This window comes from Phodopus roborovskii, unplaced genomic scaffold (genome assembly GCF_943737965.1).
Source record: "Phodopus roborovskii unplaced genomic scaffold, PHOROB, whole genome shotgun sequence".
In the NCBI taxonomy this organism is placed as follows: Eukaryota; Metazoa; Chordata; class Mammalia; order Rodentia; family Cricetidae; genus Phodopus; species Phodopus roborovskii.
In genome coordinates this window covers 48,302,234-48,374,322 of record NW_026126517.1, presented here as the reverse complement: position 1 = coordinate 48,374,322, position 72,089 = coordinate 48,302,234, and the positions used below count along the sequence as shown (strand labels likewise).

General features: G+C 41.9%; 2 protein-coding genes across 2 annotated transcripts; one reads left to right on the top strand and one right to left on the bottom strand.

Moving 5' to 3' along the window:
• Positions 1-18,661: 18,661 nt before the first annotated feature.
• Positions 18,662-44,408, top strand: Tex9 (testis expressed 9). Its single transcript, XM_051197930.1, has 12 exons — positions 18,662-18,794; positions 18,912-18,991; positions 20,151-20,214; positions 21,959-22,038; positions 24,435-24,480; positions 25,368-25,450; positions 27,229-27,404; positions 29,528-29,610; positions 30,029-30,202; positions 35,634-35,768; positions 43,219-43,353; positions 44,283-44,408. Exons 1-12 carry the CDS (start codon positions 18,738-18,740, stop codon positions 44,358-44,360), a joined length of 1,191 nt encoding a protein of 396 aa, XP_051053887.1. The 5' UTR covers positions 18,662-18,737; the 3' UTR covers positions 44,361-44,408.
• Positions 44,409-50,396: 5,988 nt separating this feature from the next.
• Mns1 (meiosis specific nuclear structural 1) lies at positions 50,397-69,750 on the bottom strand. Its single transcript, XM_051197928.1, has 9 exons — positions 69,532-69,750; positions 63,416-63,543; positions 62,251-62,353; positions 59,745-59,974; positions 59,098-59,314; positions 58,906-59,013; positions 55,390-55,647; positions 51,921-52,046; positions 50,397-50,534 (listed from the first exon to the last, which is right to left on the bottom strand). Exons 1-9 carry the CDS (start codon positions 69,550-69,552, stop codon positions 50,442-50,444), a joined length of 1,284 nt encoding a protein of 427 aa, XP_051053885.1. The 5' UTR covers positions 69,553-69,750; the 3' UTR covers positions 50,397-50,441.
• Between the last annotated feature and the right edge of the window lie 2,339 nt (positions 69,751-72,089).

The window sequence follows — 72,089 nt, the reverse complement described above, 5'->3', positions numbered from 1 at the left end:
TTTTCCATTCTCAAAACACCTGACTTGATTTAAAAAATCTAATTTTTTTTTTTGCTTCATCTCTTTAGACAGTTTACAATAATGAAACTACCAATACCCAATTTAAGTCCAGCATCTAGCTTGTTGTTTGCTATCTAGCTAGTCCTTTGGTAATTTTGTTGTTGTCACTTTAGTTAGTGCCTATTAAATTGTTTTCTGAAGTTGAGTTTTGTCTCACTTTCTGATTATTCTTTTTAATATTTTAGTTGTTTATTGTATCTTAGTTCGTCGCTCTCTTAATCCATGTAATACACATTTGTATTACATGCTTCATGGCAGGGTACTCCAATTCTTCCCTCAAATCTGTTCTGTTGTTTTTTTTTTTTTTTTTTTTTTTTTTTTGCCTTTCACCCTTGGATGTGTTGTAACTCAAATGCAGTATTTCTATTTACCTTGTATTTGTTCTTTTTAGATGACTTTATTTGTTTGTTACTGTATGGGCATGATGGTCAGAGGACAGCTTTTAGATGTTGGTTCTGTTTCCACCACATGAGTCCTAGGGATCAATTCAGGTTGTCAGGCTTGATGTCAAGTGCCTTTACCCACAAAAATCACCTCATTGGCTGTCTTGTTTGTTTTTGTTTTGTTTTAGGTTTTTTTTTTTTTTTTTTTTTTTTTTTTTTGAGGCAGGGTTTCTCATTGATATGGAACTCACCAAGTAGGCCATACTGGCTGGCCTGTAAGCCTTAGAGATCCATTTGCATCTTGACTTCCTAGTGCTGGGGCAACAAGTAAGTGCCATCTTGCCTGGCTCTTCTGGTTTGCCTTCTAGGGATGTAGTGCAGGTCATCTGGCTTGCCAGCAAGTACCTTTGCCATCTAGCCATTTACCAGCCCTGAAGATATTTCTTGAATACTTTTGCAGTGCAGGTTTAGTGGTAATGCCTTTTCTTCATTATTTCTGGCTGAAAGTCCTTATGTTTTCTTCTCATTAGAAAAGCAGCTTCATAAGATATAAAATTCGACTTTGACAAAGCTTTCCTTCCAGTACTCGGCAGCTTTCTTCCCACTGTTTATAGCTGGCATAATTGCTGATGAGTTGTCTAATTTTGATGTGCACGTCTCTGTTCATAAGTTTCTTCTTATGTCTGGCCACCTTTATCTTTTATTTTTAGCAGTTTGAATATGATGCTTTCCAGGTGGTTTTGTTTTTGTTACTCTTATTTATCCTGCCAGGATTCTCCTTCTCCTTTGGCTCTTGTTGATACCTCTTACGAGTACTCGAGATACTCAGCTTGTGAGAGGAAAATGCTTATTAGCTCATGGTGTTAGAGGCTGTGTCTGGTGGCCCCGTTGCTTTTGGTTGGTTATGGATGCAGCACACCATGATGGAGTCTGTGCTGGGACACCAGAGAAGAGAATACAAGACTGGGAGTTGGGGCTCCGCTCTCCCTCTTTTTTAAAAGATTTATTTATTTATTTTGTGTACACTGTTCTGTCTCCACATCAGAAAAGGGCACCAGATCTCATTATAGATGCTGTGAGCCACCATGTGGGTGCTGGGAATTGAACTCGTGAGCTCTAGGAAGAGCAATCAGCACTCTTAACCTCTGAACCATCTCTCCAGCCCCTATTTTCTCTCTTAATGATAAACCTCAATGACAAAAGGCTTTCTACTAGGCCCCACCTCACCTTCATCTGCCTGTTTCCATATGGCACTGGCAGTAGCCTAGTCTTAAACATATGGCCAGCCACTGGGGACAAATTACAGCTGCTAGCCATTACAGATTCATATTCCCCTCCACTCCTCCTCCTCTCTCTCTTTTTCATCCTTGAACTCTAGAACTTGGACCAGTGGCCCCAGGTTTTCAAGCCTGAAAGCTCAAAACCTTTACTGTAGGAATAGCTGGATTGAGTTCTACCTACCAACATTAACCACTATTGACCTCATACCACAAAGCTGCCACCCTGTCGATCCCTCTCAGTGCAGAGCCAAACATCCACCCATCCATCTTCCCTCATTTGTATGTCAGGAACTGAAAAAAAGAGCAGCTCACAGTAACAACTCCCACACCCTGTCCGCCCCCCCCCCCAGTGTACCTAATAAGCCCACCTTTTGCTACATTGATCAGACTAGGTTTACAACTCCAGGCATTAACATCTCCACAACTGTGGGTCAGAACCTTTTGCTGCCATCCTGAGCTTTTATTCTGTTTAGTGCTTGTTCACATGGGTGATACAGTTGAGGCTCATCCCCAGTGCTATAAGTGAGCCAGTGTTGTGATAATCTTTCCCACCAGCAGCTCTAACCTACAAAGGAACCAACACGGAGCTCCTCCCCAAAGCTTGTTTCTTTTGCTGGCACACCCCTTATGTCTGCCCTCATGTACCCTCTAGGTCTTCCATGGCACATAAGTCACGCAGTGGGTTTTTCATTTGTTTGTTTGATGTTGTCTTAGAGTGTATCTTTCTTGAACTTCTCTTGCCACAGGAACCCTGGCATTTTGACTTTGCTTTTTCTATTTTCTGTGCTTCTGCATGACACCTAGTTCGCAGTCTTTTGAGCCTTTTGCTACAGATGTCAATCTTACATTTTAAGATTGAAAACAATGACACATCTCTAGTCTCCTGTTCTAGTCCATTCAGTGAAGCACTGTGGTTTTAGTCCTGCACAGACTGCCCCGGTCTTTCGGGACCATTAGCTGAGCTGTACTGGGTATTTCCTTCTTATTGGGGCCTCAGGTTGCCACCCTCGTTATTCTCTGACCTTCACAGGAATCCTCCCTGAAGTACTTGCCTCATTGCTTCTGGGGCATGATGGATCATATACTGTTTTTTAAAAGAGAGCTGCAAATTGTTAAAGCAGTTCAGAGTAATAGCTCTCAATGGGGAGGGTTTGGCTACTTCAGCAGACTCGTGTGTTTTAGGTAAAGCTCAGAATTCAAGATAACAACCCAAATATTCCAAGTGTCACCGTCCAATTCAGTAAACTTAGGGATGCAAGTGTAGTAAATTAAGAGTTTTCTTGTTTGAAATTTGAACGGTTTTTGGAGATCTTTGGGCTTAGTTGTAAGCTCCCTTTGCCCTCCTGCCATTGGAAAGAGCCACTTTCTATGCTGCAAAGGAGACCTTGTGGGTTTCCTCTCATCTTTAACTGCTTGCTAGTTTCTCTCAGTTTCATCCTCCTCTACAGCATCAATCCAGGTTAGCATTAGAAACTCGAAGTGTCAGATACATCAGTCTAGCTATGATATTTATTTTCATAGACATGTCATCCCTGTTGACAGCTGGTAAGTTTCAATGGTTGCAAAGCTGTATGCTTCTCTCACTGACAGATATAGTGGTCTTTCTATCAAAGCTATGGTGAGTGATGTGGCTTCATGAGAGCAGCACCTTCTAACCTAATCATCACACACGGGCCCTTCAGTCTCACTGCAGTGGGATTAGCTTTCAATATGTAATTCTGAGGGGACATAAATATTTAGACCATAGCATAAAAATAACATGCATGTTTACAATTTTAAAGTAATTAACTATTTTACAGTAACCAATAGCATTAAGTATGTTCACAATAGTGTGTAATCATCACACTATCTACAATTTTCAAATTACCTTGGAAGTCAACTTCATGCCCACTGAGGAGTTTCTTCTCTTAGCATCTCTTTTCCTCATTTGATAACTACAGATCTGCCAATTAACTCCATGAATTTGCTTCTCATAGATATTTCAAATAAATGAAATCACACAAAATTTTACTTTCTGTGTCAGTTGTATTCTCTTAGCATAATGTCTTTAAGGTTCATCCACATTGTACCATGTTATCAATTAGTATTTCATTCCTTTTTATGGCTGAGTGATATTTGTTTGTGTGGAACTACCACGTTTTATCTATATACTCATTAGTCGATTCCATCTTTTGGCCGTTGTGAACAGTGTTTCTCTAAACATGTGTGTACAAGTTTTCGTTTGAGCATCTGCTTCCAGTTCTTCTGGGTGTGTACCTAGGAGTAGAATTGCTGAATTATATATGGTTATATCCTATGTTTATCTTTTTGAAGAACTGGCAAAAGAACATCAAGTGTTTTGAGATGGGTTTCCCCTCTGTTATTCCCCCCACCCCATCACCCTGGTTTGCTGTCATGCTTGGACATAACTCTAAAATTTCTTCGCTACCACTAAGTTTTGCTCATTCATTGCCTTCCCAAAACCTTCTGAAATAAAACCTACATCAAATTCTTGGTGAGAATCTATCCCAGTCTTCCTTTTAATTTCATCATAATGTGTCATCTCCCAGTTTAGGTGTGATCCTCCATATTTCCATTCCAGATTTCATCCTTACACATCTTTTTCCAAGCCCTCCAGATAAACAAGTTCACTCGTAGTTACCCGAACATATCGTTTTTCCAGTTCTTCTGGTTTCCCTGAGATGTTTCTTCATTCTGTCCTTAACCATGGGTAGATTATAAAGTATCCATGACTTAATTTACTTAAAGTAAAGCCATTTTCTGTCCCCTCCAGTTTAGATCACCTTTGAATGCCAGAGTATTTTTGATCTGGTTAGAATATTATAGTATTCAGTTGGAGAATGTCATTAAAATTCTGGAAAAGAAAAGAATTCAGAACAGATTATACATTTAAAATTGATTTTTAAAAATTTGTATGTGTATTTACCTGCATGACGTAAGCACACCCCATGTATGTAGTTCCTAAAGAGAACAGAAGAGGTCATCAGATCCCCAGGTCCTGGAGCTACAGTTGTGGTCTACCATGCAGGTGCTGGGGATTGAACATGGGTCCCTCTGAAAGAGCCGCTGTGCTCTAGACCACAGCCATCTCTTCAGTCCCGGATCACCCAGTTTTAAAGAGAAAGTTCTTAGGAATGGAAATAATTTTATGTGAGAGTGTAAAGGAGACAACTCTGTCAGATTAATGGTAATAGTTTGAATAGTGTGGTGTGTCACCCTTTGTGTGTGAGCCCATGAAAAGAAAGTAACTTCTAAAGATACAGGTTATCTCTGAGAAATTTTATTTTGTCTCTAAAGAGCAAAGATATTGTATAAGCCTAGAATCTCTGAAGAGACCATAAGCTCTCTTGTCCTCTAAATTTATCAAAGGTAGTATCAGTCAGTCATTTACTTGAGAAACATATCAAAATGAGTTACAGTAAAGAGATAGAGTATCAGTAAAAGAATACAGTTCAGTATATAAAAGATTCTTAGAGATAACGTAGTAACTAACTAAATAAAATTTAAAAAGTAAAGCTGAGGGTCTTTATGCTGCCTGAAGAGATTAATAAATTACTTTATGGCAAGTTGGCTACTTACACACACACACACACACACACACACACACACACACACACACACACGGGGGGGGGGTTTCTTTGTGTAGCTTTGGAGCCTGTCCTGGAACTCCCTTTTTAGAGCAGGCTGGCCTAGAACTCACAGAGATCCACCTGCCTGTCTCCCAAGTGCTGGGTTTAAAGGTGTGTGCCACTGCTGCCTGGCAATTTATATTTTTATTTGACAAGCACACACACACAGAACAAATTTTTGAGGCAGAGACTATCTAGTTCTGGCTGGCCTGAAACTTGCTATGTTGACTAGATTGCCCTGGAATGCACATAGTTGCTGGGATTAAAGGCATGTACCACCATACCCTGTGGACAAGCAAGATTTTTGTGGATTTACGTTTTGACAAACATGGATAAATAGCTTAATCAAGCTAATTAACAATGTATTACCTCATACACTTATTTATAGAGAACACTTAAAATCTATTCTTGTAGCAATTTAAAAGAATGTAGTGTACTATTATTAACTGTAGTCAACATAACATACAGTAGATTTCTAGAATTCTTTTCCTGTATAACTGAGTTTTTTTTTTTTTTCTTTTTTTAATTCTTTGACAACATCTTCCTAATCCCTAAAAACTTTAACTTTTGAGCAAAGGTCCCTTCTTGATGTGGCTGCTGTGGGTATTTATGCGTTTCTGTTTCTCACAGTGCCTTGGGAAGCTCTGCCATCTGTGGATTCACAGAATTTTTGATTTATTGACATGAGTTGTCATTCGATATCTTCTTAGAAAAAAAGACTCACTTCAGAGGGGATGAGGCAATGTAAGGACTATGCAAACTGATGGTCTTGTTACACAACCTACCATGAAGTGGCATGAGCACCGGAACCCTTACCTAGGGGGCTTATGGATGACTCCCAGGGGAGAAAGCAGAGCTGTTTTCCAGCGTGTTGTATACATCTTCAGGTCGTGATTAGTGGATGGTGCTAGGTCCCTATTAATTAGGATACTAGGTTTGGTAACAAAAGATGGGAACAGCTGTGTTCCCACTTAGCATAACTCTGTGCGTAGGCGTGGGGTAGAATATTATTGTAAGGTGTGTGACTTTTGTTTATGCTGCATTTGTTTAACTCTGTGAAGCTGTGTTACTGTGCTTGTCTAAAACACCTGGTGGTGCTAATAAAGCGCTGAATGACCAATAGCAAGGCAGGAGCAAGGAGAGGTGGGGCTGGCAGACAGGGAGAAACCAGGAAGAGGGAAGCAGCAAGGAGTAACTAGAGAACAAAGGGAGGAGGACGTCGGGGCCAGCCACCCAGCCTCCTGGCCACACGGAGTAAGAAGGAAAGTAAGATCTACAGAAGTAAGAAAGATAAAAGACCAGAGGGAAAAGGTAGACGGGTTAACTTAAAGGTAAGAAAAGCTGGCTAGAAACAAGCCAGGCTAAGACCGGGCACTCATAACTACAAATAAGTTTCCCTGTGTAATTTATTTGGGATCTGGGTGGTGGGCCTCTCAAAAAAAAAAGGCCAAAAGAGTCCCCAAAATAACCCAAAACAACAACAACAAACATTGAACTACATAGTTGTCTTACACAGTGGCAAAATCCCTGATTTTGTGGCAAAAGAAACTTAAGGAAAGGTTTATCTTGGCTCCCGGTTTGAGGTTACTGCCCATCACGGGGAAACTTGAATGTCAGAAACTTGAAACAGCTGGTCACATCATATTCACAGTTATGAAGCACTAAGTGAGGAAGACGTGCTCCGCTCACTCTCCTTTTTATTCAGTCTAGGACCCCTGCGCGTGAGAGATTGTTGCCCACAGTTCCCACCTCTTAACCTAGTCTAGAAAACCCTTCACAGATGTCCCTGGAATTGTGTTTCCTAGGTATTTCTAGATCCTGTCAGCTTGACATTCCAAATGAATCACTTGGAGAAAGTATTCCAGTGTTGTAGTTTTTAGAGTCTGTGGTTTAAAAGGCCTGAACTTACAGAGAATGAGTTCCTTTCAAAAAGGAAGGTAGATGTCCTCTAAAGTTAAGACTATATCTGCTTTTTGTCACTTTGAACACTCTCTGTCCATATCTGCTGGCATATAAAAAAGAGCAGTGAACTAATGAACACGCTGGTAGGAATCATTGACCTTCATCATCACGAAGAGGCAGGGTGTTGATGCACACAGGGGTATGAAGTGGGGTTGGTTGCTATTCAGGGAACCTACCGGGACATTTCTTAATATTACTGTGCCCCATTTTAACAGTATGTAGGCAAAAATGGCAATCGCCATCTGGGAGGGCCTTATTCTTCTGAGCATTGGATACCCGAGATATTCTATCAGACAAACCTTAGCCACAGAGAGTGCTTGTTAGGAGGAGGGTAATTGAGAATGAGTGGGAGAAGGATGTGCATTTACTCGAAGACTGCCACCAAGTGGTTGATGTCGGCTCAGAGCTGCATTCAACTCCAGAAAATTACATTGGGGCTGTGAGCTGCCTCACTTAGAAACACCTGGAAAGTGTACCCAGCCTCCTGCTCATCGCTGACTCATACCCTGTGGTGACACTACAGCCCATAGCTCGCAGATGGATGAGTTCACCGCCCCTTGCATCAAGGATAATTCCTAGGCTCAGGCATGCTTATGAGCTCCTTATGGAATTAGGCTGAGGCTAGATTTCAGCTTTTAGACATTTCTTTGTGTAGCCTCTTCCACATTGCTGTGTTGCCTCCTGTCTACCATCTTGATCACTTCTTCCTAAGAACTCTCCAACACATCATTTGTATGAAAATCCTCTGTCAGGCCCTGCTTGTAGGTCCAGTCTCCATCTACAAAAAAGGAACGCCTGGGGAACAAGATGTATTTGCCTGGTATGCAGCAAAGAATAAACCTTTCCCCTCACCTACCAGGAGACGACTGCTAGGCCCTTGGAATCTGTTGTTATGCCTTCACTTGCCTTGGTGCTTTAACCACCAGGTGGCAGGGGGAAAGTTAAGTGATTTGTGATGGGTATTTGGGCCATGTGATTGTAGGGGGAAATGGAAATGGTTTATAATAGGTGTTTGGACCACACACTATCAGCATTTCCTGATATTGAGAAAAATTATTAGCCATTTTGTATACGATCAAACCATATTTAAAAAAACTCTAGACATAGGCTATTGAGATGGCTCAACATCAGTGTTTGCCACTATCTTATGAGATCCTATGGTAATTTTCATCAACCTAGCTAATCCTGTCACTTCATTTTTTAGCTTATCTTGTCCCAAGTGTGAGGGCCAAGCACTTGAGAATAGCTTGGGGGGACACACCATGGTAACCTTTGGGAGAGACCCAAATGCTTAGAAGAAATATAAATAGGAAGTTGTATACTAGGAATTTCAAACCACACATTCTATTCTATTTCAGTCAGGTATATCTTAAGAACTAGGAAAATGGACTGGGACTGAGAGGATGGGTCGATTGGTAAAGTGCTTGTCTTCCAAGCAAGAGGATCTGAGTTTGATTCCCAGAACCCACATTTTGTTTTGTTTGTTTAAAAGCATGTTATTGTAGTCCCAGGACCAGAGAGGCAGAGACAGAAGGGTCTCTAGGGCTCTCTAAACCCCAGGCCAAGAGAGGCCCTGTCTCAAAAAAGGTGGATTTTATTCCCAAGGATGGGACCTGAGATGTCCTCCGGGTGTCATAGGCATATCCGTACATGTGCACATGAGTGTGCACACATACATATAATATATTCTCTCTATACATGTATAGATATGTATATAACTTTGGAGAAATACATATCCCAACCTGGAAAGTAAAAATGTGTGCTCCGAGAAATTGAGATAGGCTGGGGAGATGGCTCAGGGGATAAAGTGCTTGCCTTGCAAGTGTGAGGACCTAAGTTCAAATCCTCAGAATCCATGTGTGTTAGTTAGGGCTCTGTAAAGAACAGAATTGATAGAATGAACATATATCTATATGTTTAAAAAGCCACTGAAGTGGCTTACAGGCTGGAAAGGCCAAGGATCCCATCATTCAGTCAGGAGACTGGATTTCTCAGCAGTCCCGTTCTGGTGCTGGAGTCCCAGGGAGGTCATAGAGCAGCAGTTCTCAACCTTCCTAGTGCTGCACTTTAACACAGTTCCTTATGTTGTGGTGACCCCCAACCATACAACTCTTCATTGCTACTGTTATTAATTGCAATGATAAATATCTGATATATGGGCTATCTGTTAGGTGACCCCTGTGAAAGGGTCATTGGATCCCCACTTGAGAACCACTGCCCTAGAGAGTTGGCAGTTTTCAATCCACTTTGGAATCCTGAAGAAGCAAGACCTAACGCCACTGAAGGAATTGCTCAGGGTAGATGAAGTTGCCAGTGAATGAAGGTAAACAGAATTCACAAGCTTCCTCCTTTTATGTGTGTGGTCATCAGAAGGGGTGACTTAGTATATATCTTCTGACCTCAAATGATCCAGATTTAGGGTGGGTCTCCCGCTTCATATAATCCAACCAAGAAAAATCCCTCACAGATGTGGCAGCTGCTCACGTTAGTTAATTCCACATGTAGTCAAGGTGACAACGAAGATTAGCCACCACTCCCCATAAGGTAGGTTTTGGTAGCCAAGTGACCATGAACTTTTAAGGTTGGTTTCCTTATGTATAAAATAGAAATATGTTTATTGCTACTTTCTAGAGCTATGAGAATATTATACATGATCTGTGAAAAAATGCTCAATCCAAGCCAGGTGGTGGTGGCGGCGGCGCACGCCTTTAGTCCCAGCACGGGAGGCAGAGGCAGGCGGATCTCTGTGAGTGAGCCTGGTCTACAAGAGCTAGTTCCAGGACAGCCTCTAAAACCACAGAGAAACCCTGTCTCAAAAAACATAATAATAATAATATAAAAACTTAATCCAAATGAAGTGGTTAGTAAATGTAGCTATTGTAATAGCTTTCATATTGGGTTTAAATTTTAACTCATCAAGTATCCTAAAGTGGCACCTTTCTGGCATTTTATCTGAATGTGCTAACTAACTAAGGTATAGAAACTAACCCATTTGGGGTGCTCTGTCCTCCCTCTATCATGAATAACTTCTTGAGGGCCAAGCTGCTTACTGGCATCCACTTTCCTAATTCTGCTAATTTAAAGGCACTTTACTCGTGACATTCTGTGGTGATATTTTGTTTGTGATCTAACAAAGTTTGCCCCAAGATCAGAGTGCAGAGCTAACCCACTAGTAAGCTATACACCTGAGCCACTAGTTAGCCTAGTAGGACAGGCAGTGGTGGCCACACCTTTAATCCCAGCACTCGGGAGACAGGCAGATGGATCTCTGTGAGTTCAAGGCCACCTTGGGCTATATGAGTGTGAATCAGTCTAAAAGAGAAAGAGAGCTCACACCTTTTATTCCAGTACTTGGGATGACATGCCTTTAATACCAGCATTGGAAAGGAATATAAGGTGGGAGGAGACAGGATCAGGGGTTTGGGGTTTGGTGGAGACAGATATAGTCAGATTCGGTCTGAGGTAGAGTAACAGCTACTGGCTGGACTTTTGCTTTTCTGATCTTCAGCTTTAACCCCAATATGTTTCTGGGTTTTTATTATTCGTGCTATAACATCCAGTTTTTCTGTTTCTGACCCTCTTGCCACCAATGTTTTTGTCTTTCTCATTAAGTTGGAAGTGTTTTATTAGTTGAAACCAGACCTGCTGAAAGGTGAGATTAATTTTCCTGATCTAGAGGTGAGTTATGTGTGCCTGGGGAGATGATTAGTTAATTGTCAATTTAAGAGACTCTAGAATCACCAGGGAGATAGCCCTCTTAGCATGAGAGTGGGATGATCTTGATGACAGTAATTGATGTTCCAAGACCCATGAGTGTTGGCAGGACCGTTCCCCTGGCAGAGGATCCTGTATGAGGAGGGAGCAGGCAGAGACTGAGTCACTTATCACTGTCCGTTTGGCAGTTGAGCAGTGTGACCCGCTGCCTCAAGCTTGCTCGACTTTCCCACTGTGATGGACTGTCCCTTGACCTGGAAGCCAAAAAGAAACCCTTTCTCCCTTGAGTTGCTTTAGGGGGAGGAACTAAGGCACCTGACTTTTCACATGTATTCTCATCTGTCTATGTTGTCCCAGGCCACATTTATGGGATTTCTACCTCAGTTCGTTGCTCAGAATTCAAGTTCCTTGTTGGGAACAGTGAATCAAAGGCATGTAGAAAAAGATGCTAACAGCCTGTCCTTGAGGGCTAAATCCAGTGCTGCACAAACCCAAACTTTTGGTAAGCTTCTGCTTCTGAAATCCCAAATTGCTGGCCTTTCTTGATCTCTTATTTTGTCTACTCCAGCCCACTGGAAGAAATTCAGTGCCAATCTGAATTGGCGAATTTACCATATGAACTCTGGCTTGCTACCCTGTGATGTGACACAATCTTATAACTAGGTCAGTTTCTCCTCCTGACCCAGCCAGGACTCGACTCCCAATAGAGCTCAGGACAACGCTCCTACAGGCTTCAGCTGCATAAACAGCCTTCTATTTAGTGCCCTGAAGAACTTAACCTGTGCTGCATAACACGTGTGCTTTTAAAAATCTCCTAATCACCTGATTTTATGACAGACACTAATTTGTTGCTGAGCTTCAGATTCCATTTTTGTTTTAGCGTCCTAGGAAAATTGCTCAAGTTGCTTTAATTAGTATCAATTTGGTTGTCAAATTTTCAAGATGAAGCCATTGTGTTTCAGCATTATTTAAGCTAGGGCATTAAAATTAGCTGGGGATTTTTTTTCAAGAATTACTAATTATGACCCAATTTTAAATGTAACATTTAAAAAGAATTATTAATAAGTCTATATCCTATCTCTTTGGGCTACAATATCTCATAGTTATATAAAAAGTTAATTGCTAGCCAAAATTTGTATCCCTTTTCACTGTGTAAAATGTGTCAACGAAATTGTCTATATTAGAAAAGGCAGAACGTGAGTAATTGCAAAGTAATTTGTATTTATCTTTGGAGTGCATTTGCCCTTAAATTTGAATATGTCTGAGTCTGATGTCTAGGGAATTCATATCAACATAATGAAGCTGTGCTATAAAGATCTCAGATCAGGAGATTGCCCCCCCACCTTGTTTCTTTCCTAGGTTGAGAAAGAAAGCTAAATTGAACCCCATTTCATCTTCAATAGATTTGTATGTTGAACACAGATGTGCAGATGTTAAGTTATTGCCCTGGGAGGATTCAATAGCAGAGTAAAAAGCTGTTAAAATGAGAATTTTTAGATCTTGATAGGATTTTCTGGTAAAGGCGAAGAAAGAGAATACAAAGGAGAAATGTAGGAAACTAAGAAATTCTACCAGGGTAAAACATTTAGAAATAATGTTGCAGAATTCTGTTGCAAGAACAGGGAGGCACAGCTGCCAAAGAATTAGGCTGGGTTGGATATCTTACAATACATTATGAACCATAGAGATAGAAGTAGGGATGGGGATGGGGATGAAGAGGCAGTAATAAGCTACTTGAGTACAAACTAGTATTTTTGAAAATTAGGTCATATCTTGTGGAAAGGCACCTGTTGCTGTAATGATAAAATTTTATCGTGTTTTGGAGCTAGAGAGATGGTTCAGCAGTTAAGAGAGCTAACTGCTTTCCCAAAAGACCTGGGTCTGATTACCAGAACCCACGTGGTGACCATAGCAACAAATGATTTTTTCTAATTGTCAATACCTAACAATCTACCCACAAAATTTGCAAATGAAAGACTGTATTCACTAATGCCTTGTTTCCTTTCTCTAATAGAATGTACATGCCCTGAGACTAGTTGCTGTGCCATAGATCTTCATGTCAAGAAAAACATTTGGTACATATTAGTCCATTTTTAAGTGAACAGAGTACATGAATACAAATGTATGTGTATCTCTAGGACTGTTTCGTTGTCATGAATACCAAGCACATAATTGTCTGATCAGCCATTTTAAGGTCTTACCAATTTGCTTCCTACATGTTGTGTGAGCTATATGAAATAATTATGGCTAATTGTGGTTTATTTTATTTGTATTACATCTTTTACAAAAAAAATTATTTGAGATGGCACCAGAATTATTACAGTGGCTGAGCCATTCTGCTTGCTTGCTTTCTTCTCTCTCCTACTCTCCTCCTTCTGGAAGCATTTCTGTTAAAAAAGTTTCATGGTGTGAGGCTAGAAAGATGGCCCAGCAGTTAAGAGCACTTGCTGTTGTTGCACAGCACCCAGACCATTCCCAGCACCCACATCAGGAAGCTCACATCCAGCTATAACCCAAGCTCCAGGTGACCCAATGCCCCCTTCTGGCTTCTGTAGGCACTGTACATACACACATCAGGTGCACATACATACATGCAGGCAAAACATGCATAAAATAAGAATGCATTTTAAAAAGTTTCTATGAGCCAGGCAGTTGTGGCTCACACCTTTAATTCCTAGCATTTGGGAGGCAGAGGCAGGCAGATCATGTGAGTTGTGGTCTACAGGACAGGCCCCAAAACTACACAGAGAATCTCTGTCTAGAAAAACCAGGAAAAAAGTTTATATGAATAAGGAAAAGACTCTCTGGGTAGAATCAGGTAGTTTTTCACATTGAGTTCATGAGGGCGTTTCCAAAGACATCTGGCAAATAAGTCACCAAATAGAGGGTTAAAATCCACTCTGAGTTGGGGTGCCATTGTGCAGTAGTCTGGCAATAGGGATGAAATTTTAAGAAGCAGGAATTAACTAGCCAGTGAATGAGTCAAGCTTGATTCCTCCTGATTCCTGATTCCTGGACTTGGTTGCTGGTATCCCTAGAGGACCAGCTTCATCATCTTTGAACTTGAACTCACACCGGTATCTCAGGAGTTTCAATGGTGTCTTTCTCTGAGGCTTCTATGCTTCTTGGTCTGAGCATCTCCTAGTTTCTCTAGCTCTCTGGCCTGTAGATGGCCACCATGGAACTATTCATAATCTAATTGAGTAAGTCAATTGCATCTCTCTCTCTCCCTCTCACCCTCTGCTGTGTTAGTACTCAGGCGTCTGTACTGACCTGCCTTTGGAATTCTGTCAGGATATGCCCTCAGCTGCTGCCACTAAGAGCACCACCTGTGCCTATTCATTATGTTTCCTTTTAAAAGGGTCCTGCTCACCTCCCTCCCTCCCTCCCTCCTTCTCTCTCTCCCTCTGTCTGTTCTCTCTCTGCCTCTCTTTCCTTTTTCCTACTTCTTCTGTCCCTGGAGGCCAGTCTCCCCCATTTTACAGTCCTTTTCCCTTAATAATAATTTAAAAAAAAAAAACCCTCTGTGCTTGAACTTTATTGCAAGGCATCTTTCTCTCTCTAGCCACTTTTTAAAAATTATAACACCCTTTTCCCATTCTTCATCTCTCTCTGCCTATCCACCCTTCCATTATATCTGTTTCTCTAGAGAGCCCTAAGGGTTGGGGAGTTAGTTCAGTGGTTAAAGCACTTGCCAGAAGCTTGATGAACAAAGTTCAAATCCTCAGAACTCATGTAAGTGCTGGGTGGGTGTGGTAGCCTGTCTAATTGGGGTGGCTTGCTTACAGCTTCAGAGGTTCAGCCCATTCTCATCATGAAGGGGAGCACGGTGGCATGCAGGCAGCTGTGGTGCTGGAGTTGTAGCTTAGAGTCCTCATCTTGCAGGTAACAGGAAGTCGATTGTCACATGGGCAGTGTCCTGAGCATAGGAAACCTCAAAACAGAGACAGGATCCCCAGGGCAAGTTGACTATCAAGATTAGCTATGTCAGCAAGCTCTGGGTTTGATTGGCAGTCCCTGCTTCAGCGAATAAGGTGAAGGAGGATGATTCCTGACAGCCTTGGGCCTCTACATACATGTGTACCCATGTACATAGACACCCACATATGGAAATGTGTGTATAACACATACATGCAAAAAGATGTAAAAGAAAGAACTCTGATGTGGTAGTTTTAAATGTATTGGGCCCCCATAATCTCATAGGGAGTGGCATTATTGGAGGTATGGTTTTGTTGGAGTGGGTATGGCCTTGTTGGAGGAAATGTGTCACTGTGGGCTACTCCAGAACCATGTCTGCCTGCAAGCTGTCATGTCCCCCTTCATGATCATAATGGACCTAACCTCTGAATTGTAAGCTAGCCCCAATTAAATGTTTTCCTTATAAGCGCTGCGGTGGTCATGGTGTCTCTCCACGGCAATTAGAAACCCTAACTTAAGATGCCTGATTAACATACCTGGCATGAAAGTGTTTGGAAGGCCCTTGCATAAAAGCCCTTGCAGGCACGTCTGCCCCAACTGTCTAAAAATCAAACGTCTATTCAAAGAAACTCAGTTGGGATTAGGGGTGTGGACTAGGTTAACTCCAGCAGAAGAAAGAGGTGTGGAAAAATCAAGCCAAGGAAAGCCAATCAGCGAAGCCACCTTTAGACACCAGAAGGAGGCAAATATTCCTTCCCCCTTCCAGGGTTTGAAAGGATCATGGTCCTGCCAACACCAGGATTTTTGAATGTCTTACTCCTAAGACTACCAGACATTTGAGTTGTATTCTGCCACCAGTTGGTAGTACTTGTTAAATTAGCACAGAATTTCTATTCCCTTCAAGTGTGTTTTCTGGCCCAGAATGTATCTATCTCAGATGTTGATTAGCTTGAGCTGTTTTGTTGTACTGATTAGGGTACCCTTGTCCTTACTGTTGTTCTACCATGTAACCTGTCAGCTACTGAAAGGCATGTTGAAGCTGCCATCTGCAGTTCTCGTGTGACTGTTTCTCCTTGCAGTTTGCAGTCATGCTAACTGCACCATGCCATTTCTACATTAGGCAAATGCATTCTAAGGGTTAGTATGTCTTCTTCAAACATTGAGCTTTTTGTCTCTATATAATATCCCTCTTAATAGTTCTTAATAGTTATCCTGAAATCATCTTGGTTTGAAATGAATTTGATACTACAGCTTAATTTCGGTTAATGTTAGTATGCTCTGTTATTCTTTAGCCTCTGACCTTTAAAATAAATTATTTTAAAAGGGTTTTAACTTCTTGATTTATTTCACATATTTACCACTCACCACATAAAGTGTACTATTCATTTTAATATATTTAGGGGGATGTCCCACCAACATTCTGTGTGTGTGTGTGTGTGTGTGTGTAGCTCTGGAGCCTGTCCTGGAACTTGTTTTGTACACCAGGCTGGCCTTGAACTCCTAGAGATCTGCCTGCCTCTGCCTCCCAAGTACTGGGATTAAAGGTGTGCACTATTATACTTGGCCACTATAATATGTTTTAAAGTATTTTTGTATTCTACAAAAACCCTTCTACCCTTTTGCCATCTGCCAGGCTTAGGCAACCCTTAATTTACTTTCACTGTTTATGGATTTGGCAATTCTGGCTACTTTATGGTCATTTTGTCACATTGGGATGAGATTATATACTTGTGGTCTTTTGTAAATGGAGTTACATAATATGGTATGAGTTTTTAAGTTTCTTTTGCTTAGCTTAATGTTGCCAAGGTCCCTTTATATTGCAGCAGGTATCAGACACTTTGTTCATTTTTGTTGATTAATAATAATTCATTAGGAGGGCTGGAGGGATCACTCAGAGTTTAAGAGCACTGGCTGCTCTTCCAGAGGTCCTAAGTTCAATTCCCAGTAACCACATGGTGGCTCATAGCCATCTGTAATGAGATTTGGTGCCCTCTTCTGATGTGTAGGTATGCATGCAGGCAAAACACTGTATACATAATAAATAAATCTCTAAAAAATAATATTCCATTATACAAGTAGATTGTTTCATCTGTTCTTCAGCTTCTGATAATTTGGGTATTTTTCACTTTTTGGTTATCATGGATAACATTTCTATACACTTCACATATAACTTTTGGATAGTTACTATTTTTTTTATTATTATTTGGTATATACATATTGAATTAGTTACCTTTCTGTTACTGTGAGAAAACACCATGACCATAGATAACTTATAGAAGTGTTTGTTTTGCCCAACGGGTCCAGAAAGAGAAGCTTTAGTGGCTGGGGGCTTGGCAGGAGGCAGCCAGAGCAGGAAGCTGAGAGTTCGCAGCTTAAACTGCAAACATGAAGCCCAGACAAGGACTGGAAGTGTGGTGAGGATAGCAACTCTCAAAGCCTACCCCCAGGGACTCACTTCCTCTAGCAAGGCCATGCCTCATGAAGGCTCCTAGGGACCAGGTATCCAAACAGTGATCCCATGGAGGGGTGGCATTCTCATCCCAACCACCACATCAAGGTGTACACTGCCGGGTATTGGGATAACTGTGTACATTTGAAAAGAATTGCCAGACCATTTACCCAGACACTGCATGAGCTTTATTACACCACCACTAACAATATAAGGCGCAAACATCTCCATACACTCCCTTATGTGTTCTGTCCTTTTTATTACAGCCACCTGAGTGGGTGTGAGAGGGTGTCTCGAGGTAGTTTTGGTTTCCATTTACCCCAAGACCAACAGTACTGAGTTTCTCTTTATATATTTTAGTTATTTGTGTATTTTCCTTGGATACACCCTTATAAAAGTCCCTTTGGTCTTTTCCTTTTTGTAATCTGATAGCTCTTTACATGTTGAGGACACAGGTCTGTCAGATAAATTTCCAAATGTTCTGCTGTGGTTTGGGGTTTTTGTTTTATGGTATCTCGCTTTGATGACGTCTACTGTGTTTCTCTTTTGTTGCTTATCCTTCTGGGGGCATAGCAAAAGCTCTGGTAACTCCGCCTCAGTGATTCACACACATGGTGCTTATAGGCAGTTTTTCATTTAGCTGTGCTTTTGAATTCCTTTTTTGTATCTAGTGTGAAATACTGGCCGAGTTAATTCTTTTGCTTGTGGACATGCAGTTGCCTTCCGTTGTTGCAGAACACTCTCCTCCTTGAATGACCTTGGCATCCTTAAGCCAGGTGATTGTAAATGAGAAGGCTTATTTCTGGACTCCCCAAACAATCAGAAACGTTGGCCTGTGTTGCAGGCAGGATCCTAAGCTTGAGCTCATTTACTTCTCAGTTACTCAGTGATGTTGACTCTATTCTTAGTCCTGTCTGGCAGCGGAAGTAGCTTAGATCATGGGTGGTATGTCTGGGCACAAACTTGCGCTGACACTGACAGCCTGAGCTTTCAGCCGTGACGAGAATAAATGGTAGCAACCAGAACTGTACACCTGTACTGAAAAATCCATTTTAACAAAAACCACTGTAAGTCGGCTTGATCTACTGGGGTGGAAAAACACCTCCGATAGAGGCTTATACGTGCTTATCTCTGCGGGGTAGGGCCAGATACCTTTTTAATTCCAGGCGTGGGCTGTAACTTGAGTTAAATAGCGTTAGTCTCCGTGGGTTCGCAGACAGCCTCGGAACTGCAGGTCAAAGCCCACGCAGGGGCGTGTCTAGGTGGAGACCGAGAGGAGTCTGCTTTCTGGCGGGAGGCTGCCCGAGACTTGGGAACTCTCGCAAGAAGATGCGTCGTTACCATGGCAACCGCATCGCACCAGTCTAGAAAGATGGCTGGGCGAAGTGAGGGAGTGAGGGTGAGTTCCGCCTAACACCGGTGGCTGGGCTGTGCTGGGCTAAGCTGGGCTGCGAGGTGGGCAAGCGGAATGGACCCCATACTCCCCTAAACTTGAGCTCTGCAATTCTGTTTGCAGAGACGCGGGGCCGCAGGTACTCAGTCGCGCGGGCAGTTTGCAGCTGGACGGGATCTCCTGGCCCGCGAGCAAGAGTACAAGTGAGGTTACTGGGGTGCCTTTCCTGAAGGGTGGCTGCATCTGGGGACCCCCTTCCCTCCCTCCTTATCTGCTCTCAGCCTTGGCTATTTCACCGAGGCAGTCTGAGAAGACAATTATAAGGGCAAAAATGTAGTCCAAAAACTGTGTTGGGCAGCAGGAGGGGTCACTTGGAAGAGGCTTGGAGCACACGAATCGCCACCAAGAGTGGAGTTCCCAGAGAAGACGATGTTGAGGATTCTCAAATTACCAGAACATACTTTGCGCAAACTTCTTAGAGGCTTGTCTTCTAAATGAATCCTTGCCTTGTTCTCCAGCAGTTACGGTGCTCCTGCAAACATAGGCTTCAAGCTCTCAGCCCTCTTCCCCAGGTTGCTTGCAGTAGCCAGAGCAACCCTTTCACTTTTAGTTTATCTTTTCACTGCACTGCTTAAAACTGATTTTTTTTTTTTTTTTTTTTTTTTTTTTTTTTTTGTAGCAGTTGCAAAGCTTTGACAGTTCTGGCTCCTTTCATTTCACCTTCTGCCCTCTCTCATGTATATAGTGTGGCGCTCTCCAGTCACAAGGGACTTGGGTCTTTCTTTCCTCCCTTCTCTTTTCTTTGGGGAAATCACCTGCCTTTGGGCTGTACATCCCAGAGGCGCCTACCTAGACCATGCTAAACAGGGCCCTAGTTGTTTAGTGTTTTTTTTTTAAATTAGCATATTCTGTTAAAATAACCTCATTTATTTACACGAAACAGAGTCTCTACATAGCCCTGTCTGTCCTGGAACTCCCACTATATATAGTAACACCCAGCCCAGGCAGGCCTCCCTGACCCTGGCCACTCTGGTCAAAAGGAGGCAGGGCCCACCTGTCTCTAAAGATGCAGGGTTGGAACCTGTGTTCTCCACAGATAGGATAATCACCCAGTTTGCTCTTGCCTAATTACTAGTGAGATGACTTACTTCATGGAAGATATGAGTAGTGGACCATAGAAAGGCAGGGCAGTGCTTACATTCCTACCAGAGGTGGGAAGAGGCAGAGAGTGCTAATAGCTATGTTCATTTTAGACTAAAAATGTTGTGTATGCTTTGGCATACACTGATGATAATGTAATTGCCAAAATTTTTGTTAGAATTTGAGTATAACTCAAGTATTACTTTATTTTCTGCCTTTTAGACGTTTAAATGCAGAATTGGAGGCAAAAACTGCTGATCTGGTTAGACAAGCTGACAAAGCAATAGTAAGTAGATGCACAATTTTTCCATTAAGTGCTTATGTTTTAACTTTAAATTTATTGCATAACATGCATATAGAAAATACCCAAAGCATCAGTGATCAGCTCAACGAGTGACAAGCGAAGCATGAATGTGTGCCCATAGGTGTAGTTTCAATGTGTTCGATAAAAGTAGTTTCTGTTTAGATGCTCCAATCATGTAATCCAAAAGAACATTAATGTGAGAAATCTTGTCTAGTACCAAAATATTTGAGAGTGTTTATATAGTTAAATTAACACCAAAGATTCAGTAAAGTTGAATGTAACAGGGCTCAAGGTGAAGGCTGAATAGTAAGGACAGACATCCAGATTCTAATGCTAAGCTGTAGTTGCATTTAACTTGAGGTTCTAAGGGCTAGAATAAATCACAAAGCCAGGAAAAATGTGAGGTGATTTCACCAGCCCATGTATCTAAGCATCAGCCTCCATGTCGGTATCAGATTGGGCATTGATATTTTAAACATTGCTCCGTAAGAACCAGTTTTCCCAATGCTAATTCACTGATGTGCAGCCTTCCTAGAGGAGTCAGGTGACTGTTTTTGAACTGCAAAGTTCTGGTCTCGACTTCACTGATCCTGTCTTTAATCCCAAAATGGAGTTGACAGAGACAGGGAAGACATTCTAATATTTTATTATTTTTATGATTTTTTAAATTGTGTGTGTGTGTGTGTACATGTGTACATGTGCAGTATGCACAAGACCCACAGAGACCAGAGATGTCAGATCCCCTGGAACTGGAGTTACAGGTGATTGACTGTGAGTTTCCTGACATGGGTTTTGGCAACCAAACATGGGTCCTCTGCAAAAGTAGTAGATGATATTAATTCTTCACTGAGCCATTTTTCACTCAATATTTTATTTTGATGCTTCATATAAAGCCATAATTAATTTACTAGTTGAGAAATGTAACACCTGTAGTATTTCACTTAATAGCTAATAATTACAGATCTGCTACTTGTATTTGCAATTAAATATTTTACTGGAAATATTTTAATTTATTTCATTTTGCAGTTTAGGCAATATCTGAAGAGAAGGAAAACATTTGCCCAGAAGGACAGCATATCATAATACAATGAGAGGTGTATTTGTATATGCTTAAGGAGTCCCCTAAAGAGAACTTTTATTCCACCCCAGAAAGAACAAAATAGAAGCTAGTAGAAAGTACTTCTGCTGTATTCAGTTTGCATTTACTCTCTTTTATTGTTTAATAACTCCTCACCAGAGCTTTTACTCCTGATGTCTCACATTGAATAAGGAATGTAAAGAACATGAGGGCCTTAGTACTCCTATATTTTTATCTTCCAAGTGATTTTCTTACACTGGAACAAAAGAGAAGCAAAACCATAATCGGTATTTATTTGTTACTGTGTAGCATTTCTGATATTGTGGAGATCTCAGACAGCTCTGAAATAATGAGTGTTTAGAGAGGTGTTAAACTAAACTCTATGAGGGGCTGGAGAGATGGCTCCAAGGTTAAGAGCACTGCTCTTCCAGAGGTCCTGAGTTCAATTCTCAGTAACCACTTGGTGGCTCACAACCATCTGTAATGAGATCTGGTGCCCTCTTCTGGCCTGCAGGCCATACATGCAGACAGAACACTGTATGTTAAGTAAATAAATCTAAAAACAAAACCAACCAAACAACAACAACAACAAAAAATAGACTCTATGAGTGTTGTCTTTAATATTCATGGCTTATCCTGTCTAACCAGAGAGATCAGCAAGAAGAACAAGCTAGGCCTTTTTCAACAATAATTACAGCATGCAATGAAGAAGATGGCTACAGTACGAGGTATGTAACTGCAGCTCTCAAACATGGCTTTCATTCATTCCCTATAAAATTTTAATGTATAAAATCTTTTAAAAATGTTCAAGTATAATTCAGGAAAGAGTATAAGATGTAAAATTGTAATTGGGGCTTTACTAGTCAGATGTAAGGCAAGTTTTTATCTGTTTTACCTCATATACTGTTCCAATTATTATTTGAAAATAGATATTATTGTCTTTGTTTGGAAAACTATAGCTTAGGGAAAGTCGGTGCTGGGCAAAGGTCAAACAGTAGTTTCCCTCCGTTCAGACCACAGCAGTGTAAGAGATCTTTAGACCCTTTCTCATATACTCTGCCATCTCTTTTAAAGTTATGTGTGAAGATTAGGTAGTGATAAATTAGTATAGATACACTATGTTAGTTTTTGACTTCTTGTACATTTTTGACACATCAATAAATTAGGCAACCGTAAAATATTAGTAATACATTTAACAAAAGTCTGGGTTCTATATGAATAAAATTGATTTAGTGCAGCAAAGATAGTGATGCCTCCAACCAGCCTATGCAGTGGCTTTGTCTTCTGAGAACTCAGCTGTTTCAAGCATTACACAATTCTAGCCACACCCCCAGTTTCTGTTCAGTGGGATTCTCTTCTTGGTTCCAATGAGCACCACATTTCACAACTGAGTCTACAGTTCTTTCTGAAGCTTCTTCAACATACAGAGAACCCCAGGCACAGTGGAGACTAAACAGGCCTAATTCTGCTCTGAAGAAGCTAACACCTCTCTGTTAGGCGCACTGGCTGCTCTTTAGGAGGACCCTGGTTCAGTTCTCAGCCCCTGTGTTGTCTGTCTCACAACATTTGCAACTCCAGTTCCAAGAACTCCAACACCTCTCTCTGGCTTCCACAGGCAGTAACACACACACACACACACACACACACACACAGAGAGAGAGAGAGAAAGAGAGAGAGAGAGAGAGAGAGAGAGAGAGAGAGAGAGAGAGGGAGAGAGGGAGAGAATTGAAAATAACAAACATCAAAACAAAGATCTTTTTAAAGAGTCTGGCAGCTGCCCATCACCATCACGGTGAGGTGTGGGCAGTACTAACTGCTAGTGCACTCCCACACGATGCTGCAGTACAGTGAGGAACAAGCTTTCTACCGTGAGGGCTGGATGTAGCAGTGTGTGGTGTTCACTGGAACCAAGGAAGAGAGGATCACACATCACAGAAACTGCACGTGTGTAACTCTCAAAACATCTGTGGGCTCTCAGAACATAGCTTCCAGGCATGGACTGTTGCGGACTGTTACTTTGAGTTTTTCTTTGCAGTAAATTGTAAAAGTATGTTTTGCATCATCATTTGGCATGTGCATATGTTCATATAATAGTAAATCACTTATCTGTATCATATGTAATTCTACCTGGTGTTTAGTGAAAAAAAGAAAAAAAAAAAAAAGATACTCAATAGCTACCTAATTTCCAAAGTTTGGATTACAGATAAGATTGGGCCTGGCTTTTATCTGGTAATGACAGAATTGAAATGATGTATCGGCAGCTGATTCTTAGTTCCTGCCGAAGCAAGCAAAAGACTGGTTTTACAAGTGTAAAAATAAACCTGCTGATTTTCTTTTACTAAGTTTTTCTCATGTCCAAAGTGGGGATGAGGCCTCTGTTCAGGTAGCCTCTGGCCTCTGGTACATCATTATCACTGGCCCCTCACTCCTCTAGGACATCTTGCTGTTGCCCCAAGTCGTGGAGATCCTGGGGCTATTATTCCTAAGGACCAGTCCCTTCATGCATTCTAGTAGGTCATAGATGGGGTAGATATTAGGGTGGCCCAACCCAAGGCCCAGGATGTGGATCTGGGTGAGCTATCCATTTCCATAAAGGAATCAAGAATTCCTACAACAATTCCCCTTTTTGTCTAAATAAGAGGGTTCTGAACCTAATACAAAACTATGTGCAATAAGAACAATATCAAGTGTTTTTCAGAAGAAAAGGTTAAAAAAAATCCCACAAAATTAGAACTACAACCAACAAGAGCATCAACAAGCAAGAAACACACACTAAATGTCCAAGCTATAGGTAATTGGCAAGTAAAAGAGATTATTCCATACCTTCTGTGTAGTGAAATATTTAACCTAAGCACTTTTAATGGCCTTGATTCAAAGTAAATTGTCTAAGAACTAGAATAAAAGTGAAATATAATTCTTTGTGCATATATACTTACTAAATGTTTACATATGTCTAGATATAATTTATATGGGAATCAACTATATAATTCATACATGTCAAGATGATATATGGCTAATTGGAATTAGAGCAATATTTCCTCTTTAGGCTATAATTACTGTTGACTTCATGGTGTCTCAGCTTAATGCCATCTATTTTAATATAGTAATTACTTTTGGTTTGTAGAGACTTGTCATCTGAAGGCATGGACCATCTATGGTCAGAAACCAAGGTATGAAATCAAACTTTCTGTAAATGCAATTACATTCTTTAGAATTTAGGACTTAAAAAAAAAACATTTATTTGTGCCACAGCATGCATGTGGAAGTCAGAGGACAACTTGTGGGGCTTGGTTCTCCCTAGCCACCATGTAGACTCTGGAAATTGAATTCAGGTCATCATATTTGGCAGCAAGCGCCTTTACCTTATTAACCATATTCCTGGCCCCTAAGATTGTCTTTTGCTTTTAAAGACAAATAGGGAAAGAGTGTCACTCAACAGATAGAATGTAAAACTCAGGTATGATACATTCATTCAGCATTATTTATAAAGATCTTGAGTAATTTGGAGGATAGTGAACAAAGTTCTAAAGAAAAGACTTTGTAGATTTAGGCTCTTCACTTCTCTGTCAGTCATGATCCTCTAAAGTGAGATACATCCTGTGGTGGTTTGAAAGAAAATGTCCCCCAAAGGGAGTGGCACTGTTAGGAGGTGTGGCCTTGTTGGAGGAAGTGTGTCTCTGTGGGGGGGGTGGGCTTTGAGGTCTCTTTTGCTCAAGCTTTTCTCAGTGTGACTTCAGTTAATCTAATGTTGCCTTCAAGATGTAGGACTCTCCGCTCCAGCCTGCATGCTGCCGTACTCCCTGACATGATGATACTGGATTAAGCCTCTGAAACTAAGCCGGGTGGTGGTGGCATACTTCTTTAATCCCAGCACTCAGGAGGCAGAGGCAGGAGGGTCTCTGTGAGTTCAAGGCCAGCTTGGTCTACAGAGTGAATTCTAGGACAGCCAGAACTATAACTCAGAGAAACTTTGTCTTGAAAGCCACCCCATCAAAACCATTTTTAAAAAGAAGACACGACTCTTAATTAATTAGTAATTTTAACTTTTTTTCTCTAGCCTAAGACTAAAAACACCGGTCCTGTAAACAAGGCTCAAAACAGACTGTACTCTGCAGATAAAGAAAGGAAAATAAATGCAAGGTACAGTATGGTCTGTAAGCATGACTTTCTTTTTCAGTTTTACAATCTGCCGAATCAGCATTCTTAGTTATAAACTTTGTTTCTCCCTATTTTTATAAAGCCTCTGATATAAAGCTACTGCACATATCCCGTCATACTCAGTAACTTAAAGCATTTGCAACTTGGAACTGTTTACAGCAGTTAATAAACATTTTATGTTCTCTAAAACAAAATCATTACCTTTCCATAAATTTTACTGTTGTTTTTAATGAGACATTATTGAAACTGGGACTGAGATCTGGGTTTTATTTTGTTGAAAGATTTTTTTTTAAAAATTTTATGTCTACATGTGTGTTTGTGTGAATGTGTGCCATGTATGTGCAAGTGCCCTTGAAGACCAGACACGGTGTCAGAAGCCCCAGAGCTGGAGTTACAAGTGCTAGTGAGCTGCCATATAGGTGCTGGGAGCCAAACTTGGGTCCTTTGCAAGGACAAGTGCTCCTAAATGTTAAGCTACCTTCTGGCTCCTGGGGCCTTGGTTTTTGGATCATTCTACTAGGTTCTTAAAATTAAATTGTCTTCTAGTTCTTGACTGCTTGACACAATGCCATACATTATTGTGTTTGTGAGATGGGAATGGTTTGATATAACTTAGGTATGTCATAATTCTATTTACATTCTGCTGTTTTGTTTGTTTGTTTGTTTTTTAACTAGTGCAAGGCTACCCTTAGGATCATAAGCATGTCTTCTTGAGACTGGCTATAATGAATTTTTTTTTAATAAAAGGAAAAAGAATTAGGTTATAACGACTAGTAAGCTATTTAATCTTTATGTCTATGACTGATCCTAGCCGGTAATTACATTATAATAATGGGAAAATCTTAACTCTTGTGTCTTTTAATTGCTTAAAAGGGGAAAAAATAGAATTGAAGGGATAAAAGATAAAATTAACAAAACAGCCTGAAGAGATCATTAGCTAAATTGCATGTATCTCTGCAGAATTCCCTTGTCCATTTGTCATAGTCACTATTTAAATAAAAGGTAGTTATTGCAAGAATTTGGAAGCGTTTGCCTTCATGGTAAAAGTAAGCTGAGCTTTTGCAATCAGTCTTGGTGACATCTCAATTTCTTTCTCCTGGTTCAGTCCTCCATGCTTTTGGAAGTGAGTTTCACTCCCTAATTCTTCCTCCACTTAATGTTAAAAAGTTAAATCCAACATTTTGATCAATTTTGATTCTTGTCAGAATGTGTCCCTATATGGAAAATAAACGATGAGTTTGATGATTCTGAGGACCTGGTCTTTTTTTTTTTTTTTTTTTTTTGCTTTGTTTTTCAAGACAGGGTTTTTCTGTGTAGCTTTGTAGACCAGGCTGGCCTCTAACTCACAGAGATCCACTTGCCTCTGCTTCCTGAGTGCTGGGATTAAAGGCATGCACCACCACTGCCCAGCAGTGGTAATTCTTAAGAGATGAAATTCTCCCCAGTTTTCAGTGTCAGGACAGGGCAGCATCACCTTGGACAATCCTCTGCAGCACGCAAAACTAAAACCATAGGCTGGATCTGACCAGTAAACCTAGATTTCCCCTTCATCTTTTTAATTAATTTTTATTTAAATTAAATCAATCTCCCCTCTCCTTCCTGTCTTCCCGCTTCCCCCATCGTCCCCCCCCCATAGATTTCATCTTAAGTTTAGTTTTATAACAGGTTTATAACTGCTTTGTTGTTTGGGCAAAGCTCCACGTGCCCCCCCTCCACACCATACCATCTCTGCTCATGTGTGTTCGTGCTTTACTTCTTAGTGTTAAACTGAAATGTCCCAGTGTGCAGACTGCCAGTGATGTGGCCATCCCAGATGATTTCTCAGACTTCTCCCTTGCCAAGACAATTAGCAGAATTGAAGGGCAGCTGGAAGAAGACAGCTTGCCAGAGTGTGGAGATGACATTTTCTGTGGTGTTAGTAAGGACATTGGGACAGGTAGGTTTTCTTCTTCCTTCCTTCCTTCCTTCCTTCCTTCCTTCCTCCCTCCCTCCCTCCCTCCCTCCCTCCCTCCCTCCCTCCCTCCCTCCTTCCCTCCCTTCCTTCCTTCTTTCCTTCCTTCCTTTCTTTCTTTTTCTTTTCTTTTTTGGTTTGGTTGGGGTTTATTTTTGTATGTTAGTTTTTGGAAACAGGGTTTCTCTGTGTAGCCTTGGCTATCCTGGAATTCACTCTGTAGACCAGTCTAGCCTTGAACTCACAAAGATCTGCTTGTCTTTGCCACCCAAGTGCTGGGATTAAAGGCATGAGCCACCAGCACCCAGCTTCAAATGAGTTTTAATGAATACAAATTTCCTTTCTGGTTAACTTACACACTGCACACAAACAGAAAAAGCACTGAGTTTTAATCATCTAAAAGAATTGTATTCATTAGCAGCAGTGCCTCTAAAATTACTGAAATTATGAGGAACCACCTGTGCTTCTGGAAAAAAACCCAGAACAATTGAGTGTGTGAGCATACTTTGAACTGTCATTTGGCTGTACAATGATTCTGTATATGCAGTATGGTTAGCTGTCACTCCAATCTGGCTGCCTAGCCTCTCTGATAGCAGTTTCTCCATTTGAGAATTAGAGTTGGTTAAATGATGTCTTGATGCATCACAAGAGGCTGAGAGCATGTCTTTTTAAAATACATTTTATTGTTCACACATTAAAAGTGGTAGTGGGGGGGCAACTCACAGCAATGAATCTTAACAACCTGGCTCTAGGTGATGCCACCAGAATCTGAAGGTGGGGTTGACTCAGTAGCACAAAACAGGTTGCAGGTCTGCTAGCTCTGTGCATATCAGAGCACCAGGACTTCACCTGCAGTGCGGGAAGGGCAGTGAGTGGGTGCTGGCTCTGAGGGAGACGATCCTTCAAAGCGACTTTGCTTGAGCTCAGTAGAAACCAGAGAGTCATGCTTGAGTTGTGTTTAGCCATTCAGCCAGGGTGCCAGACAGTCAGCAGTCGCCAAGGTCACTGAAAAGAGTCCCTTATTGCTAGCACAGTGGCTTGTATGCACTGAGGTACGTTGGAGACCAGTTTCTGTTGAGCTGCCTGGTCCTTCTGTGACTTTTTGTCCCCTGCTTCTGATGGCCGTGGGCCACCTGCTCCCAGGGCATTTCTGTGTCCACCCAGGTGCTTGCTTCTGCTGACAGCATGTTCTGATGGTCAGGATGTTTAGCAGGAGTATCTCCATCTTATTTTCTTCTGTTTAGTCTTAAGTGTTCACCACAGATGAAATCCTAACAGGTGTGTAATGATGACTGAGTGACATCCTAGTCAGTCATAGTGGAAAGCAATTCATTTATGCATTTGTAGCATTTATCAACCTAATCAACCCTCTGGGACCATTAGTAATCGAGTCAGGAAGTTGGTTGTCACTTCAGATACCTTCCAGGACATGGTGGACAGATGTTTGTTCCTGGAGACAGTCACCCACTACCCTGTTAAAGGACAGAGATGCAGAATTTGAGGACTAGCTGCAGGCTTTACCATGAATAGCGCTCCTTCCTGTAGCCACTGTCTTGGCATCTTCCCCCCTCAGCGTGCTTGCCCTGGGCATCTTGCACCAGGGAGGATATTCTTGTACTCTAGATGCTTGCTTAGAATGTCTGGGTTATGGGTGGGATAGAATGATCTGGAGTCAGATGATAAGATCTGAAGCCTTATTTTTGCTAGAGAGGGTTGTTTGTTCTGTCAAATTCTTGAGCATTGCCAGCCTGAGACCACCATAAATTCTGGTTGATATCTTTTGGATCACTGTCATAGGCGTGAGTGCAGTTTGTAACCATACACGAGCATCGGCTTGTAGGTGTGGTTCTTAATAGGAAGGGTTTTGTCCTTGTTCCTTTGTCTTTACTCATTCTCCATGGTCTGTGTGTCCAACTGTCCATGTTCTTTTCTCTTGTCCAACATGGGGAGTGTTTAATGTTTATAGTGTTTCTACCATGCTCTCCTGTTAGCCTGCCTACTTTGACTGTGTTTTACTCATAAAATATATTCTGCCTCCCAGTTGATGATGTCTTAGACTTGGTTAAAAAAGAAAAGAAAAGCAGTCATGTAATGATTTGACTCCACAGAGGCTCAGATCAGATTTCTGAAGGCCAAACTCCATGTGATGCAGGAGGAACTGGACAGTGTTGTGTGCGAGTGCAGTAAGAAGGTAAGCTTGTGTGGCGTCTCACAAGGATGCTCTACTGAAGACACCAGGGACAGCTGTAATTATATTATTAGGTAGCCTTACTTAGATTGTAATCCATAGTTAAATATCATATTGAAAAAATGTATAGAAACACCAGACTTTATTCTGAAATGATGATTTACCACAAAGCTTGAGAATATATCAAAATTGTTGAAATTAGAATTTACTGTTTTAGACTTGCCAGATAATAAGCTATTTATTATAAAATGCCTGATTTCTATTTTTGCTAGTGAATGTGGAATGGCCTTTATTTTTCTCAGGAATTCATGTAAATATCTCATCAAAGGCTGTCCGAGGCTCTTTGTTTTCTACTATGTGTTTTGATGTCAGCTCTTGTGTATTTTTTTTTTTATTTGATTGATAATGTCATTGATTGTAGGATGATGAAATTCAGGATTTAAAGTCCAAGGTGAAAAATTTTGAAGAGGACTGTGTAAGACAGCAACGAACAATTACTTCACAGCAGTCTCAAATAGAAAAATATAAGAGTCTTTTTGAAGAAGCAAACAAAAAATGTGATGGACTACAGCAGCAACTCTCATCAATAGAGAGGGTAAATTTTGCCTCATCTCCTGACTCAGGTCTGAGGACACATTGATACTATTAGAACTACACTCTTGCTAGCTGTTCAGTTATTAATATTTATAGAAAAACATCCCCCTTAAAAGAATATTTGACAACTCTTTGAGGTATATATACTTTTTCACCTCCTAGTAAAGTTTGCAGTTGAGTGGCTTTTAGTATATTCTTGAATTCATGTATCCATGATCTCAAACATAGAACATATTTATAGCCTCCAAAAGATGACTCTTACCCTTCAGTCTCCACACCCCACAGTTCATCCATGCCAGCCCTTGGTTACTACTCCTCTATTTTCTGTCTCAGGAGATCTCTCTGTTCTAGAAATTTCCTTGCAAATAGATTCAAATAATATACAGTCTTTGTGATTGACGTCTCTTTTGCAGAAATGTTTTTTTTTCCTGTTCATGTTACAACACTAATTGTTTAATTCTTAATTGTCAAGTATATTCCATTGTGCAGGTATAACACATTTTTAAATTTATTATTTATTTATCTTGAAATGCTGGGATTGAAGCCAGTGCCTTTCACTGTTTCCTAATGCTTTTATGTCACTCTGCTCCCTGCCAACAGCAAGAGGGTCCCGTCTCTCCACAGCGTCGCCTGCCCATCTTAAGTTATCCTTGTGGTTACAGTATCCCACTGGCATGAATGAGCATGGGTTGAGCCTCCCTTTCCCTAGTAACTGATGATGTTACTCATTTTCCATTTATATATCTCCTTTCTCTCTCTCTCTCTCTCTCTCACACACACACACACACACACACACACACACACACACACGACCGTTGTGGCCCATGTGCATAATATAAACATACACTTGGACACATGCAGTAAAGATATTTAATAAAAATCATCTTTTTGGCTGGGTGTGATGACCTCTGCCTTTAATGCCAGCACTTGGGATTTATAGGCAGGTGGATCTCTGAATTCAAGGCCAATCTTTTCTACATATCAAAAAAAAAAAAAAAAAAAAAAAAAAAAAAAAAAAAAACAAACAAAAAACAAAAACCCCAACTTCATTTAGGAATGTCTTAAAAACAATAAAATGTATTTGTTGTAAATACAAACTTTAGTGAGTGAGTTTGTCAAAGCCGAGAGCACAGACTAAAGTCAAACAAATAGTTTGGTTCCTGCCCTGCCACTACCTTGTTACTGGCAGTTTGCCTGGCCATTCGTGCTCAGCTTTCCTTTCTACAGTATGTTTTGCCTAGCACACACCACTGAAAAGATGTGCCTTTGCTCCCACACAAAGGACTAATCTAAGCCATGTTGTCCTCTGACAGGCCAATCCACTGGATAGGATGGATGTGACATTAACACCCAATTCAGCTAACATAACGAAAATTCCTATCCCTGCCAGTTTCCTTTACGTTCTTTCCCATAGTCTCCAGCCTCTGAGCACCATCCCAGGCAGATGGTGAGCCACATTCTTCTGCTACACATTGGTTTTTTTTGTTTTTGTTTTTCTAAGATTTTTTTAAAAATTCATTTTATATACCAATCACAGTTCCCCTCCCCCCTCCTGTTCCCCTTCCCCTAGCCCCTTCTAACCCACCCCCACCCACTCCTCAGAAGGGGTAAGGCCTCCCATGGGGAATCAACAGGGCCTGGTGACACATTCAGTTGAGGCAGGACCAACCCTCCCCCACCTCCCACATCAAAGCTGAGCAAGGCATCCCACCATATGGAATGGGCTTATGCACCAGGGATAGATCCTGGTCCCACAAACAGACCAGGCTACAAAACTGTCACCCACATGAGAGGGCCTACTTCAGTCCCATGCCTAGCTGTTGGTCTGGAGTCTGAGCTCCCACAAGTTCAGATCAACTATCTCTGGTTTCCCCATCATGATCTTGACCCCCTTTGCTCTTATAATCCATCCTCCCTCTCTTTGACTGGACTCTGGGAGCTTGGCCCAGTGCTTAGCTGTGGATCTGTAAATCTGCTTCAATCAGTTACTTGATTAAGGTTCTATGGTGACAGCTAGGGTAGTCACCAGTGATGACACGGGAAGGCCAGTTCAGCTGGGGATTCCTGGGAATTTCCCTAGCATCAGGTTTCTCCCTAGCCCCATAATGGCTCTCTTTATCAATATATCTTTCTTTGCTCTCCTACTCCATCCCTCCCCAAACTCAACCATCCCGATCCCACCTGTTCTCATTCCCCATCTCCTCCTTACCCCTCCCACCCCCAAAAGATCTCACCTTATAAAATTTCATATAGATGTAATCATAAATGCACACTTTCTGTGTCTGGTCACTTTTGTTTAGCAGTTTTATTGTTTTTGTTTTTATACGTTATGACATCACTGTGTTTCCATTTTTCAAGGACACAAGTCTTTGTGAGTATAAATCTGTTACCATGATGTTGGATAACTACCTATGAGCAGGACTTCTGAATCTTATGAAAAAGTCCATGTTAAAACTTTTAAGAAACTGCCAGGTGTGGCACTACCTGTGATTAATCTCATTACTCAGAAGGCAAAGTCAGGAGGATTGACTTAGTTAGTTTGAGGCCAGCAGGAGTCCTGCAGGGTTGTGACCATGTTCCCAGTATGCATGAGGCTCCGTCAGCAGCATGGCCTCAGCTCTTTGCAGTGTGACGTGTGACTTTTATCCCCTTATCTATTGGTATTGCTCTTGTCATGTGCTGTGTGGTGTGCTTCTCTGAGGTTCATCTGTGCATGCCTCAAGACCAGGCTTCCTCTGCAACCCCCTCACTAGAAGCTTGGGTATTGTGTACAATCTTTTGTCCTTTGATTTTTATCTCTTTTTAAACCATGTGTTTCCAAAGGCAGAAGTTTTACATCTTTGATGAATTCTATATATTATTATTTTCTTGCAATTTCTGGTTTTTCATTCTGCCCAGAAACTTTTGCCTGCTCCAAAGCCATGAGGATCTTTCTTCTAGGCATCTCACGAAGTATCAGCACCATATGAATCATATACATGTGATCTATTTCAAGTAAATTTTATGTACAGTATGAAATAAATATGTTTTGCCATGTAGGTAATAACTGATTTCCCTCTATTTTACTATCATACCATTCAGTTCAAGACTTTTAAATTGAAGACTTAAGATTTTTCCATAAAAGTTTTACCTGGTGATATGTGAAGGTTTTTTTTTTTTTTTTTTTTTTTTTTGCTTGTTTGTTTTGGTAGCAGCAGTTTTGTGTGCGGGAGACAGAGGCAGATGGGTCTCCATGAGTTTCATATAGCCTGGCCTACATATTGAGAATGTGTCTCAAAAAAAAAAAAAAAAAAAAGTTACCAGTGTGTGACTGAAAACAAATGTTTTCAAAGTTTGAACTTGGCGTTCCCTTTCTTTAGTGGATTCTCATGCTCTCAAGGAAGCAAGCAATGGTCTTCAGTTTTCTGAGAAGGAAGTTGCAGTTACCAGACAAGGAGACGGACAAAGGTTCATTGCATTCTTCTCATGCAGGCTGGTGTGAGGCAGTAAGCACCATGGGCTTGAAGACTAGTAGGCATTTTTTGCCTTTTCCATGTGATCAGTGAGAGAGCTGACAAGCTCCCATCGTAGCTGCCTCCCACAAAGCTGTGCAGAAGGCTGTGGCAGCAGATGGCAGACAGGCGCAGCTTGATTTGTTTAGAGGGTTACATACGGAGCAGCGTGTGTTTTGTTTTGTTTTTCCCTTTAATTACTCAAAGCCACAGAGATAAGTTTCAAAAATGACATGGTATAGCCAAGGAAGAGATATCTAAAAAGACAAGTATTGCATCAAAGTGAGCTCCAGCGCTTCAGGGAGCCTCTGGGCCAGCCAGGCCGTGTGTTACGTGGGATACAATGGAGGTATTCAGTTTACAAGACAAGCCTGAGCCATTTGTTTATTTATGTGTATGTGTATGTGTATGCCTGCTTACCTGTATATGCAGCATGTGCCTGTGGTGTCCAAGGCCAGAAAAGGGCAGCAGATTCCTGGAACTAGAGTTCAGGCAGTTGTGAGTCCCAGTACAGGAGCTGGAAACCAAACTTGGTTCCTCTGCAAGAGCAGCAAGTGCTGTAACCACTGATATGTCTCTCCAGCTTTTTAAAAGATGTTGTTCTTTTACATGCAGCTACAATGCTGGGACTGCAGGAATAAAAATAGTTGATAACCTTAAAAGTTTACACTTCAGTGGGAGAAACAAGCAAGGGAACGGTTTTAGTACCTGCAGCAAATGGTGTGCTAAATCTGTATCAGGATGCTCTGGAAGCCCTGAAGAAAAGGTACCATACCCAACCATGTCAGCTGTGAGGACTAGGGGCAATACCAGGAAGGAGCTCAAGCCTTACTGGGTTCCCAGGTAGAGTTTGGGCACCATGAGTAGGTGCTAATTAGGTGTTTGTGGACTGGAGGCAGAAAACTCCATGTCCAGGGAGAGACGGAAGCAGGTGCTCTTGAAGCCCCTCATAGAGCATGTGTGGCAGGGGAGGGGCTGGTTGTCACAGTTTACAGTTCATGAGATGGATTTTTGTTTCTTCAAATGTTAACTTTCCACTTTCAGCTGCAGAATATCATAGGCCCCCATAGTTTGCAAGATAAGCCGTTTCTGCTCAGGTTGGATAATTCCCAGTGGGGCTATTGTACAGACCTCCATCTATCCTTTGTTTCTTCAAGGTGTAGACTTTGTCAGTTCTCCCCAAGAGCAGTATTTATGGGCAAGTGATGTCTTACATTGGTCTTTTGGGAGGTTTCCAGAAGACTTTGAGTGCCTATGAACTCAGCACTCAGGAGGCAAACACAGAAGGGTTGAGAGTTTCAGCCCAGCCTGGGCACACATACAGCAAGATCCTATCTCCACAACAGTGCAGTTTAAAAATGTTTGCTCCTAAAGTAAATATGGAGAATGATGATACTGTGTTTTGAGTCAATAGGAGGCAGAAAATACTAAACAAAAGAGCAACATTTCATGTGGCTGGAGAGATGGCTCAGTGGTTAAGAACACTGGCTGCCTTTCTAGAGGACCCAGGTTCAATGCCCAGCACCCACATAGTGGCTCGCAACCGTCTTAACATGAGCTCCAGGGGTCTGGTGCCTTTTTCTGGGCTCCAAAGGCACCAGTCACACAAGTGGTGCAGAGACATAATACATGCAGACAAAACATGCCTCATACATAGACGAAACAAACCTTACACACACACACATACACACACACACACACACACACACACACACACACACACACACACACACCCTAAAGGATAAAAACAAAAAATTACAAAAACATTCATAACCAAATTTTTAGGTGTCTTTTTCTAATGCCAGTTTTGGGTGAGAATCCCCTGAGAACTGTGTCTCTTAATGCTTGGCCCACAGCCCTGTGAGTGAGAGCAAGCATGGAAAGGAAAAATATAAAAGGGAACTGATGATATTTTAAAACTCCATGTTTTTAAATACACAGGAATTAGAAAGCAAAAGAAGATTACAAAAACAGGCTGCTACAAGTCAAAGTGCCACAGAAGTCCGCCTGAACCGAGCTCTAGAAGAGGCAGAAAAGTATAAAGTGGAGCTGAGTAAACTAAGGCAAAGTAACAAGGTATGCAAACCTGAGTAGAGTAGCTGCCGCAGTGCTCGCCCTTGGGGTCCTCTCCCTCTGCCAGCACTGGAAACCATGTTTATTGACTCATTGCGGGGTCGGGTGGTGGAGTAGGGTGGGGCCCACATGGAGGAGTTAGCTGTCTCCTTCCACCTTTGTATGTGCAGTTGGGGTATCTAACTTAGGTGGTGAAGCTTACATGTTAAGCCTTTACTCACTGAGTCATCTCACTAGCCAGGAGACCGATCTCACTGGCCATGTGGATATTAAGATTTCCCTCTGCTGGGCAGTGGTGGCTCACAACCTCTAACCCCAGTAACACTCAGGAGGCAGAGGCAGGTAGATCTCTGAGTTCAAGGCCGGCCTGGTCAACAGTACGAGTTCCAAGACAGCCAAGGCTACACAGAGAAACCCTGTCTCAAAAAAAAAAAAAAAAAAAAAAAAAAATTTTTTTTCTCATGTCATGATCAATGTTCCACTTTTGGAAAAAAATTTTTTTTTAGTAATAGGTACATTTTCCATTAGTTAGGATTTTCCACTAATTGGGATTTTGTTTGGGCTGTTATAAGTGGGTAACTGTACAACTCTTTGGAGGATTCCTTCATTTTTTCACATAATCTTTAGAGGGTCCTTTATTATATATCAGATTCTTCCTGGACCTTGTGGTTAAGCAATGAAAAATAAGCATCTTTTGTATGTCACCTGCTACCTTCTTCTCTGAGCCTCAGGCTATGCTATGCATAGGGATGGGTTGTATTTAGGGTCACAGTTCTGAGCCCTGCGCTCAGGGAGTAGGCTTTGTGAAATACAGACCACTGGGCCCTAGCCTTGGAGTTAGTCTCTTCAGCAGGTCAGAGTGAGGCCTGGAAATCACAGTCTTGCTATTGGTACTAACACCTGTATCAGATGGGTAAATACCACTCATATCTCTATGGTCAGTGTAGTAGTCAGTCATTGCCTTGAATATCCATTGAGTGAATGCAGCTAGATATTGATGTGAGAACCTTTCGCATGTTCTGTGAAATTAGTTCTCCATCAGCCTCATGGAATTGCTTCCTTATGACAACATTTAGTGCCTTAACAATGACTTCAGAACCACCTTCATAACTGATGGTACATTCTGAATTTTCTCAGTAACATTGGCTGGAAACAGAGGCCTTGACTCACGTTCTGAAATGATTAGCAGAAGCCAACAACACATGACCCCTTAACTACAGCATTTTAATGAATCCATCTAAGGCACTATCAATGATGACCTAACTGAAATAAGTCATCTTCACATACCAACACTCAGCATGTTAAAACTTAGTAAAAGGAAGAGTAACTGTGCATCAGGATTTGCTGTTCTGGTTGTTGATGTGATCTCTGATTTGCCACACACATTAGGAAAATAAAAAGGAAAATTATTTTTTTGGCAACAAGTAACTTTCATTCTATCCAGCAATATTGAAAATTTGGTAGCCAGTAGTGGTGGCACATACTTTTCAGGCAGATTTGTGTGAGTTCAAGGCCAGCCTGATCTACAAGGTGAGTTCCAGGACAGCCAGGGCTACACAAAGAAATCCTGTCTAGGAAAACTAAAAAATTAAAACTTAAAAAAAAGACTTGGTATGTGAACACCTCCATAAGCTACCAACGTTACAAAAACTTGGATGTGTGCAAAATTGACTCAAATTATTTCAAAGTTTCAAAAGCTATTTTAGTGAGACCTCCTGTTAAAAAACCAAAGAGAAAAAAAGAAACTTACTTCCTAATGACTCATATTTTTTAATTTTTACTTATTTGTATGTTTTTAGGACTTATCTCTGGGTTATGTTTAGGCTCAAGGATAGTTTTGTTTTCTCTTAGCATCTAATCTCTTTGGTGAGAAGAAAAGTTATTTTCCCATTTAACCCTTTGTGTCTTCTTATTCCTCTTAGACATAAGACTAGGTAAGTTAACTTTCAGATCTGTATGTTTAAAACATGACAAGAAAATCATAAGGTTTACATAAAACAGAACAAGATTTTCCCATAGCCGTCAGAAAGATAAAGATTTTTTAAAAAATATTGACAAGCTATTCTCTACAGAGGCTAGGAAATAAAAAAATTGTTTTTAAAATAAAAGTAACCTTTTGAACTGGTCAGTCACCCTTGTTTTTGGTGTAAGGCCATGGTGTGTGTGCTATGTTATATGTACGCATGTGCACACGTGTACATTCACACATTTGTGTTTATGTGTATTGCATGCCAGAGGTTGACACTGGGTGTCTTCCTTGATCATTCTACCTTAGTGACTGAGGTCTCAACCCTGAACCAGAACTGGCTGCTTCCTTTCTTTAACCTAAACAGCTTACTCATAGGATCCAAACTCTGCTCCTCATATTTATCCGATGGCCCATTATCTGAGTCTTTCTTTTCTACTCTCTTTGGAATCGTAACTGTTCCTGAATGTCTCATAAAAGACCCCCACACCTGGCACAATTGTCACTGTGGAACCTTCTGAAGGAAAGAGTGGTGAAATGGACCTCTACTTAGAAATGAGGCATTTGATGAGATGGTTATTTGAAATATGGACTCAAAGTCCATGAAACTCCATTTGGAAGCGATAACTTCTACTTTCTTTTAAATTTATTTAGAACGGTTTATGAGGTCCCGTTAGGTACTGTACCCCCAGGGGTTTATGGGAGGTTGTAGATGGATGGAGTTAAGAATCAAATGTAGTCCTTGCATTCATATACCCAAGTCGACTGAGTGCACAAGTTAGATGCTTAGGTAATCAGTCAGGCAGAGTCCACAAGAGAGAAGCTGTGGAGGGTACATCGTGTTCTGAGCAGGTAGCCAGACCATGGCATTTGTTTTCTGAATGTAACGTAAGCTAATATTGGAATAATTGGTAGCAGTTAGGTGCCAAGGAAAAGATTATGAACAGAAGGAATAGTGTGTGGAAATGGCATACACACATAATTCAGGTGACTGAGGAGGCCAGGGGAGTGTTGGATCCCTGGAGCTGGAGAGAACCACAGTCTGTTGTGAGCTCCCTGATGTCAGTTGGGAACTGGATCCTTTGCAAGAGCAGTTAGTTCATTCCACCAGCTCCAGGACTTTTTTACTTAAATTTTTTTTTTTCTCTTAAACTAGGTACTGCCATCCCTAAAATAAGACTTGAGTAGGTTTAGTGAAGGGCAGTTGTAGTACATGCCAGTAAGCAAAATAGTGAAGATCTCCCATATGTCAGCCCACAACCACCTGTAACTCCAGGCCCAGGTTTAAAGACATGAGCCACCGCCGTCTGGCTACACATCTTTTAACTATATGCAGACAACACAGATAACCTATGAACTTTTTAAGCAGTTATCTTACCCTCTCTGCCATTGTATTAATTTTTTTTATAAAGTACACATAAAATTTACATTCTTAAACTTTTTGTCTTTATGTTTTGGTTTTTTAAGATAGGGTTTCTCTATGCATAGCGGTCTGTCCTGGAACTCACTTTGTAGACCAGGCTGGCTTAGCACTCACAAAGATTGAGATTTTGCACACCTCAAATTATAAGCATCTTGTGTTCAGCATCTTGCATTTAATAACCATTTGTCTGTTGTCTTCTTTAGCGAAACATCCAGTCAAGTGCTTTGTTAATTTTTACGTTTTATTGTGTATTCTGAACATTAAGCCTAATGCAGATGTGTGCCTTGTAGATACCTTCTCCCACTCAGCAGACTGCCTTTTCACCATTTACTGTGCCCTGTGTGCCCTTCTTTTCATACAATCCAGATTACTTTCTCTTCATTATCCTGATTCTGTGCCATCCATTAAATCTTTGCCAAACCCAGTGCCATTAAGGTTTTTAGTTTCAGCCTTTTTGCTAGTCTTTATTCCATTACACACACACACACACACACACACACACACACGCACGCACGCACGCACGCACGCACGCACGACGCACGCACACACAGAGTACTTGCTGTTTTTGCAGAGGACCCAGATTCTGTAACTCCAGCTGACACCTTCTGTATGAGGTGCACAGGTTACATGCCAGCATATCATTCATACACATAAATAAAACTTAGGGGAACAGAAAGGAAAATAAATATAAGTAAATGGCATGGACCTCAGATCAAATGATTGTTTTCTTCCCCCACAAGAAAGGACAGTCTCTTGAAAAAATGATGCTAGGAAACCGCGACCTATATTCATGTGTGTGTGTGTGTGTGTGTGTGTGTGTGTGTGTGTGTGATTAGAACAGATACACTTTTCTAATTATTCTAAATATATCAAGAAGCATTATTTTTGTATGTATTCATTCACTCATTAATTTTGATGCTGTTGTAAATGGAATTGTTTTCTTAGTTCTTTTCCTGAGATGCTCACTCTTAGTATGTTCGTAGAAGCAACCTTTTTTGTCTGTTGCTTTTGTAACCTGCAGCATTGCTGAATGCATTTCTTGGTTATCTTTTCCTGTAACTCTTTAGGGATTTGCACATCTGGGATCTTGTCATCCACTGTAGATGTTAGTTGTTCTGTCCCAATTGCTTGGGCTGTGTGTGACAGAAATGACTGAAGCCAGCCAGTGCCTTCATCCTGATCCTGACCAAGTGACAGCTTTCAGTCCACAGTGAGCGAGCCGTGGGCTTTTCATATGTGCCTGTTAGTATCTGGGGTCGTTTTCTTCTGTTTAACACTTATTTTTCTCATGAAGAAATACTGACTCTTGTCTAATACTTTCAGTGTCATCAGAGATAACCATGTGGTGTTTCTCCTTTATTCTGTGAATGTGGAATATTGGCATATTAACATTAGGTTTTGTGTTGAACCATCCTGTGCTGGCAGTAGATTTCAGTTGGTTATTTATAATCCTCTTACTGTACTGTTCAGTTTGTTTTGCATCAGATTCCATCAGTGATACAGATCTGAGGTTTTCTTGTAATGCCTTCGGTCTGACTTTGGATTTTGAGTAATGTTTCCTTTGTTGATAGTCACAAGGAGCAAACTGTTTTTAATTTTGGTTTCTCTGTTCTATTAATTCACTTAATATTTACTGTTTTCATTTCTGCTTCATTCATTTTGTTTTTCTCCCTACTATGAAGGTTTAGGTTGATTTGGGATCATTCTTCAATGTATCATGGCTGTGACCATCCTGAATATGAATGTCATATTTTCTATGTGTTGGTGCTTAGATTTTCTAATATTCTTTGAAAATTGGGTACTTTGAATTTAATATATTAATTTGTTTTTTAAAATTATGTATTTTGTATGTATGAGTGTTCTGTCTCCATATACACTTGGATGTCAGAATGAGCCACCATGTGGTTGCCAGGAATTGAACTCAGGATCTCAGGAAGAGCAGCCTTAAACCACCGAGCCATCACTCCAGACCCTATGTTTTGGTTCTTGAATGTCCCCAAAAGCTTCCGTTGAAGGCTTGCTTGGTACTATGCCTGGGCTACCGAGAGGCGGGGACCCTTTAGGAGATGGTCCCTGGTGTAATGACATGGGTTGGGGGTGTGCTTTTGAAGGGAATATTGGGAACTGTGCCTGTTCCTGTTTTTTAGCTTCTTTGAAGTCCAACGTTGTCCTCTGCTGTGTGCTCTGACCTTCACATACTGTGCTCCACAGGCCTAAGGCCCCTGTGCCCAGGGACAGTGGACTGGCATTGCTGAGGCTGAGCAAAGCAAGCCGCCTCAGGTTGTCTGTCCCCGGCATTGTGCCACCATGCCAGGAAGCTGACTATGTGCTTTGTTCACACTTCATTTCCAGCTCAATCCAGTTACAGAAGACACTGTATGATTTCTGTCTTCTTGAACTTGTCAAGATTTATGGTTACCATGATTTGTTCTGGAAAATGAGCTGGTGGAATTTGAGAAAACTGTTTTCCTTTTTTGTTGGGAGAAGTATCTTAGTTCCAATTCATTTGCAGCCCATCTCCTTATTGTCTAGTGACTATGCATGACTAAAAGATACTGAAGTTTCTTTTATTGTAATGACCTCTCCCTTTGAATTTGTTCATGTTTGCTGCTTAGGTTTGGGCATGCTTATGTTTGGTACACAAGTAATTGTAGAAAATGGACCCTTCATAATTTTGGCTGGGAAATGGCTCTACAGACATCAGACAAAAAAAAATAGGCTAATTAATTTTGTCTACTATTTGTGGATTATCTTCTATCCACCATACTTGTCTTTGGGCTAAAATCAGTTACCTAATGATATAGATGGGTCCTGTTGTATTTTAGTTCACCTCTCCCAACTAGTGCAGTTTTAGTTTAGTCACTATAGTACATTACTGTTAAGGTCAGGCTTCTTACTGACATTTTGCTGTTTTCTATATGTCGTCTTTTTGCCTCACATCCTTTAACTAGTTTTTTTGTTTGCCTTTCATTTATGCTCTTTAGTGATTTTGTCATTGGTATGTTTTATGACTTAGCTGTATTAGCTGTAAAGTTAAAGGATCTATTTTAGGCAGTAAATTAACCTTGCCATTTGCAAACTACACTCTTAGGTTCTGCTTCTCCCAGGATGTCACCCTTCACTTACACGTATAGTAGACTCAGTCATCTGTGGACTGTTCCCATGGTCTTCCTATGGTCTTCCTAAGTGTGGCTTTTGCTTGATAACAGTTGCTGGGTCCTATCGGCTCCCTCCACGGATGGGTGAGAGGGCACAAACTCAATGACAGAGACTCGGAGTCAATGAAAGGAAAAACAACCGACTCCTTTATTTAGCAATGGGGCACCTCATATACCCTCCCAGCACCCAGGTATTCTGATCCCTTGATATGGCTGCTTCTCGTTGGCTAAGCACGATTGAGAGCATCATGCTTAGACTTTCTTCAGGAAGAGGGCTTAGACTTTCTTCAGGAAGAGGGCTCTCTTTAAAGTTATTTATGCTCACATTGTTCACTACTGTCCCTTTTAAAAACATGTGGGTGTAGAATCCTAGCTCCTCCTGGCTTCTTCCTCCTCTTGTGAAAGCTGATCTTCTGGACCCTAGTAACCTCTGCTGAGCTGCCTTTACTGAGATTACAGGTTTGCTGCCCTTGTCATTGCTGTGGATTGAGTTCCCTGCTCAGCTCTTTGGAGTAAGTCTTTCACAGGCTCCTGGAACTCTCACCCTGCATGTGACACTTGTTTGCCAATGGTTTAAGAAAAATATGGAGATTTTGAGGGTCTTTCTTGGATTTCCCACCTGGAAGTCAGCAATATCTTGTCAGCTCTGGTCTCTGTCTTCAGCCCTGTAGGACTCCACTGTAAACCCATACATCAGATTCAGAAAGCTAGTTTAATATGTAGCTCTTGCCTCAAAAGGTCATACCACACGCAGATTCTATTACTAAAAATTCTTACGTATTTTAAGTACTGTCAAGTTTAGATTTTTTGAAAATAATTTAAAAATACATTTTGAAAAATTTTAAATAAGGGAGCTGTGATTAAGTTATTACACTTACATTTCAACTAATTTTTTTTCTTTTATAGGATATTACAAATGAAGAACACCAAAAAATTGAAGTGTTAAAATCAGAAAACAAGAAGCTAGAAAGACAAAGAGGAGAATTAATGACAGGGTTCAAGAAACAAATGAAATTAATTGACATTTTGAAAAGGCAGAAGGTAAGTCAAGCAGAAGCTATATCAGATATGCTACAGACCTTTGTTCTGTTAAGTTTAGGGCTTTACTTTGTTTGGAATCTTACACATAAGATTCCTAAAGGCTGGGCGGTGGTGGCACACTCCTTTAATCCCAGCACTCAGGAGGCAGAGGCAGGGGGATCTCTGTGAGTAGATCTATAGAATGAGTGCCAGGATAGACTCCAAAGCTACACAGAGAAACCCCGTCTCAAAAAACAAAACAAAACAAAACGAAACAACAAAAGTACCTAAAGATGGACTATATACATGTAAAGTCACACACATAATATAATATACAGCTTCACTGGTTTAAAAATGTACACTTCATCAAATTTAAATGATAAAATGCAATCCTTTCTGGCTACAGAAAGTGTCATACATGAGAATGACCCACTTTACTGGACTATTTTCCTCATTTTAGTGTATTATTTTCCTCTTGAAACTTTGAATAGCAATACCAAAACACACTGTACCTTTCCTGAAGTGTGACAAAAGACAATAAAGCTCTCTCACTTTGTTTCAAAGATCAGGTATAATAATATTTATTCTTTTAACAGTAGTTTGGTCTTGAGTGTACTACCCATTTAAAATGTTAATTTGTATCAGGTATGATAGCACACACCTTTTTTGTTTTTTGAGACAGGGTTTCTCTATGTAGCTTTAGACCATGCTGGCCTCAAACTCACAGAGATCCACCTGCCTCTGCTTCCTAAGCTGTAGGATTAAAGGGGTTAGAGTCCAGCCTAATCTACAAAGCAAGTTCCAGGACAGCCAGAGCTGTTAAAAAGAGAAATCCTGTCTCAAACTAAATCAAATGAAAATAGTAATAAACATACTTGATCGCATATAAACATAACTTCCCTGCTGTGTGGCTTTCTCTGAATCAGACAATGTATTTTTTTTTTAAACAGATGCATATTGAAGCTGCCAAGATGCTGTCTTTCAGTGAGGAGGAATTTATGAAGGTTCTAGAGTGGGGCACTTCATGACTGAGCATTTGATGCTTGTGAAATAAATTCAGGTATCAACCTGCTGAAATAAACAGAATGTTTGGGAGGACAGTCTGAGACAAAGCCAGACTGCAACACTGGCCTTACTCCTTTTTCTTTAAGACTTTCCTTTTTTACAACTTACCAGACCCAGTAGAGGACAGCAAGATGGCAGACAAGACTCCAGAGATTCACCATCTTGACTGCTGCTTTCAAACAATGATACAATACACCTGGAACCCACATCTGTCTTGCAGGGGCCCTGTGTTCTCATTTTCAGTAATTATGCACACACAAAAATACCTTGAGAAGAGGGGCATGTGACACCTAGGTAAGAAATGACATACCTAGTTGCAAGTGTTAACCTGGGAGGGAAAGATAGCCTTACTTCCTGACAACTCAGGATACATCTGCAAGTGTTACAGCTCTGTAGGGAAGGGTACCCTGACCTGTTAGAAAGTCAGGCTATACCTCCATCCTGCCCCCTCCTCCCCAAAGAGAGCTTACCAGTAGAGGTATCCATTTCTTCCCAGCTCTGGCCCTGGATGTTACTTCTGCTTCATTCTGCTAAAGGGGAAACCCCTGAACAAAGTAGCAATTTGCCCCTGCTCTTGCCAAAAGTTGTTACTTCTGCCCCCCCCCCCACACACACACACAGCGAGCATCCTAGAAGTAGTATCCATTTCTTCTGCTCCTCTCTGGCAAAAGATTTTCACCCAAAATGAGAAGGGATCCAGGAAGAGTGGCTGTCTCTGCTGGGGTGGAGGCCGGCGGCAGAGGGCCATTTATACAGCGCTTCTTAGGGGCAGAGTTTTTCCAAGGAATAGATTTCAGGGAGGGAATTGGTCAGATTTGAGCTCAGATTGCCTTATTTTCCTGCTCAGAGGTTGGTTTTGTGTTCAGTTGGCCAGGGACAGAGTTGGCTCTGGTTTTAGGGCCAAAGTTTGCTTATTTCACTGGTCCTTTTTAATCTTTTGGCTCTAGTTTCAGGGCCAGGATGGATTTCTTTCTTTGGCTCTGGTTCCAGGGTCAGGGTGTTCTTAGGTTCTGGTTTCAAAGCAAAAGTATTTCTTTCACTGGCTCTGGTTTCCGGGCCTAGGTTTTTTTTTTTTTTTTTTTTTTTTTTTTTTTTTGGCCATTTTACCATATACTAATTACAGCAAAAGAAAACTTTATTGAGGAGGGTGAGGGCAATTTTACCCTTCCTTTAGCACAGAGTGACAGGAGAAACTTCATTGGTCTCCAGCACCGGCCCCATAACAGTAAAACTAGCAGACTCTAGGCCCTGAACCAGTAAATTTTCCTGTGCTGGTGGTAAAATGGAACCCATGGTTTCTGTAAGAAGATAGAGTGAAGTTCCAGCCCACATCACTTCTGGCCGACTGCAGTAGCCTGGCATTGTATATGAACTTAGCTGCGATGCCTTAGCTGTGTGCCCTGCCAGCTCCCTACCCCATCCCAGGTGCTATAGCAGAGCAGCATAGATGGTGTTGTAGCACACTGAACTAGCTGTTATGACCCTGGGCTTGAGGCACGATGGAGTGCTGCAGTCAGCTCAGATTGAGACAAGAACTTCTGGACATTCAAGGCAAAGCCTGTTAATGTCTGCCCACAAGGATTAAAAATTGGGGATCATCCCCAAATAAACCAAGGTGCCCAAGGAGATGAACATATCCAGACTGCCTGATGATTCAAATGAGCTGTTGACAGAGATTTGGCAGTTTTTTGCTCTATGAAAATGGGACTTGCCAGGCAAATGGATCTCAAGAATTTGAGGCCAGCCTGGTCTACTGAGTTCAAGGACAGACAGGGCTACTCAGAGAAACCCTGCTCAAAAAACCAAAGGGGACCTGGTTTAAAAAAAAAAAAAAAATGAACAGGAACCAAGAATGTGTCCCTAAAATAGATATTAAGTCAAAGCTATAAAAAGAAAGGCAAAGGAAACCTTACATAATGGTAAAAGGATGAAGTCATCAACAGTAACAGTGGTGAGCATGCATCTACCTACAACAGAGCTAAATTACAGACATTTGCAAAAAGGAAAGACGTGCTGCAATATTACAGTGGCAGAAGACAGCTATTACCCCATATTCAACACCAGATCAGACAAATCAAAAGAAACTGAACTTAGCCAGTACAAGAAAAAAGGAAAAGATCAAAGAAGAAATAAATTACAAAAACACAGGTCATGTAGCCCCAACCTGGAAAGTTAAATCCCAAATACTGCAGAATCCAGCTGTTTTTGTCACTAGTTTGACACTATGGGTGTAAAATATCAAATCTGACTTCATGTGACAGGCTGCAGGTGAACACGGGTTCACTAAAAGTAATGTATAATTATTAAACATAGACAAAGGCCAGTGAACCAGTTCAGTAGAAAGGGCACCTGCCACCACACCTGGCACCTTGATTCATGGAACCCACAACTCCTATAAGCTGTCCTCTGACACACAATGAAAAGGTTAAGAATTAAAGATTTTAATCTCAAACAACAAAGACAAGGAAGGATTAATGCTAGCTGAGCACGGTGGTACCAGCCTGAAACAGCAATGTGCAGGAGGCAGGGGAGGGAGGGAGGGTCAGCAGTGCTGCCCCGAGGGAGCTTGATGCCACTGTGGGTGACGTGACCCTCTGTTGCAAACAGACCAACGAACTTCACATTTAAGAGTCAGGTCCCATTCAAGACAACATATTATGTGTACCTTAAATATTCCAAGATCAAAATGAAAAACAACCACAACAGAAAAATCCCAACTTCTATCCCATACAATTGCAGATACAGCATACTCAGCTCACATGAAATAGCTGATTGTCAAAACATTGTATCAGTAACGTTTAACCCACAGAAAGAAAATACCTATTTAGAGATCCACAGAAAGAAAATACTATTTAGAGATGAAAAAAAAATACCTAGTTAGAGATGAAAAAAGGGATATAACCATTGTACTGTATAGAAAGGATCGTAAGAGTAATATAAATTATCTATGAATAATTTATGCAACACAGAATGAATTAATCTCTGGAGATATACAATCTACCAAGAATGAATTATCAAGAGAAGGAAATCTGAACTGCACCCTGGTGAGAAATAAGGTCAAGGAGATATATCCTTCATAAAAAGTCCCATTGGGAGCTTGAGGGGTGGCTCAGGGTTAGTGTTGCTGCCATTGCAGAGGCCCCAAGTTCAATTCCCAGCACCCATATGACAATTCACAACCACCTATGTAACTCCAGTTCCAGGAACTCAAGGCCCTTTTCTGGCCTCCATGGACTCCTGCACAAACATGGTACACAGACATGCACACAGGGATACACACAAAATATAAACACTTAAGAAAAACCCAGGACCGTCAGGCTTCACTGCTAACATCTACCCAACATTGAGAAGACTAGTTCTTCTCAAACTACTCCAGAATATTGACATAAAGACTTTCCCAAATTTGGGTATGATCTCCTGGATTCTAACACCATGCTAGGACAACAAACAAACAAAACCAAACCAACTCCACAGTTCAGTAACCCTGATCAACTCAGATGCAGAAATGCTCATCATAACATTAGAAAACAACCTACCTAAAGTGGGTTTCATCCTAGATGATTCAACATTCAAGTCAATAAACATGTCACGCTGACAGAATGAAGAAAAAGTTCGTAAGTTCAGTAGAGGAGACAAGCCCAATACTGAACAATACTTCATGACAAACACCGTCAACAAAGTAGATTACAAAAGGAGTGTACTCAACATACGACAAGCACACAGCTAACATACTGAACAGGGAAAAGCTGAAGCTTATACTCACATGATATTTGTGAATCTACAAAGTTTACACTGAAGAATTACAAATAAAACAAAAATTTTGCATAGTTTTTTGCTATTTGTTTTGGGCTGTATTCGTAACTATCCTGACCCCCTGCCAGGATTGTCACAACCAAAAGACCTAGAATCAGACAGTTACGAGCAATGGCTGCTTGCTTTTGCAGGGACTCAGGTTTGCTTTCCAACACCCATATGGTAACTCCAGTTCCAGTGGATATGATGTCCTCTTCTGGCCTTCTTGAGCACTGCATATGAGTAGTACACATACATGCAGGCAAACACATGTAAAATAAATCCTTTAAAAAGAAAAAAAAAAAAAAAAGCCAGGCAGTGGTGGGGTACATGGATCACCGAGTGCAAGGCACTGAGTGTGAGGATAGCATCCAAAGCTACACAGAAGCCCTGTCTCCTAAAACCAAAAGAGAGAAAAAAAAAAAAAAAGTTACACGATACAAAACCAGCATGTAAGATTTGGTAGCAAGAGTAGCAAAACTCACAGGCTCAAGCTATAGCTCAGTGGCAAAGCACACAGCACACATGAGACGCTGGGTTCAATCCCTACATAAGACACACAATGCAAAGTCAGTGGTGGCGTTTTTCATACGCAGATGGCCAGGTATGTAAGAAAATGTACAGTAATCCCAACTGTAGTATCTAACAAAACGAGATTGAAGATGTCTATATTGAAAACTATAAAATATTGATGAAGGAAACCAGAGACAAATAAATAGCTAGTGTCTTTATGCACACTGCCCAGAGAGGTCTAGATTCAATGCAGTCGCTGTGGAAACACCCAGAGCATTCTTCAGAAATGTAATTCACACATCACCAAAGTGACCTTGAGAGTAAGAAGATCCAACAGGCAAATCACCAGCTAAATTCAGAGCCAACAGCAGCAGCTGCACTAATTGAGGGATTAGCGGGGGGGGGGGGGTAAGAAAAGAGCAGAAAGCTCCACCACATTGACCTAAGTAGAGGTTTGGGTTTTGTTTTGTTTTTAATATGACCACAAAAGCAATTACAAAGCTGCACAGCAAAGAAAACTACACAGAGAGGTAACAAACTACAGAATAGGTTAAAAATGTTAAAATATAAAACAAGTATTAGCCTAGCATGGTGGCTGGCACACACCTTTAATCCCAGTACTTGAGAGGCAGAGCAGGCAGATCTTTGGAATTTCCAGGATGGCCAGGGCTACATAGAGAGACTCCCATCTTTAACAAGAAAGAAAACCAGTCATGTATGAACTCTAACTCTATAGCAAAGAGGGAGCACCAGGAAAGATTGGAGGGGCAGAGGGGGAGAAGGGGAGAGGGAGAGAGCAAAAAGGCCTAAACAGACATTTGTTGAAGATGTACAGCCAACCAATAAGTATGTGAAAAACTTAAGCATGACTCACACGGAAATAAACAGTAAAACTACAATGAGCAAACACTGAAGCCAAAGTAAAACAGATGAATATATATATATATATATATATATATATATATATATATTCATCACATCTCTCTCTCTCTCTCTCTCTCACACACACACACACACACACACACACACACACTAGAAATAGGACAGATGGCTCTGCAGTTGGGCACTGGCTGCTCTTGAAAGTCCTCTACACTCACATGGCAGCTCACAACTGTCTCTAACTGCAATCCCAGGAGCTCTGACACCCTCTTCCGGCCTCCTCGAGCACTGCACACACGTGATGTACATACAAACATGCAGACAAATCCCCATAAACATGAAATAAACCTTTAAAAACAATAAAGAATAACATGTTTGAGAGGATACAGAGGCAAAGGAACCATTCAGGCTAGCGGGGGGAATGTAAATCAGTACACACATCACAGCAAACAGCCAGTATGGGGGTTTCTCATGGTGATGACACGGATTATAAGGAATATATCAATTTTAAAGAGCACTGTGTTGAGGAGTTATATGCACTGTCAAAAGGATGAATATATACAAACATCTCTGAATAACACTGGAAACACTGAGTAGTTACCTTCTGTTTGGCCCAAGTGGTTCTATGGAATTCAGGGACACATTGGCATCGTTGAATGCATAGTGAATAAAGTGACTAATTCTGCAGTTAGAGTACAGATGCATTTAATTCTTGTCTAACTATAAATGGTGACATAGGATGTTTTAGAACATGCAGACAGACACTGGGGACCTGCTGTCATCACCTGTAAAACAACAGTTACACTGCCATCTAGTGGTGGTGTCTGAAAAGTTCACGTTTCGTCAACTGCTGGTGCTGATCACTTCTCTTCATAGACTTCACTCCTTTTCTGATAGGCTTTCCTAAACTCTTCACCAAGCATGTCAACATCATCCTCTCTTTTAAATACTCCCTATGAAAAAAAGCGTTTTGTTGGTTACTTCTGAACGTGAGAGTATTTCACTGCATGCTCTTAGGGCTAACATGGGTGGACACAAAGCTAATGAAGCTAGCCAAGATAATGAAATCCATCCAACAGGCTAGCAAAACCTAATTTCCCAAGACTATGGCTTCAAAGTACATCCTGAATATTCTCGATCTGCCCCCTTTCCTGATTTGTCACCTTCAGAATAGAAAGAGCATAAGGGCACAGATCTGTCATCTAACTGCAGCTATGACAGCCCACATTGCCTGGAAGGAATGGAGCTTAGTGCCTTGTACTCTACCCTCATCTAAACGAGCTGTCGTAGTATATGGGGCGGGGGGGGGGGTAAGAGTGAGAAGGCTAGCCTGAGCTAGATAACTGCATGGGTACATTCTTCCTGCCTCAGGTTCTAGCTCATTCTGGGATACTGAATTTAACTCTAATAGGTCATGTCTGCCCTACAGAAGTATTTTCCCACTAAAATGTTGAAATCCAAAAGTTCTCTTAACATTCGTAGTCTGTTTTTATTAAATATAGCAGTCATGGTGGATTTTAACATCGGTCTATCATTTTGTATTACATCTACCTAACTAATTAGAGTGTAGACCCTGTGGCCAGGAATTTTTATGAAGTTTTCTTCTCCTGTTGTTGGTTAGGGACTGAACATAAAACACACACTTGATCCTGCACAGTCAATAAAGACCTCAAACAATAGGACTCGTAGGACTGGATTTATGAACCTCCATGTTTATATGGACCAGAAGCTCATTATTAGCAGTCAATGTGTGTCTCAGATACACATGGAAACCCACTACTTTTCAGAATTACTCTCCAACAATGAGGCTGCCTAATATCTGCCTATAACACAGTCTCCTACAGAGCAGGCTCCTCTCAGACTCAAGCATGTGTGTCACCATTGACGAGGATTTCCAGTTTATCATCATCTTCAGTGTTCGCCCTCCTATAGTTGCTCTAGGGTAGTTTGTTTTTAAGATTTCCCATGCAACAAGGAGAGCAAAGAGCCTCAAACGTTAGCTCAAGGGCCAGGGATGTAGCACACTGCATAAAGCCCTTGCTTAGTGTGTGCAAGGCTCTGGGCCAGATCCCCAGCACCGCAGAAGTTTGGAAAAGTAGCCTGTTGTCCCAGCCCTCGGGAGGTGGAAGCAGGAGGACCAATAACGTCCCAAGACCAACTCTTACTGTAGATGTCTAAAAAGGACTGAGCTTCACGCCTGCCGGGGTCTCTCTATTTCTCCAGGAAAGCGCAAAACACGAGTGTCTCCCCCCACCACCCCCAACATCCTAGAGCCATGCCACTCTTCTCTCCATTGTTAACATCAGGAAGAAGATCACACTCAAGTGAGCCTCACTTACTTTGGGGAGATAGCCTAGTAAGTTTGCAGCATGCTCTTTGAGGAGCCTCAGCCTTTCCTCTTCAATGATCTTGTTGATGCAGCCCTGCCGTCTTTGCTGTAGCTGCAGCTCCTCCAGCTCGCGTTGCTGGGAACGAAAACACAAGTGTCTTAACTGCCACCAAATACACTAATCCCTTATGAAGTTCACCAATGAGACTGAATTTTATTTTTAGTTGTTATTTGATTTTACATCCTGGCCACAGTTTCCCCTCCTCCTCTCCTCCCAGCCCAGTCCCTCCCCCTAAACCCCCTAAACCCTCTCTATTCCCACCCCTTAATCCACTCCTCCCCTGTTTCTGTTTAGGTTGGAACAACACGCTATGACTGAGCTACAACCCTTATGACAGGAAGTTTTAAAGAGACAAGCATGTATATGTATTTTTAGGAAAATTTTCAGTAACAAGAAGAAAATGTATTCAAAGGAGCAATTTCCTAATAAATCCAGCAAACATTTATGGAGTTCCCATCATATACAAAGCACCCAACCTACCCAAAATGCATAAAACAGAGCAGGGTTATCCGAGGACTCATTTCCCCTAATGTTGGTGTGCAGCACACTGCAAAGGTCAGAGTTCCAGCAGAGGAGCTCTAGCACCTTTCTTGAGAATTCTGAATTCTTAGCATACTCTGAGCCTACACTGCACATGTGATATTGTCTGCATAGTCTTTGGCCCTTAGGGACACACACAGCTGCCTAAGACCTCAATCCCACTTACTGCACTTGTATCCGGTGACTTCACCACTCTAATTTGGGCACACAGGATTTCCCTTCTTGTACTGTGCTACCCCACACTCAGTGTCCACCCTTATGTCATATAACTTATAGTAGTTAGTGCATGTGGTTTAGAAAGGTGTGGGACAAGGTCTGAATAGGTTGGTGATTAGAAACGCCTTGAGGCTTTTTTAGGATTTTGTCTAAACCACACACATTCTTAGAGGTAGACAGGATTATAGATACCTACTTAGGCCTCTCTCTAAAATATAAATGGGCAGTTTAGTGCTTTTAGGGCTACACAGTGTCATAAGTATTTAAGTTCTGTTGCTAAAACATCCACATCTGCCCCTGGGCCAAAACAAAATTGTGTCAGCTAAGCTGAAATCTTCATACTGGGAATGTTTACCATTAAATCCTAAAACATAAGTTGTACATGTGTGTCCCCGGGCACTTTACTGTTTTCCGTGTATGCTGGGTTATCTGCGAAGTGTTCTGATCTGCTCTAACCCTTAGACAAGCCAGTCCATCACTGGTCCTACCCTTTTACAGTAGAGAATGAATGCAAAGCCTTACAGGCAATTCCAAAGCATTTTCCTTTTCTGCCTTCTTAATTACTGCACTAACAGTTATTGTCTTCATTAACTCCACATTTATAAATATTTACACTGTGCCAGGCAAACTGCACTTTATAGATCATTATCTCCCCTACAGGCTAGAGTCAGGCCAAGGCTGATTTATACCAAGCCTAAGCAATGGAGGCTTTTATCTAATTAAGAAGAGTCCACCGAGGCTTAAGTGTGAAAAGAAACAAGAGTTATAAAGCCACTGATCGGCAGACTGACCAGTTGTAAGGAGACCAAGCAGAAATGCCATGGTGCAAGGGACGGGCTGGCCTCCTGGTTTTCTGTGACTACACACCATTTACAGTCTTTTAGCTTTTTGAATGTGTTTAGGTTTTTCCTTCCTCCTCATCTTAAACTACAATGTTCTCCAAGACTCTATCTATCCTAAGCCCCCTCATGCTTTCTTGTTATTACACCAACATCTCATATAAATCTCTTTTCTCTTTGTGCTACTTAATCCCAGGTAAGCACTTCCCAAACAAACAAACAAAAACAACCTGAGCTTTGCTCTAAAGTATAACTGCACACATGTCCCTTTTGTCATACTTGAAACCTTTGGATTATTTTGATTTCTTCCTCTCCCTACTCTATATACAGGGGGAAGATACCATACAGTTTCATTTACTTAGGAGGAAAAAAAAAAGAATATTCACATTCTTTCTGTCACCTACTACTGCTGCTGTTTACAGACCATAAAAGTTAGGACTACCATGTCTATTATTTACGGTACTGACTAATGCCTAGGAGCCTGTGCTTGCCACATTTAGAGTGCTTCATCTTCTTAAAGCATTCACACATGACTACATTAGGTCCTTCAAACATATCCGTTCAGGACACATACCATCCGAGTATTCTTTCAGTTTTGTCAATGGAACATAAATATTTAAGTCAGAATGTCAGACTTACAATCTGGTTCCCTCTCCAACTTCTAAATCTACATTTCTAACAATCAGCCTGCCTTTTTTGGCCATGAAAATCAATGTGAACAAATACACATTCCTTCAAAAATCTACTTTCCCCTCTACATAATCTTTAGAATATGGCCTTCTCACTGAAGAGGGAAACGACTATATCTGTAATCAGTGGCTGCCTTAAGTACTCACCTCTCCACAGTTAACTGGTCCCCAGCATCGTCAGATCTGCATGTTTGGCATCTGAGGAGCTCCTTCTATTTGCATATGCCACCCCTTCTGAGCTCCAGTACATGGCTCACTCGTCTCCATAGCGCCAGTATCCACCCCTTTACATCTCACTCGTCTCCATAGCGCCAGTATCCACCCCTTTACATCTCACTCGTCTCCATAGCGCCAGTATCCATCCCTTTACATCTCACTCGTCTCCATAGCGCCAGTATCCATCCCTTTACATCTCACTCGTCTCCATAGCGCCAGTATCCCCTTTCAAAGCTACTCAGTGCTGCCCCTTGAATCACCTTTCTAGATCATCTTGAATCTCAACATGCAATTTTCCTAATTATTTAGTGACTTCTCTTGGGGTAAAAACAAAATCCATCATAATATATAAGGTACCACAATGGGTAATTCCTTTCTGCTATACAACACCTTCATACCTTTATCATCATACATGAAATATACTATTTTTTTATTTTTCTCAACCAAGAGTGTAATTCATAGATGACACAGATGCTGGTTCTCAACATCAGCACATATAAGTCTCAACAACCAATTTCTATATGCCTTAATAAATGATCACTCGGCAAACTTACAGACCATAGGCCATTAAACGAACACCTAACCCTGTATGACACAGAAAGGCTCAGTGGGTAAAGTGCTTGCCACACAAGCATGAGGACCCGAGTTCAGATCCCCAGAACTTAGGCGAAGTCAGGTGTGTAATTCCAGGTTCTGCCAAAACGGAGACAGCAATAAAAGAACCCCCAGAAGCGGCAGGCTGCCCAGCCTCTCTGACATCTTCAGCGGACCGTCAAAGACCCTGCCTCACACAAACTGGAGGGGAGGGGCCACTGTGCAGTTTCCCTCTGCCCTTCACGCTCACACTAGGACACACACGTGCACATGCAAGCACACAGATGCTCTCAGTTGGTGTTTGCTGATAAGAGCTTTCCTTACCTTGTCTGCAAGGAACTGGCTGCGCCGCTCTTCGATGAGCTTCTCCACCGCCCGTTTGTGCTCCAGCTGCTTCATTCGTTGCTTCTGGGCATTCATGAGCTCTATCCGGTCGTCTTCAGCAAACTTAGCCAGCATGGCTTTCCTGAAGGTCTCTTCCTCCTCTTTTGCAGCCTGCAGAATTATTTCCTTGAGCGCCATTTGGTCTTCAAAGTCTTGCTTCATCTCCCTCTGCTTCCGCAGTTTCTGCTCTGCTTCTTCCTGCACAGTGATGGAGAGAGTTAAGCATTTCCTTGCACGTTCCCGAGAGGGCGATCCCAGCACTCACAGGGCAGAGGCAGGAGGCTCAGGAGCTTGAGGCCAGACTGGGCTAGTGAGATGCTATCTCAGGAAACAAGACAGATGAGGACAGTTACAGTATGAAATCACATAAACAGAATTAAGCCTTTTGACGACACTCTGTCCCACTTAAGACTGTCTGAATAAGATGCCATATTCTCTTTAAAAAATTATTTTTACGTGTGTGCGCGCGCACCTATGTGCAAGGAGCCCACTGAGGCCAGAGGAGGATGTTGGGCAGATACCCTGGCACTGGAGTTGCCAGTTCTTGGGTCTTCCAAGAGCAGCCAGTGCTCTTAACCTCTGAGCCATCTCTCCAGCCCATTAACCCACCTTTTCTAACCTACCTTTTCTAACCCACCTTTTCTAACCTAATCATTCTTGCCCAATCCCAGCACAAACTCTAGGCAGCCAATGTCAAGTAATGTCCAGGCATGCTAAAACCCTTAATGTCTATTCTGTCCCACACTCTGTGTAGGGTAAAAGGGCCAGAGCCAAAAAAAACACCCTGGCCCTGAAACCAGAGCCAAAGAACCACATTCTGCCCCTGACTACCTCAGTACAAAAAAAGCAACCCATCCCTGAGCACGAAACCAGCCAATTCCTGAGCACAAATCCAGTCAATCTTTGAGCTTGGAGAACCTCAGGGATTGAAAATCTGACCAATTCCCACTCTGAAAATCTTCTCCCTGGAAAAAACTCTGCCCCTAAGAAGCCCCGTGACTATTGAGTTTGCTGCTGCCTTTTTCCAACATGCCAGAGACAGCCACTCTCCTGGATTCCTCCCTCCCAACAAATCTCTTGAATGAGGTTTGGGTGAGACCTTTTGCCAGAGTGGAGCTGGGCAGAGAAGTAACAATTTTCGCAGGAGAGGAGCAGAGCATCTCAGCTTGGAGCAGAACTTCAACACTTTCCCTGGGACACATTCCCCTAGAGTAGCAGAGTTGTTACACTCCAGGGTACTTGAGCAGAGCTGTAACAACTTCACCTGGGAAGCCCTCCCCTGCTGGGGCAGAGCTGTTACACCAGGGAAGCCTTTCCCTGGAGATGGCTCTAAGCTGCTATGGGTGAGTGACTGTGATACTCCTTGGCTCCCAACTGCCAGGATCCCCAATGTTTACATTCTATGTGATGTACAGATGCTTTTCTCATCCCTTTCTGAAAATAACAAAGCCCCTCAAAGACATTTTTTTTAAGGTTCTAGGCACATGATGTTTTATACTGAATATTTTGCACTTACCATATATTACACAGACATTAAAGGCTTGGAGAAGACAGTTTAGTTTGTGATATTTAGTCTGGAATGCCTGTTTATTACAACCCTCTGCACACAGTGATGTGCTCCATATAATACTAAATCTAACACACACAATTGACAGTCCTGGGAATCTACTACCTATGTTAATTCAACAGTGAAGATATCTTGAAAGAGAGAGAGAGAGAGAGAGAGAGAGAGAGAGAGAGAGAGAGAGAGAGAGAGAGAGAAGAGGGGGTATATTTGGCCCCAGTACTGTTCTACTGTGAAAACAAATGTCGGCACCCTCTGCTAGGTCTACAATGAGGATTGTACTATCAGTATGAGCTACCAAACTCCCTGTCCTTTTCTGTGTTCTAAAACTTGTTACATGGTCTTCAAACCTTCAAATCACTTGCTGTATACAGCTGGGTGGTGGTGGCACACACCTTTAATCTCAGCACTTGGGAGGCAGAGGCACTGGATCTCTGAGTCTGAGGCCAGCCTGGTCTACAAGTGAGTTCCCGGGTTACTCACAGAAAACAGAAACAACAACAACATCATTTACCGTACAGTCTCTGACCCCAGTAACTGCAAAGAGTCTGTAGGTTCTCTGCTGGAACCATATCCAACAAGGGCATGTATGTAGGTTTTGTCTTATGGAGGCAGTCCCAGAAAACAGCAGTGAGAAACAGTGTAGCAGGAAAGAAGAAAAGCCAACCCAGGGCATGTCGGGAAGACGGGTCACACTGTGGGAATGGAGGCTGTCCTCTCAGGACCTTCCCCAGGAAGGACGGAGGAGCGGCCACTCATCCTGACTGTCCAGTTGGTAAGAGATGGGGAGAGAGGTCTGCTCCTTGCTGCCACACTCTCCCCTCACTGTGGAGAAGCTGCCGGCATGGTTAATCTAAGCCCTTAAAAAGGTGGCCCACAGCTGTCCCCAAAGGACAAAACAACACGAATGAATTTCCAGAGAATGCTGCCTCAGCCAAGCAGACCACATGAAGTTCCACTTGTGCTGTCCATTCACAGAACCTTCTCGAGTCCTCTAATATAACTAACGGCTCATGTACAGTACCTGGTTTATGCACCCATCGGCTGAGGGACACATCGGCTACTTTCATGTTTTAGCTATCAGAAATCCTGCTCTGGGCATTTGTGTATAAATACACGTGTAAACACAACATCAGTGATTTGTACCTATTCCTATCTAAGACTTAAAGATAATACTTCCCACTAACCCCTGCTAGATCCCACATTCTGAAACATTTTAAAAATTATCTTTCAGTTTGAAGTGTCTTTCCTTGGCTCGTTGCTTATCTAGAAATGCATGGCTTCGTTACTGTATACTTTAGGACTATACGGTCATTCTGATTACCTACTCATCTCTGTAGTGATTTGCTACGACTTAAGATCTTGTGATTGTACAGACATTTGCTCTGTCCTCGGAGCTGTAGTTTGTTGGGTGGAGTCTTCTCTAATGTCAGCTGGATGGTGCTGTCATTAGGCAGTGTGCTTTGTTTCTGGGCACTCAGGCGTATTGATGACAAACGAACGCCGAGAGATCCTACATCCTTTCATGCCTGTCAGTTTTGTCTCATGTATCGTGAAGCTATTATCACATATATCAGGATCAACTTATTTTAATTAAAAACTTCTGTCACATATAACATGCCCGCTCCGGTCTCCTTTTCATCTGCATTGCGTCCTCCTGTCTGGCTTGGAGGTCCCCTCCATGCGCACTCATTTAAGCTATGTGGTCTATGAACCACACAGCTGCATCATGTTCTTTAGGGTGCTCTACTTTGTCAAGGTTGAGAATCTTAGTCTTTTAACTGCAGTTTTTATGCTGTTTACATACAATGGAACTAGGCAGTTTTTATGCTGTTTACAAACAATGGAACCAGGCCATCTTCCCGAACCAGGCTTCTGGCTCTGAGACTTACTTTCACTTTCAGTTTCAGGATCTCGGCCTGCTCCTCCTGGTACAGCTCCTGCCTCACTTGCTCCAGATCCTCACGCTGCCGCAGCATTTCTTCCAGCTTCTGGATCAGCTGTTAAGAAAACATGTTTAGAAAACCTGAATTGGCAACTGTCTCGGGAGTTCAGCGCTCTTTAAAAAGTAGTTATTTTCATACCAAATTCTGACGCTGGGCTCTCTTCTCCTCACTCTCTTGAACTCTGGCCATCCGCTCGTCTTCCCTCTGCTGCTGTATGTTAGCAAACTCTATGATTTTCCTGTTCTCTTCCTCCATCTCCTCACGCTTCTTTTGTCTCCAGAGGGCTTGCTCTCTCTGGAACTCTTCAATATACTTCTGAGTTGCATTCATTTTTTCTAATTTTTGCTGTCTCTCCCTAAAAAGCAATGGGGGGGGGTTATAGTTACAGAAATAAAATAACAGAAGATAGAGAGACTGCTTTACAGTCACTAATGCAGCGCACTTTCTGGGTACCAAGTGTAGACTTTCCACGAAAACTCCCAGGCCTTTCTTCTAATGACACTTAAAGCATCTCACTTCAAGAAGGTGACAGTTTGTCTGCAGAAGCCATACTGCACTCTGCACTTAAGCTGGGTGCCAAGGAAAGCCACCAGAAACACATGCTCTGCCGTATAAGATGTACACATTCAAGAAAAACAAAGGTTTAGCTCATGTACCACTTACACAGCCACTATATTTCAGATCATCTACTAATATTTACGCTAAGGAAGAGCTGTTCAACAAACGGAACACCTCTGGCTGGCCGCACACGCACACTGGGCCAGGCACCTCCGGGGAGTACTTACAGCTGGTCTTCCTCGTAGATCTTCCTGACAATTTCGTCAATCATGAGTTTCTCTTTTAGCAGCTGCTCATATGCCTCCTGCTTTCTCCTCTCTTGTTCTTCCAGCTGCTTTTCCAGGTCCAGGTGGTACTGGGCCTTCTCCTTGTTCCGCCGGTCTTGCTTGACACACTCTTCCTTCTTTAGTCTCTCGTGTTCCTCCATCATGACCCTGGCTATTTCAGCATCACGTTTCTAGCATTCAAGCAAAATTAATCCTTCCACTTTCAAGAGTGAGCACTGTTTGTTACAGCACTATAAACAGACACAGTTGCACACTGAAAACCTGTTATGAAAACGCTTTTCATCTATTAGGTTAAAAGCAAGAGTGACCTGGAGGGTGTGAATGAGGAGTCAGAGCCCAAGGGGTGTCCCTACTCTTTCCAGAAGCTCTCAGGGTAACACCTGGCAAGGATAGTGAAGTCCACATTCAGAAAATACTAGGTATAGTTGTTAAGTACTTTACGAATAACCACTTCAGCCACCAAACAATTGCTTCCTGTGTAATCCGATCGACTGTCAGTTTCTAAGCCTCTGTTAACCTGCTGCTGTTGAGCACCCCTCCTGCCCACCTGTTAGGCTCCTTCCTGCCACACATCCTTCTCTTTTATTCATCAAGGCCCAGTGTGGTGATTTCAGCTGAAAAGGTCACTGTGACTGCTCTCTCGTTTTCATTTTCATTCACACAGTGCCATTCCCATTGAGTTACAGACCAGCTTTCACATAAATTAAAGCATTTCCAATACCGGAGTAATGATTAAGACCACCCTCTGTCTGTGTGACCACACCCCAAATGCAGGGATGGTTAGCAGCAAAAGGAAAGAGGGAGCAGACTGGAAGACAAATGCAGTCCTTGCTAAAGTAGCTGATGGGCATCGTGCATGCATATGGTTACTGTGACTTAACCACAAGTTCTCTTGTCTTTGCTCATGCTACATTACATTCTTCTAGAATATATAACATAGCAAAAAAAATGTGCTAACAAAAATGCATACAGATTACTACAGTGCTCTAAATTTACAGATAAGAAAACTGGCTAGGGCTGGAGAGATGCTCAGTCCAGTAAGGGCACTGCTGCCTTCCCTTCTCACCACCCACATCAGGCAGCTCACAATCACTGCCCTCTTCTGGTCACCATGGGCACTGCATGCATATGGTGCACACAGACAAGCAAGCAAACACATATACACATAATAAAAAAATTAAAATTAAAAAAACCTAACCTAACAAGTATATAGATCTTCTATTTAGTCAAGTCCTAGTGGTATATGGCTCTAATTTTGTGATTAAAAAACCTAATAACAAGTATATATAGATCTTCTATTTAGTCAAGTCCTAGTAGTATATGATCCTAATTTTGTGAGTCAATTTTGGTTTAGAAGATAGTATCAATTTGGGAGTCAAATACCTATAATGGCTATGGATGAACTCAGCTATCAGAGTAATTAAAACTAGAAACAACTGAACAAACTGTACATTATGTTCTATTTTATCAATTAAAAAAAATTAACTACACAGCTCATATACAGGTCTACTCATTTTCCTTAAGTTGTCACTGTTAGCATGTTCTAGAAGAGACGTTTTCAACATGTGGAATCGAATGACCCTTTCACAGGGGTCACACATCAGATATCTCCCTCGCATATCAGATATTTACATTATATTTAATTTACATTATATTTAATGGTTGGGGGGGTCACTACAACATGAGGAACTATATAAAGGGTCGCAGCATTAGGAAGGTTGGGAACCACTGTTCTAGAATCTTATAGAGTATCCTGTGGCCATTCTTAGGAGTTCTCATGCTGCACCACACTGGTTTAAATGTTGTTATCACATCTACAATCCTTTGTGCATTCACATGTTTGCTGGTATTCATAACCCACATGTATAAACATACACTTTCATACGTAATTGTCTGGCTCCTGTATGAAAATAAGCTCAGGTGATGCCATGCACTTGGTTTAATGTGTTAGCACAGCAAACCTTATTTTCATATTCATGACACAGCTGCTGGTGTATCACCTGAAACTTGCTCTCCTAGGAGCAACCTCGTCCTCAAGAATTAGACAAGGATGAAAACAGAAAACCACAGGGGAAAAAGGTTTCCTTAGGAAACATGAGTGAGAAAGAGGGATGGAAGCAGGGGCCTGGGGAGAGCGTGCTCATAAAATTGCCAAACTAGGAATACGCAAAGATAAAAAGTGGAAAAACATAGTAACCACATCCTAGGATACAGACGGTTGGACTGTGCTAGCTTGTCACAGTAATAAGTTCAAGAAGAACACAGTGAACGTGGGGAATTATCTGGGCTTGAGGGCTCCAGCGTTCAGGCAAACACAGCTCGGTGAAAACCGCCAAGGGTCTGAACATGACAATGTGGGGTACCTGGCCAAGTGTGTTCTTCACAAAACCTGAGTACAGAGTACAGAGCCTGAGTACAGAGCTATAATGACGCAAAGCAGCTTTACCATTTGCTCGTATTTGATGGCGTCCTTCTCGGCAATCTGGGCAGCTCTCTCTTTATTCATGTAAGCAGCTTTCAATTTCTGCTCCAGCTCTCTGAGCTCTATACTGTGGGGAGAACACAACTTTAAACTTGAGGAAAATAAAAGAATTCAGCTTCACAGAAAACTTGGTGAATTCTTATTTACTCAAAGTATGCAACTGGTATCATTTGAAGTCCACAGTTAATTCATCACATTTAAAAGCCTTCTGCTTGAGGGAATTACTCTTTTCTAATTTAATCTTCCTTTACATAAATTTATTTAACTTGTGGGAGTCCTTTCCTTCCACCCTGTGGATCTGAGATCAAACCCAGGCCTTCAAGCTTGGCTGCAGTTTAGTATTAAACTACATTTTATTCTATCCTAGAGAAGCAGCCTCCATCTTTGACTGTCTTTGTAAAGTCTTAGCAATTATCTGGAAACTATCTCCAGTTCTGGTGCCCCTAAGCCCTTACTAATAGTTAGGCATGACTGGCTTAAGTACAGGAGCCCAGCACTTGGAAAGCAAGAGCAGGCGGATCTCTGAGTTTGAGGCTAGCCTGCTTTACACAGGGAGTCCCAGGACAGTCAGGGCAGAGAAGGGAGACCCCATCTTAAACAACAAAAGCCAAGTACTCTATATTACACATGTCAGGATTTTTGTAATTAGAAATCATTTTAAAATTCATCCTAGTTGGGTGGTGGTGGCTCATGCCTTTAATCCCCGCACTTGGGAGGCAGAGGCAGGAGGATCTCTGTGAGTTCCAGTACAGCCAGGACTGTTACAAAGAGAAACTCTTTCTCAAAAACAAATCATCCTGAAAGGAAAGTACTTACGGGACTAAAACTTAGTTTTCCCTATCAACACTAACATTTCTATTAATGCAGCTGAATTTCTCAACCATTTCTGTGGGTTATGGCTATGATTCAGTAGTAGAGCACTTGTCTAGCACATGTAAGGCCCTGGGTTCAATACTCAGCACCACAACAAAGTAGTTTAAATGAGCATCTGTAAGTTAGTGCAGTATTTCCAGGACAACATTAATGGTAAGTGCAGTGATCTAAGTAAAGAGTCTCACTTTCGGGTGCTAAGGGAGACACAACTTGCAGTAACGGAGACTACAAATGCAAGTAGCAGAAGCCACGACACCTGCTCTCTCTCACTTGCTGCCTCATCTTTTCATCCTTCAGACTTTCGTGCTTTAGTCTGGCCAGTTCGTTGGCAAGTCTCTCTTCTTGTTCAAGCTGTTGATCCCTCAACATCTTGTTCTCTTCTGCCTGAGTGGAGAAGGGCAGTGTTAGTTATCTAGAGCCTCAGAGCAGATGTCTCACTGTCAAAGTTGTATGTGTGTTAGGACAGCAAACTAACCACCCCAACAGCAACAACAAATAACATTTCAAATACCTTACCGCAGAAAAAAAATTAAGTATTCCCAGTACTGCAAGGAACATTAATATACCTATATATTCTTTTCAAAATTTATCAATACTCTGCAAATTTGCTCTACTCTTGCATTCTGTCCCATTTTTCTTAGTCTCACGTTATCCCTACCACAGTATTTTAAATCAAATCCCGGAGGAGAGATGGAGAAATGGCTCAGGGTTTAAGGGCACTCACTGGCTGTTTTTGCAGAGGACCCAGGTTTGGTTGCCAGCACCCATCTGGTGGTTCACATCATCTGTTCCAGAAGCTCTGGTGCCCTCTTCTGACTTCCTTGGCGCCAGACACACACACGGTACACACTCACACACAAAAAAATTAGACACAGCTTTAAGATAAAACAGGCTTGGCCACTGCTGTCCGCCCACCATGGAAACAGCCCCATGTGGATCTACCTGACAAGACTTTTTCATAACCACACCACAAATTAGCAGCACTTCCTGAGTGAGGTCTAAGCTCTTGTCCACAGTCATTTCCCAACCATGTCAAAGATGCTCTTTTTAAAACCAAACAAGGTCCACACCTTGTACCTAATTGTCTTTCTCAGGGTTCCTTTAGTTTATAAATACACATACATACATACATACATACATACATACATACATACATACATACACACACACACACACACACCCTTTTTATCTCCTAAGCCAATGATGTGTTGTAATTACAGCCCGTCTAAGTTAGGATTTCTGCTGCTGTGATAAAACACATGACCAAAAGCAACTTGGGAAGGAGAGGGTTTATTTTAGCATATGGTTCCACATTCTAGTCCATGATGGGCAGGGACATGGAGGAAGGAGCTGATGCAGAGGACAAGAACGGATGCTTCTGAGTGGCTTGCTCCTCATGGCTTGCTCTGCCTACCCTCTCACAGAATCCAGGACCAGCAGCCCATGAGTAATATTAACCAATCAAGAAAATGTAGTGCAGGCTTGCCCACGGCCAGTCTGAGTACTTTCTCAATGGGGTCCCCTTCCTAAGCACTCTAGCTTGTGTCAAATGACAAAAGTATCCTATTGTGTGTATCTCCCCTGTTCTCTGGCTGCGCTCCCTAAACAGCCTCTCTTGTGCTTTCTGTCGGACAGATATGGAGGCTTCATTACATTCTGAGGTGGGCGGTGCAGGCCTGTAACCTGTAACTCAGAGGAGACCAAGGCCAGGAAAGCACCAGGCACCCCAGCACAGCCTGGTCTCATACTGAGTTCCAGGCCAGGGCTACATCTGAAGACCATCTCAAAAGCAAGGAACAAACAAACAAAACAAGAGCATCTCGTGAAAAATGTTTAGCATCAATAACCACCAAGAAATACAACTTAGGAATGGATAGATGCACCTGAGTTTGGTCCCCAGCGCCCACCCATCCCAGGTGGCTCACCACCACCTGTTCCTCCAGAGCCAAGAGATTTGGTGTCTCTGGTCTCCGAGGGCACCTGTAAGCACGTGAACATATCCACACATCCACACATAATTAACAATAATAAAAAACAGATCTTTTATAAAGCAAACTAAAATTGCACTGGGACACCACAGCATGCACACTGGAACGTCCATTTAAAACACACACATTAAAAAAAAAAAAAAGGGGGGGTTGATACCAAATAGCGAGAAGCTAGCTGTACCATGCACACGTTTCTGGGCAAGTGCCTGGAAATCAGCCTGGTGGCCTGTCATGAAGCTGACAATAAAACAACTACACACTTAAGTACTTGTCTCAGGAAAAGGAAGCATACTTAATTAAAAATCTGCATTTAGGCCTGCCAGTGGTGACACACACCTTTAATCCCAGCATTTGGGAGGCAGAGGCAGGTGGATTTCAGTGGGTTTGAGGCCAGCCTGGTCTACATAGTAAATTCCAGGACAGCCAGAACTGTTAAACAGAAAAACCCTATCTCAAAAATAAATAAATAAATGATCTACATTTAAATATTTACAGCAAATGTATTCATAATATCCAGTATTGGAAATTCCTCATCAGATGAAGAGTAAAGTACTATTGTGCGTTCATACTACAGAACACTATTTGACAATAAAAAGAAAATAAGCCACAAAAATAAAAAAACACATAAAAATACAAATAAAAAAAGTCTTTAGGAAGACAGGATCCCACACAAAAACACTTAGGTGACACTCTCTAACTCCTGATTCCACTAATGAAAAGGGCATTAAGGTTCTTAATCAGGCCTGAACGAGGCCAGCCTGGTCAGGAGCCCTAACCATGACCAGAAGGAGCTAGAGAAGCAGCTAGGGACGCAAACTCCATGCAGCCAATAACTTAGCTTCTATGAGGATCTTGATTCCAGGTGAGAAAGCATCCCAGCCAGCACCTGACTCAACCCACGAGACAGCTGGGAACCCAGCATGCCTGTGTTTGACCCAGACGATGTGAGTAGACACTGCTAAGTCTGCAGTAATGTCTTACACTACAGAAAGCTACGCACGGAACTGCACTCCTCACACACAAGAACTCTCACAGACTGAAGAGCAAGAGAGACTGGAGGAGATGAAGGAGACATGACGTGATCCTAGACTAGAACGAGAAAGCCGTCCATCTGAGTAAATCCTGTAGTTCAGTAATAGAATGGGGTAGGGAGGCTCATTCCTCTTTGGTGATAAGTTCACTGTTTTTCATATTCTATGTAAGACGCTGGCATAAGAAGTCAGGAGAGAATTTTATGATTTCTCCACAGAGTTTCTGAACTCTTTGATCAACCCAATCTTGGCCGCCGCCCCCCCCCCCCCCCCCCCCCGTGTGACACAAGAGCTAATTCCAGGTATGGTTCAGGACATGTATAAGGTGAGCCCTGTGCTGTCAGGCTGCTTCAGAGGAAGCAATGACGGAGCCAGAAACCCCAAGAGCTGGAGGGCGAGTGACAAGGGGGGCAACTGCATCGTTCTATTCTGCTCTGCGTCTTACGTTTAAGACCCAGTAGATGAAATAATGCACGTCATATCAAGCTAACACCAGCCAACTTAAGACAGGAGAAGAGCCAATGTGACAACCAAAAAACACAAACAAATCAAAGGCTCCGAAGCCCATGCCACCTTAGCTTGAAGGTGGCAGAAGAGTCAACTGTTCTGGCAACTAACTGCCTCTTTGTTCTAGTCAAGCCTTCATCAACGTACTGATTTAAATGTTACTCTTATCTAAAAACACCCAAAACAAGGTCAGCTGAGGGCCCAGTCAACCAACACATAAAAGCAGCCATTGTGAGTGATTTTGTTCCGGCAGAAAGCAAGAGAGATATCAAAGATCAAAGGTACTTTGTCAAAGAGCACAGAGACAACATAACAGGGCACCCACTGGCCAAGCCACGTAACGGGCTGGTAAGATGGCTCAGTGGGTAAAAGGGCTTGTGGCAAAGACAGAGGCCTGTGTTCAATCCCCAGGACCAAAGGATAGAAGAAATGTAAATGGTCCTCTGACACACACCTTACCACCCCCTGCACGAACACGAACACACACACACACACACACACACACACACACAGGTGGAGGTGGGGGAGAAGGAGATACACAAAGAGATTTAAAATTTTCCTTAAGAAAATAGAGGGTGGGCTGTAGCTTAGTGATAGAGTGCTTGCCTTGCATGCATGAGGCCCTAGGTTCAATCCCTAATACTGTCAGTTAAAATAAATAATAAATCCAATTATACATCTATAAAGACTCTTGACCTCAATAAGATATTTCAGGGTTTTTTAAGGACTTATTTTTATGGGTATCACTGTTACGCCTGCATGCATGTACATGTACCACGTGTGTGCCTGGCGCACACGTAGACCAGGAGAGGGTGTCGTATCCCCTGGAACGGGAGTTACGGGAAGTTATGAACTGCCTACTATGGGTGCTAAGAACTGAACCTGAGTGCTCTTAACTGGTGAGCCATCTCTCCAGCCCCATAAAGTCATATTTTTAAAGAGAAACCAAAAACTGAAGGGAGTAAAACTTTAAAATAACCACAATAGACACAGAAACAAATTCATTACAAAGTAACTGTTTTCTCCCCAGCATAAGACGAATTACAAACTAATCATGTCTTCCTGGACAGCTTCCTTCACAGAATACAGAAAAGATAAAAGCACATATTGTGTGATGTATTACTCTTTTGTCTTTTTTTTTTTTTTCTTTCTTTCTTTTTTTTCTTTAAGAAGGGCCCTCCACCCAGCTCCCAAATAAATCACTGGTGGAGAATTATTCTTAGTTATGAATGCCCGACCTTAGCATGGCTTGCTTCTTGCCAGCTTTTCTTAAATTACGACAGCTATCTTTGGTCTCAGTGCTTTTATCTTTATTCCCATATACCTTTTCTTTCCTCTTACTCTGTGTCTGGCTGGGTGGCTGGCCCTTTAATCCTCCTCGGTCCCCCTTCTATTTATCCTCTCTGCCTGCCAGCCCCACCTCTCCTTGCTCCTGCCTTGCTATTGGCCCTTCAGCTCTTTAGTAGGCCCACCAGGTGTTTTAGACAGTCACAGTAACACAGCTTCACAGAGTTAAACTAATGTAGCATAAACAAAAGCCACACACCTAAAAATAATATTCTACCATAGGCGCACATCAAAGGAACCACACAGATGTACAATCATCCAGAAGACAATGGGCCTGATATCGCCCATTAGGTTAGAAATATGAAGTTAACAAAGGATAGAGGAAGAGTTGTTCACATTAACAAAGCCTTAGGCATAAAAACCATACACGCTGTACGAACCCTGCCCAGTCCTGATTAAAAGAAGCCAACGCTAAAAGGCAGACTTTGGCATAGTGCAGAAATTTGTTTAAAGCTATCTACCAGTGAGAAGATGACACTAAAACAGTATGTGAAAGAAGACATCCCTGTTTCATCAGATGCAGACTGACAGTTGCTACACAGAGCTGGAATGTGTGCACAAAATAAGAATAAAAATAGAAAAAAATGGAATGACCAGGATTTGCCTGCTCAGAGCTAAAGGATGGGGTCTAAGGCACTGGAGCTTGGAACAGAAGGAAGCCAGCATCTTTAAGCCTTTCTCTTTTGCTATATCCTGAGCCACCCTCAAAATACGGGGCACACCAAACATCACAAACTATGAGGACACTCTTCACACTTAACAAGAATTCACTTGTCACTTCCTGTCTGTTTCCTCTACTACAATCTCCTAAAAATATTTAGAAATACCCATGATTGATTAGCCAGTAGTTCAGTACGTAAACACACATACATTGTACCTGAATCTGTTTTTAAAAATTCAAAATATGAATAAATGTATGCCTCATACAGGTTTATCTCCTCCCACTTAATAATGGCTATGTTTAATGTTGGAAATTTTTAAAGAATTCTTTTTTTTTTTTTTTTCAAGACAGGGTTTCTCTGTATTTTGGAGCCTATCCTGGAACTAGCTCTGTAGACCAGGCTGACCTTAAAAATCAGAGATCCACCTGCTGGAACTAAAGGCATGCACCACCAACACCCAGCCTAAAAAGGAATTCTTAATTTTATTAGAAATTTACAGAAGTCAACACAGTTGTACTCCCATTAGCAAAACTGTGATATTAACAATTATGGATTTCATATTTATGTTTAATTTATGAAGAATGCTTATTCTTGCCACACACTGTTCTAAAGGTTTCACATTTGCTCATTATTTAAGCAATCCTAGGCTGGGAGCACTGTTATCAGATTTTATAGATAAAGCATAATAAAAAGTGACTAACTGACCCCAAGTTCTTCAGCAAAAGTAACCAGTACTCTGTAGGATTCCTAGCTTTCTGTTTCCTCAACTCTGGGACTGACAGTCATCTTCCAAATTTTCCAAATGAAAACAATTTAACAACGAACACTGAAACTTACTTTTTGGATGGCTTCTTCCATGTCCAGCTCGAACTGCTCATTCTGTAGCACTCTGAGGAATCTCTTACGTTCAACCCTCTGGTCATTTTCATTTTGCACGATCTGGTTCCTGGCTTGCCTCTCTAATTTATTCAATATCTGGATATGCAACGATTTGCGGAAGTTTTCATCTACTAACTTCTGATGCCTTTCACTGAAGCTCAGAGCTCTCCTGGTGGCCTACAAAGCGGGGGAAGGGAAATACACTGTTCAATATTCCATGATCCCGTTTTTCAAAAGATGAAAATCCCTATAACAAACGATGTAAACTTAGGCAACAGTCTGAAGGGTCTTTGGCCCTCTTCCTAAATTCACAGTAAACCAGACCAAAGTTCAAGCGTGACAGGGTAACATGACGCACTGATTAAATGGGTACTAATAATATTCTATTTTGTAGGCAAAGCAGGAAAAGTTTAAGTAATTAAACTCAAAATTCAACAATACCAGTGAGAACGAAAGTCAAGCCCTCCAGCTGCAGCTTAACCACCACTCAGAGAGCTGCCCACCTCCCCAAAGCAGGTTTAAAGATGTGTCTATCTCAATGTGACCGGGAAAGTGCAGAAAAGCCTGGTGCGTCTCTCAGAAAACAACCCAGAGCCTTACAGAAAGCAAATCGAAGTTTCTCAGCGACCTCTCGGATTACACGCTTCGAATTATATTTCAGATGTAGCGAGCTCTAGACTGTAAATAAATAAACATGCAGTTTGGAGGTCCCCGATTCCCGCCCGGGCCTCCAAGCTGCTCACCATGGTGGCTGATTTTAAATTTTAAACCTCCTCCGGCTGGGTGAGTCTTCTGCCTCAGCTGCAAACGCGTCTTCTCGAGCTGCTGCCGCCTCCGCACGACGCGCGCTCGGGTGTTTACGCTGTGTCCCGGCAACCGCCAAAGCGCGCCGCCCGCCCGAGCGGGAAGCAGCTTCCCATTGGCTGGCACAATATCCAATCAGCCCGGGGAATCTTCGTTGCCAGGCACGAGCGCTCCTTCTATAGGACCAAACCAGAAGGCGCGAAGTATGGATGCTGAGCCCTAGCAGGAGCTGTTTAGGTCCAAGAGTAGCTAATTCCCGCCGCCTGGAGGTTTCAAGGACACACACGACATACACAGACACAAACACACGCGGGCGCGCACACACACACACAAAGCTCTGAACACACACACACACACACACACACACACACACACACACACACCCCTCTGACTTCTCACCGTGATGGGCTAAGGGAGTATCCTCCCTCCATCATCCCCAGGTGGTGGCGAGCTGCCCAATCTGGTTGCTGGACCCTGAACTCAGGTCCTCTGGAAAAGCAGCAAAGGCTTTTGAGCCACGAGCCATAGTTCCAGTCCTGATAAGCTCATTTTAGAGATGATATATTCTATTTGCTTCTGGAGAAGAAACCACTGGATATATCGCTGGTAGAGCTAGTGCAAACACATGGTAATTTTGAAACTGCAAGAGACCAGTGTGAAGACAGAGAACGCATATAAAAGCAGAACAGGTGTGGCTGCCCACCTGTAATCCCAGTGCTCTGGCAGGCCAGGCACCTACCCAGGGATGGCACCACCCACTGTGGGCTAGGCCATCCTACATCAATTAGCAATCAAGAAAATGTCCTACAGACCAATCTGATGGAGGCAATTCTTCAATTGAGACTTCTCCCCGGGTGTATCAAGCTGATGTCGAAGAGAGACTATCATGAGTGATCAGAATGTATTGTATAAAATTTAAAAAAATAAAGATTGGCCATCATTATCATATATAAAATGTGGGGTACATACAATGCAAAACGTTTTTGAACTCAGGATGCAGCTAACAATCCCTTGGGATTCTACAAAAAAAAAAAGTGGCACATGTATATTAATTTTAAATTCTAACTAATATAAAAAACAAAAAATTGTAGGTATGTTATGGAATATCATGTAATGTCCTGATGCATGCATGCATTGCACATTGAAATCAATAAACATTCATCAAACATTATTTCTTCAGGGTGAAACTGGAAGTCTTTTTCCCGGGCTTTCTGTCATACACCCACCTTGCTGTGCACACCTGTATTTCTCACTATATCTTAGTAACTGATGTAAAGCCTTTCCCCGTCTTGCCCCATCCTAACTCTCCCCAGCCTCTGTTGTCACCATTCCACTTAGAATTTCTGAAAGCAACACATTTTAGGGCTCTGCATGTTCACACAATCACAAATTATCTTCCAACAAGGCCACGCCTCCTGAATAGATCCCTCCCAAATAGCCACTGACTGGGGATGAAGAATTCAAATGCCTGAAAGTTAGGGGAGAACACCTTTTTCAAACCACACATCGAGTTACTTAGAAATGTCCATTCTTTACCTTGATTTCTAGCTCAATCCACAATGGCCAAAGAGCATGTTTTGTGTGGCTTCCATTCTTCTGAATCTGGGCTTGCTTACGATGCAGACGAGTACAGACCATCCTCGTGTGTGTTCCACGTGCACTCACGTGCACTCGAAAGCGCTATCCTGGAAAACAGTGTGTTGTGGTGTTGC

Coding starts and splice junctions, on each gene's coding strand:
- Tex9 (XM_051197930.1), top strand. CDS start 18,738: ATGGCAACCGCATCGCACCAGTCTAGAAAGATGGCTGGGCGAAGTGAG. Junction 24,481..25,367: donor ATCTATGGTCAGAAACCAAG/GTATGAAATCAA, acceptor TTTTTTCTCTAG/CCTAAGACTAAAAACACCGG. Junction 29,611..30,028: donor TGTGCGAGTGCAGTAAGAAG/GTAAGCTTGTGT, acceptor CATTGATTGTAG/GATGATGAAATTCAGGATTT.
- Mns1 (XM_051197928.1), bottom strand. CDS start 69,552: ATGGAAGAAGCCATCCAAAAA. Junction 59,975..62,250: donor CCATCAAATACGAGCAAATG/GTAAAGCTGCTT, acceptor CTTGAATGCTAG/AAACGTGATGCTGAAATAGC. Junction 50,535..51,920: donor TACTAGGCTATCTCCCCAAA/GTAAGTGAGGCT, acceptor TTTTTTTCATAG/GGAGTATTTAAAAGAGAGGA.